This window comes from Musca vetustissima, unplaced genomic scaffold (genome assembly GCF_032173495.1).
Source record: "Musca vetustissima isolate MV318-11 ecotype Yass unplaced genomic scaffold, APGP_CSIRO_Mvet_v1 utg18620, whole genome shotgun sequence".
Taxonomy (NCBI): domain Eukaryota; kingdom Metazoa; phylum Arthropoda; class Insecta; order Diptera; family Muscidae; genus Musca; species Musca vetustissima.
In genome coordinates, this window is record NW_026873238.1 from 13921 (window position 1) to 86009 (window position 72089).

Sequence of the window (72089 nt, forward strand, 5' to 3'; positions counted from 1 at the left end):
GTTTGTTTGGTGGTTTGAAGACATTGATGCCTGCTACTGGATCTGATTCTCTGACTTTTGTTTTTCTGTTTCACCACAAAACCGAAGAAAAGATTAAAAAATAAATGTTATCGAGATTAATTGTGAAATGAAGTAGAAGATGAAAAAATAGAGAAATAAAGGAGATGACACTCGAGAAAAAATGTTCAACATTTGAGAAATATTCCTTAGAAAATCCACGTCGCTTATGGTCCTTGAAAACATTCTTTAAAAAATCCACGCCTCTTTTGGTGCTTGAAAAAATATTCTTTAAAAAATCCACGCCACTTTTGGTGCTTGAAAAAATATTCTTTAAAAAATCCACGCCTCTTTTGGTGCTTGAAAAAATATTCTTTAAAAAATCCACGCCTCTTTTGGTGCTTGAAAAAATATTCTTTAAAAAATCCACGCCTCTTTTGGTGCTTGAAAAAATATTCTTTAAAAAATCCACGCCTCTTTTGGTGCTTGAAAAAATATTCTTTAAAAAATCCACGCCTCTTTTGGTGCTTGAAAAAATATTCTTTAAAAAATCCACGCCTCTTTTGGTGCTTGAAAAAATATTCTTTAAAAAATCCACGCCTCTTTTGGTGCTTGAAAAAATATTCTTTAAAAAATCCACGCCTCTTTTGGTGCTTGAAAAAATATTCTTTAAAAAATCCACGCCTCTTTTGGTGCTTGAAAAAATATTCTTTAAAAAATCCACGCCTCTTTTGGTGCTTGAAAAAATATTCTTTAAAAAATCCACGCCTCTTTTGGTGCTTGAAAAAATATTCTTTAAAAAATCCACGCCTCTTTTGGTGCTTGAAAAAATATTCTTTAAAAAATCCACGCCTCTTTTGGTGCTTGAAAAAATATTCTTTAAAAAATCCACGCCTCTTTTGGTGCTTGAAAAAATATTCTTTAAAAAATCCACGTATCTTTTGGTGCTTGAAAAAATATTCTTTAAAAAATCCACGCCTCTTTTGGTGCTTGAAAAAATATTCTTTAAAAAATCCACGCCTCTTTTGGTGCTTGAAAAAATATTCTTTAAAAAATCCACGCCTCTTTTGGTGCTTGAAAAAATATTCTTTAAAAAATCCACGCCTCTTTTGGTGCTTGAAAAAATATTCTTTAAAAAATCCACGCCTCTTTTGGTGCTTGAAAAAATATTCTTTAAAAAATCCACGCCTCTTTTGGTGCTTGAAAAAATATTCTTTAAAAAATCCACGCCTATGTTGATCCTTGAAAAAATATTCTTTAGAAAATCCACGCCTGTGTTTGTCCTTGAAAAATATTCTTTAGAAAACCACGCCTGTGTTGGTCCTTGAAAAAAATATTCTTTAAAAAATCCACGCCTTTTATAGTCCTTGAAAAAAATATTCTTTAAAAAATTCACGCCTCTTCTAGTCCACGCCTTAGATGGTCCTTGAAGAAAATATTCTTTAAAAAATTCACGCCTCTTCTAGTCCACGCCTTAGATGGTCCTTGAAGAAAATATTCTTTAAAAAATTCACGCCTCTTCTAGTCCACGCCTTAGATGGTCCTTGAAGAAAATATTCTTTAAAAAATTCACGCCTCTTCTAGTCCACGCCTTAGATGGTCCTTGAAGAAAATATTCTTTAAAAAATTCACGCCTCTTCTAGTCCACGCCTTAGATGGTCCTTGAAGAAAATATTCTTTAAAAAATCCACGCCTTAGATGGTCCTTGAAGAAAATATTCTTTAAAAAATCCACGCCTTAGATGGTTCTTGAAGAAAATATTCTTTGAAAAATCCACGCCTTAGATGGTCCTTGAAGAAAATATTTTTTAAAAAATCCACGCCTCTGTAGGTCCTTGAAGAAAATATTTTTTAAAAAATCCACGCCTCTGTATGTCCTTGAAAAATATTCTTTAAAAAATCCACGCCTCTGTAGATCCTTGAAAAATATTCTTTAAAAAATCCGATCTTGTTCTGGTTCGGTTACATTGTTATTTCAATCATTTTGTTGTATTTGTTGTTACTGTTTTTTTTTGTTGTTGTTGACACAATTAAATATTGTTCTCGATTTTTTGTTATTGTTGTTGTCTCAAATCAAATATTTATTGATCCCACTCCCACACAATTTATTTATTTTCATTAAAGTTTTTTTGCAAAAAGAAAGAACAACGACAAAACGAATATTTTACTGCCCAATCAGAAGAAAATGAGCCAATCGTTCGAGTTCACTGCGGACTTGGAAATAATGTGATGTGTCACCTTAAAGTCATTTCACATCATGAACATGCAACTGACGGCTGTGGCATGATGTCGGTCTGACTGCCTGTCTGTCTGTCCATCCATCCAACCATCGATTCAGATGATATCTTATTGAGATATTTATTGCTTTCAACAAAATGCATTACAGCAGCAACAACAACAGCGATAGGAAAAATTGCAGTAGCATGCTTAGAGTGGTGATGTGGGCGGAGGGTTGACTGCAGGGTAACTGCAACAATTACTAGATATTGGTTGCTGTTGCTACTGTTGTCGTTCTGAATGGGATTCTTGGTGTTGTTGTCATTGTTGGCTTCTGCAGTTGTTGTTGTTGTTGATATTGTTGCAGTCATTGTCAAATCACGATCAATCTATTTCGATTGGCTTTGGTGGCTGCTCCTTTAAGGTTGCCACAATCAATGTGGCCACGGTGCCATGAGGTGCCGATTATTTTAAGGGGCACTGAAATAGGGGGCCTTTTTCAAGCAAAACATATCAACACCACCTTAGGACAATCTATACAAACACACGTTCATCAGCATAGCCTGCCAACCAAGCAGTCAGCCAGCCACCGTTGGCCCACTGTGAGTGTGTTTGTGTATACCCTGTGTACACACAGACTAAATCCTTTAATGCATTACTAATTATTTACCTTTCATAAAGGATCAACACAGACACGATTTTCGGCTATTGGAATTGGTTGTCCCTGTTCTTATCAGATAAACAGAAAATAAATATGAAATAAAAAAATTAGAGCAGAGTGTTTGACCACTGTACGTGTATTTGATAAGAACAAAATAATGGAAAAGGATTAACACCTTAAATTTTTCTAATGAAAAACTGTTTTAGATAAAATTATCAAGAAAGGCAAATAAAAATTCAAATAAAGAGGTGATAACCAAAAAAAAAATTTTTTTAAGACGTGGATTTTTTAAAGAATATTTTTTCAAACATCTAAAGAAACGTGAATACCAAGAAACAGCTCTGATTGACTTTAACAAGGCTAAGTCCAGGTTTATCTTGGGTTTATCTATGTCCAGGTTGACAGGTACTAGAAATGAAAATATAGGGAACATACCAAAAAGTGGACCTATACCGACATTTCTATGTAAACTATAATACAAATTTCAGAAATTTTTAATGGATAAATATACCCTCAGCCTTATGGCTAATGAGGGTGTATACAATTTACACCGTGAAAATGTGCCTCATCGAAATATTGGTTCTAGACCCCATGTTTCCTTGGACCAAATCCATTCCGGAAAATTTACATTTCATCCAAACTTTGCCAATCTTATTATTTCTTCCAAACTTAGTTCAAATTCGAAGGTGGGGAATATCGGTCCACTCCTTCTGGTACCTTCCACACAGGGGCTAGGTTTAAATACGGGTTATAGTTCATTATCGAACCTTACATTCTAGTTTTTTATCTCGATATCCTCCACAGATGATATAGTTACAACAGAGTCTTAGAACCAAACCCAAAACGCGGAACAAATTGCATAACTATTTTAATATAAAAAAGGGGTTACATGGGGACTACCCCAAAAAGGGGTGCATATTAACAATTTTTTGTAGAGAAATTTGTTACCATATTCGACTACAAAATACCAAATTTCCGGGAATTCGGTTGAAAAACGTGCTCAAGAACCTCAAAATAGCGAAAATTGGGGGTACCCTTATATGGGGGCTACCGGAAAAAGTGGACCTATATTTATAATTTTTAGTGGGGAAATTTGGTACCCAATAAGAACCCAATGTACCAAATTTCAGCGAATTTGGTTGAAACCGCGCTACCCGAAAAAATTGACCTATATTTATAATTTTTAGTATAGAGATTTGCTACCCAATAAGAACTCAAAGTACCGAATTTCAGCGAATTCGGTGGAAAAATGCGATCAAACCCCCCAAATTACCTCAAAATTGGGGGTACCCTTATATGGGGTCTATCCGAAAATATGGACTCATATTTATAATTTTCAGTGGAAAGATTTGCTACCCAATAAGAACTCAATGTACCAAATTTCAGCGTATTCGGTTGAAAAACGCGCTCAAGAACCCCAAAATACCGAAAATGGGGGGGGGGTGCTGTTTTATGGGAGCTATGCCTAAACGTGGACCGATAAAGCCCATCTTCGAACTTGACCTGCCTGCAGATTAAAGACAAACCTATGCAAAATTTGAGCACCCTATCTCAATTCATTCAGAAGATAGCGTGATTACAACAGACGAACGGACGGACATACGGGCGGACATGGCTAGATCGTCTTAGAATTTTACACTGATCAAGAATATCCATACTTTATAGGAATGACAAAATTAATATACCCTCCATACTATGGTGGAGGGTATAAAAAATGGGTTGAGGCGTCGGGTTAGTTGCCCACACTAGGAATACCTCAACTACTATGAAAAAGCAAAGAAAAAGAAAACCAAATCCCCCTAATGACGACGACCCCCGCAAACGTATAAAGCACCACGATCTGCGAATCTGCACTTGAAATGTGCGCACGTTGTACAGAACAGGCGCAGTTTTCGCTTTGGCGGATGTACTCAAGAAGTACAAAGCCGATATTATTGCCTGAATAAAAGACCTCGTCTCTAGATTCAATCCTGTAGATGAGCGAACTGCCATAAACCGTATAAAAGTGAAGTTCTTCTACATCAGTCTCATTAGCGGCCATGCTCCGACCGAAGATAAAGACAAACAGACCAATGACATATTTTATGAGCGCCTAGAAACAGCATATGATCGTTGCCCTAGCCATGACATTAAAATTCGGCTAGGAGATTTTAATGCAAAAATCGGAATGGAAAATATTTTTGGTCCCACCGTCGGAAAAATCAGTCTCCATGAAGAAACATCCGACAGCGACATGAGGTTGATTGACTTTGCGGCAGCAAAAAACATGGTAGTTAGCAGTACCAGATTCAAGCATCTCGATATACACAAGGCCACCTAGACTTCTCCTGATTAAACAACGAGAAATCAAATTGATCATGTTGTGATAGACGGAAGACATTAATCCAGAATATTAGACGTTCGATCGTTCGGAGGAGGGTATATCGATTCCGACCACTACCTTGTAGCAGCCAAGGTTCGCACTCGTCTTAATGTAGCAGCAAAGGTGCGATTTAATGTAACACGGAAACTCGAAACTCCGCCCAACTTACCGACCTGCTTGACAAAAGCACTTCTTGTCCCGATAATAGTATAGAAGCAAAATGGCAAAGAATTGCCCACTGCCTACAAACTGCAGCAAAAACAACACTTGGGTACCAAAAACCACCATCAAGAAACCCATGGTACGATCAGGAGTGTCGTAATACTACTGACGTGAAAAACGCAGCGTATAGGGCAACCCTGTAGACACGTAACGTGATGGAGAACTATCGAGAGAAAAGGAGAGAGAAAAAACGTATTTTCAGAAAAAGAAGAAAGAACAAGAAAAACGCGAACGTGAGCGAATCGAGATGTACAGGAATCAGAATGAATTTCGGAAATTTTACCAACGAGTAAAACACCAAACTGAATGCTTTGGTCCAGGCACATCCTCCTGTAGAGATGAAGGAAACCTGGTGACAGATACAGACAGCGTGTTGAGGATCTAAATGGAGCATTTTGAAAGGCTTCTGGTATCAAATAGTTGCGGTGAAGAAGATACCCCTGAACCAATAAGAGATGACGGTATAGAATGTATACCACCTAGCCAAGATGAGGTCAATATAGCAATTAACCGGCTGAAGAACAATAAAGCAGCAGTAGCCGATGGGTTACCAGCCAAACTATTCAAAACTGGTGGTCAGATGCTGGATACGTGCATGCACCAGCTGATTAGTACAATTTGGCTAGAGGAATGCATGCCCAATGATTGGAACCTCAGCATCCTGTGTCTCGTGCACAAAAAAAGGAGGAATAAGTCTCCTTCCCATATAGAGGAAAAAGTCTCCTTCCCATCGCATATAAAGTGCTATCCAGTGTGCTGTGTGAACGACTGAAGCCAATGGTCAATGACATTATTGGACCATACCAATGGGGCTTAAGACATGGTAAATCCACCATTGACCAGATTTTCACTCTGCGCCAAATCCTGAAAAATACCGACGATAAAACACATCGACACATACCACCTATTCGTCGACTATAAAGCCGCATTCGCCAGCCCTATCCGTTCAGAGGTGTTTAAAGCCATGTCTACGTTCGGCATTCCTGCAAAATTAATACGGCTATGCAGGATTACTTTAAGTGGCACAAGGTCAGCAGTTAAAGTCGGAAAGGACCTATCGGGACCTTCAATACCGAACGAGGATTCAGACAAGGTGACAGTTTGTCGTGTGATTTTTTTAACATCCTGCTGGAAAAGGTCATACGAGACGCAAATGTGAACAGAAATGACACTCTGTACACCAAACAACACATGGTACTCGCCTACGCCTATGACATCGATCTAATGGGTCGAACATTACGAGCGGTAATAGCCACCATTTAACAAATTGAGAAGGAGTCTGCCAAAGTGGGTCTGGCAGTAAACGTCGAGAAGACCAAGCTGATGGTATCAACGCGCAAGACGTTCAGTGGACTCGGACAACTGTGGAACTTGAGAACTACAGCTTCGAGGTAGTTAAAGATTTTATATACCTTGGTACCGCCATAAATAAAACTAGTGACATCAGTTTTGAAATTCGGAGTGACTATGGTCTAAGTAAGCAGTTTGGAGACAAGACCAGGCAAACTTACACTTTACAAGACGCTGATACTACCAGTGGTGTTATATGGATCAGAAGCATGGGTACATGCGCAAGCAGATGAGACAGCTCTTGGGGTGGTGATCTGTGTCGTCGGTAAATATCGGCGTCGAATCAACCACGAGCTTTACAATTTGTACGCGGGCATTGACATAGTCAGTCGTATTGAGCTGCAGCGACTACGGCGGCTAGGACTTGTTGTGCGAATGAATGTAAATGCCCCAGCTCCAAAAGAATATAAAAGCAAGCCTACTGATGGTTCCCGTAGAAGGGGGATTAAATGGAAAGACCATGTAGAAACCAACATCTTGGAACGTTGTCTTTCAAATTCGAGGAGATGCGCACAAGACCGACGCGCTTGGAAATCTTTTTTAAGCTCGGCTTATGGAACAGCCGTTCTGTAACAAGCCAGCTAATCAAGAGGCGTGGATTTTTTAAAGAATATTTTTTCATGGACCAACAAAGGCGTGGATTTTTTAAAGAATATTTTTTCATGGACCAACAAAGGCGTGGATTTTTTAAAGAATATTTTTTCATGGACCAACAAAGGCGTGGATTTTTTAAAGAATATTTTTTCATGGACCAACAAAGGCGTGGATTTTTTAAAGAATATTTTTTCATGGACCAACAAAGGCGTGGATTTTTTAAAGAATATTTTTTCATGGACCAACAAAGGCGTGGATTTTTTAAAGAATATTTTTTCATGGACCAACAAAGGCGTGGATTTTTTAAAGAATATTTTTTCATGGACCAACAAAGGCGTGGATTTTTTAAAGAATATTTTTTCATGGACCAACAAAGGCGTGGATTTTTTAAAGAATATTTTTTCATGGACCAACAAAGGCGTGGATTTTTTAAAGAATATTTTTTCATGGACCAACAAAGGCGTGGATTTTTTAAAGAATATTTTTTCATGGACCAACAAAGGCGTGGATTTTTTAAAGAATATTTTTTCATGGACCAACAAAGGCGTGGATTTTTTAAAGAATATTTTTTCATGGACCAACAAAGGCGTGGATTTTTTAAAGAATATTTTTTCATGGACCAACAAAGGCGTGGATTTTTTAAAGAATATTTTTTCATGGACCAACAAAGGCGTGGATTTTTTAAAGAATATTTTTTCATGGACCAACAAAGGCGTGGATTTTTTAAAGAATATTTTTTCATGGACCAACAAAGGCGTGGATTTTTTAAAGAATATTTTTTCATGGACCAACAAAGGCGTGGATTTTTTAAAGAATATTTTTTCATGGACCAACAAAGGCGTGGATTTTTTAAAGAATATTTTTTCATGGACCAACAAAGGCGTGGATTTTTTAAAGAATATTTTTTCATGGACCAACAAAGGCGTGGATTTTTTAAAGAATATTTTTTCATGGACCAACAAAGGCGTGGATTTTTTAAAGAATATTTTTTCATGGACCAACAAAGGCGTGGATTTTTTAAAGAATATTTTTTCCAGGGACCAGCAAAGGCGTGGATTTTTTAAAGAATATTTTTTCCAGGGACCAGCAAAGGCGTGGATTTTTTAAAGAATATTTTTTCCAGGGACCAGCAAAGGCGTGGATTTTTTAAAGAATATTTTTTCCAGGGACCAGCAAAGGCGTGGATTTTTTAAAGAATATTTTTTCCAGGGACCAGCAAAGGCGTGGATTTTTTAAAGAATATTTTTTCAAGGACCTACTGAGGCGTGGATTTTTTAAAGAATATTTGTTTTCAAGCAACAAAATACCTATAAGGCCCCTAGGGTTACCTCCACTCCCCATTGCCTCTGAGCACAAAAACCCTGTGACTAAAACTATCGATCTTTTTAATCAAAATCCATTGTCACCTATTAGTTTGATCGTGGTGACATTTGAGTGACATCGTCATGCGACTGCAGTCGTATTTTATTTATTGTCTGTCGCATACCTGCAGTTATTTCGACAATCATCCAAGTCTTAGCCTCTTACCCAGCGATCTGTGATCGCCGGCAAAAGACGGCGTCAACCACATCGTCATAACATTACTGTTGTGGTTGTTGTTGCTGCTGGTCTATCGTCGGATTTTCGTCTAAGGTGTTTGAGAGTTTGGGAGACGAGATCATGTCCAGAGGTTGCAAAAGTCTGCTGCTGATGTGTCAATGGGAATAGAAATCAATTTTGTTGGGTTGAGGCGGGTGGTGTTGCTCTCACTCTCCTCGATTTTTTGTTGCTGTTTTATTGCTCTTTCTCGAGATAAAGGTATTTGTTGTTATGATCGTCGTAATTACACCTGAGTTGTGTCGTCGTGACTTTATTAAGTTGTGTCTCTTGTCGTTTCGGTTGGGAGGTTGGTTGGTGGGTTGGTTGGGTGTTTGGTTTGCCATAAATTCTCGCATTCGTATGATTCCTTGCTGGCGGTTTTGTGGTAACAACAACAATAATAATATTGATGGCAGTGATGTTGGTGACAATGAATATGTGACGGTGTGGCTCACTGTCTGGTTGGATTGGCTACCACCAATGTTGTGGATTGTTGGCGCTGTTGTAGTTGGAGATGATGATGGTATGTTTGGTTTTTTTAGAAATGATATCATAAAGTGGCTCAGTTCTGCTGGCTGCTTAGATTCTTTGTTACCTTACACCGCTGTGGTTTTTGTACGAGGGGGAGGAGGGGTGTTGGCTTTTTTCTTCATTCGTTTATCCATTTCATGGAGGAGAGAATTGTTTGGCTGTTTTGTCAATTCCAGTGGAAAGAAAAAAAATATTATGGCCTGCAATTAATCATGATTTGTTGTGTATCGACTACAAAGACTATGACTATGGTGAATAAAAGGAGTTCGAGGTAACAACAACAATCGCATCGTTGTCGAGTACATTGAGTTGTTGCAACAACATTGAAAAATCATGTAACATATCACACAAATTGTGGTTCAATAAATAAATATATACATACATATATATTTATATCCATATTAAGTGTCTGTCCGTACTTTGAATGAACCTCCCGACTGTCCGTCCTAGCTAAGAGTATGTCACAGTAGCCTTTGTATATTCCACCATTTGTATGCCATTTATTTGAAAATCGATTGGTTTGTTAGAAAGTAACTCTGCTGAAATTTTAAGAAAATTTGCCCAGGACCTCATAATATGTTTTCAAGGACTATGGGAGTCCTGGATTTTTTAAAGAATATTTTTCAAGAATTATAAGAGGCGTGGATTTTTTAAAGAATACTTTTCATGGATTATAAGAGGCGTGGATTTTTAAAGAATATGTTTTAAGGACTATGAGAGCCCTGGATTTTTTAAGAATTTTTTCAAGGACTATGAGAGGCGTGGATTTTTAAAGAATATTTTTTTTTTCAAGGACTCACAGAGGCGTGGATTTACTAAAGAATATTTTTCAAGGGCCAACTGAGGCGTGGATTTATTAAAGAATATGTTTTCAAGGACTCACAGAGGCGTGGATTTCTTAACGAATATTTTTTCAAGGACTCACAGAGGCGTGGATTTCTTAAAGAATATTTTTTCAAGGACTCACAGAGGCGTGGATTTCTTAAAGAATATTTTTTCAAGGACTCACAGAGGCGTGGATTTATTAAAAAATATTTTTTCAAGGATCAACAAAGGCGTGGATTTTTTAAAGAATATTTTTTCAAGGATCAACAAAGGCGTGGATTTATTAAAGAATATTTTTTTAAGGACTCACAGAGGCGTGGATTTATTAAAGAATATTTTTTTAAGGACTCACAGAGGCGTGGATTTATTAAAGAATATTTTTTTAAGGACTCACAGAGGCGTGGATTTATTAAAGAATATTTTTTAAGGACTCACAGAGGCGTGGATTTATTAAAGAATATTTTTTAAGGACTCACAGAGGCGTGGATTTATTAAAGAATATTTTTTTAGGAATATTTTTTCAGGGACCAACAAAAGTGTGGATGCTTTAAAGAATATTTTTCAAAGGCGTGCATTTTTTACTTCCTTACTTACTAAGCTGGCTTGTTACAGAACGGTTGTCCATAAGCCGAGCTTTAAAAAAATTCCCAATCGCGTCGGTCTTGTGCGCATCTCCTCCAATTTGAAAGACCACGTTCCAAGATGTTGTTTTCTACTTGGTCTTTCCATCTGATTCGTGGCCTTCCCCTTTTACGGGAACCATCAGTAGGCTCGCTTTTATATTCCTTTGGAGCTGGGGCATTCTCATTCATTCGCACAACATGGCCTAGCCATCGTAATCGCTGCAGCTCAATACGACTGACTATGTCGATGTCCGCGTATAAATTGTAAAGCCCGTGGTTAATTCGACGCCGATATTCACCGTCGACATAGATCGGCCAGTAGATCTTTCGGAGAATTTTTCTTTCTAACACCCCAAGAGCTGTCTCATCTGTTTGCGCAAGTTCCCATGCTTCAGATCCACATAAAAGCATGGGTAGTATCAGCGTCTTGTAAAGTGTGATTTTGGTCTGGCGGGAGGTGGCCTTATTTCTAAACTGATTACTTAGACTATAGTAGCATCTGTTGGCCACCACAATCCTTCTCCGAATTTCAAAACTGATGTCATTCGTTTTATTTATGGCGGTACCAAGGTATATAAAATCTTTAACTACCTCGAAGCTGTAGTTCTCAAGTTCCACAGTTGGTCCGAGTCTACTGGACGTCTTGCGCGTTGATACCATCAGCTTGGTCTTCTCGCCGTTTACTGCCAGACCCACTTTGACAGACTCTTTCTCAATTTGTTAAATGGTGGGTGTTACAGCTCGTGTTCGACTTATTATGTCGATGTCATCGGCGTAGGCGAGTAACATGTTTTGTTTGGTGTACAGAGTGTCATTTCTGTTCACCTTTGCATCTCGTATGACCTTTTCCAGCAGGATGTTAAAAAATCACACGACAAACTGTCACCTTGTCTGAATCCTCGTTCGGTATTGAAGGGCTCCGATAGGTCCCTTCCGACTTTAACTGCTGACCTTGTGCCACTTAAAGTTATTCTGCACAGCCGAATTAGACATGGCTTTAAATACCTCTGAACGGATAGGGCTGTCAAATGCGGCTTTATAGTCGACGAATAGGTGGAATGTGTCGATGTGTTTTTCATGGGTCTTTTCCAGGATTTGGCGCAGTGTGAAAATCTGGTCAATGGTGGATTTGCCTGGTCTGAAGCCGCATTGGTATGGTCCAATGATGTCATTGACCATTGGCTTCAATCGTTAACACAGCGCACTGGATAGCACTTTATATGCGACGGGTAGGAGACGTATTCCTCTATAGTTGGCACATATCGTCTTGTCTCCTTTTTGTGCACAGGACACAGGATGCTGAGGTTCCAATCATTGGTCATACATTCCTCTAGCCAAATTGTACTAATCAGCTGGTGCATGCTCCTGACCAGCATCTGTCCACCAATCTCGAATAGTTCGGTTGGTAACCTATCGGATCCAGTTGCTTATTGTTCTTGAGCCGTTTAGTTGCTTTTATGACCTCATCTTGGCTAGGTGGTATACCATCATTTCTTATTGGTTCTGGGGTATCTTCTTCACCACCACTATTTGATACCTAAATGCTCCTTCCAGATCCTCAACATGCTGTCTGTATCTGTCAACAGGTTTCCTTCTTCATCTCTACAGGAGGATGTGCCTGCACCAAAGCCTTCGGTTTGGTGTTTTACGTTGGTAGAATTTTTGGACTTAATTCTGACTCCTGTATATATCGATTTGCTCACGTTCACGTTTTTCTTGTTCTTTCTTCTTTTTCTGAAAATACGTTTATCCTCTCTCCTTTTCTCCCAAAAATTCTCCATCGCACTACGTGTTGCTACTGTCTGCAGGGTTGCCCTATACGCTGCGTTTTTCATATCGGTAGCATTACGACACTCCTGATCGTACCATGGGTTTCTTGATGGTGGTTTTTGGTATCCAAGTGTTGTTTTTGCTGCAGTTTATAGGGAGTGGGCAATTATTTGCCATTGTGATTCTATACTATTATCGGGACAAGAAGTGCTTTCTTCAAGCAGATGGGTAAGTTGATCGGAGTAGGCGTCTGCTATCTGTTGTGTTTGCAGCTTTTCGACATCGAGTTTTCGTGCTGTGTTAGATCGCACATTTGCTGCTACATTAAGACGAGTGTGAACCTTGGCTGCTACAAGTTAGTGGTCCGAATCGCTATTCGCTCCTCGGATCAATCGATCACTGGATGAATGCCTTCCGTATATCATAACATGATCGATTTGATTTCTCGGGAGAAATCCAGGTGGCCTTGTGTATATCGAGATGCTTGAATGTGTTGCTGCTAACTACCATGTTTATTACTGCCGCAAAGTCAATCAACCTCATGCCATTGTCGGATGTTTCTTCATGAAGGCTGAATGGGCGATGGGGCCAAAGATATTTTCCCTTCCGATTTTTGCATTAAAATCTCCTAGCAGAATTTTAATTTCATGGCCAGGGCAACGATCATATGCTGTTTCTAGGCGCTCATGAAATATGTCTTTGGTCTGCTCATCTTTGTCTTCGGTCGGAGTGTGGACACAAATGAGACTGATGTAGAAGAGCTTGGCTTTTATACGGATTAAAGCAATTCGCTCATCTTCTGGAGTGAATCTGAAGGCAAGGTATTTTTTCTCCTATTAACCATAAATCTGCAGCCAAATTTATGTCTCGTTTCATGGCAGCTATAATACAGGGCGTAATCGTCTGATATACTAACCCCTGCCCCTTTCCATCGCATTTCCTGTAGGACAATAATATCGACTTTGTACTTCTTGAGTACATCCGCCAAAGTGAAAACTGCGCCTGTTCTGTACAACGTGCGCATATTCCAACTGCAGATTCGCAGTTCGTGGTCCTTTATACGTTCGCGGGGGTCGTCATCATTAAGGGGATTTGGTTTTCTTTTTCTTGTTTTTATACCCTTCACCACACTGTGGTACAGGGTATTATGTCTTTGTGCATATGTTTGTAACAGGCAAAAGGAAACGAGATAGACACATGGTTCCTTTTGAGAATATGCATAGAATCACTTTCTAAGTCGATTTATGCATGTCCGTCCGTCCGTCCGTCTGTCCGTCTGTCTGTCTGTCCATGTTAAATTGTAAACAAAGTACAGGTCGCATTTATGATCCGAATTGAATGAAATTTGGTATAGGTCACTTATTCGGCCCAAGGACGAACCCTATTGAAATTGGGAAAAATCGGTTCAGATTTAGATATAGCTCCCATATATATATTTAACCGATTTAATGTAAACGGCCCCTATATATCTTTCGATTTGCACGAAATTTGGTACAGCTTAATCATTTAGGTCTAGAATGATGTCTGCCAAGTTTCGTGAAAATCGGTCCAGATTTAGATATAGCTCCCATATATAGTTTCGTCCGATTTCATGTATATGGTGCCCCAAAGTTCCTATATATCTTTTGATTTGCACGAAATTTGGTATAACGTACTGAATTAAGCCTAGAGTGATGTCTGCCAAGTTTGGAGAAAATCGGTCCAGATTTAGATATAGCTCCCATATATAGTTTCGTCCGATTTCATGTAAAAGGTGCCCCAAAGTCCCTATATACCTTTCGATTTGCGCGAAATTTGGCATAACGTACTGAATTGAGCTTAGAATGATGTCTAACAAGTTTGGAGAAAATCGGTCCAGATTTAGATTTAGCTCCCATATATAGTTTCGTACGCTTTCATGTAAATGGTGCCCCAAAGTCCGTATATATCTTTTGATTTGCACGAAATTTGGCATAACGTACTGAATCAAGCCTAGAGTGATGTCTGCCAAGTTTGGAGAAAATCGGTCCAGATTTAGATATAGCTCCCATATATAGTTTCGTCCGATTTCATGTAAATGGTGCCTCAAAGTCCCTATATAACTTTCGATTTGCACGAAATTTGGCATAACGTACTGAATTAAGCCTAGAGTGATGTCTGCCAAGTTTGGAGAAAATCGGTCCAAATTTAGATATAGCTCCCATATATAGTTTCGTCCGATTTCATGTAAATGGTGCCTCAAAGTCCCTATATAACTTTCGATTTGCACGAAATTTGGCATAACGTACTGAATTGAGCCTGGAATGATGTCTACCAAGTTTCGAGAAAATCGGTCCAGATTTAGATATAGCTCCCATATATAGTTTCGTACGATTTCATGTAAATGGTGCCCCAAAGTCCCTATATATATTTTGATTTGCACGAAATTTGGCATAACGTACTGAATTAAGCCTAGAGTAATGTCTGCCAAGTTTGGAGAAAATCGGTCCAGATTTAGATATAGCTCCCATATATAGTTTCGTCCGATTTCATGTAAATGGTGCCTCAAAGTCCCTATATAACTTTCGATTTGCGCGAAATTTGGCATAACGCACTGAATTGAGCCTAGAATGATGTCTACCAAGTTTCGAGAAAATCGGCCCAGATTTGGATATAGCTCTCACATATAGTTTCGTACGATTTCATGTAAATGGTGCCCCAAAGTCCCTATATAACTTTCGATTTGCACGAAATTTGTCATAACGTACTGAATTGAGCCTAAAATGATGCTAAGTTTCGTGAAAATCGGTCCAGATTTAGATATAGCTCCCTTTTATTATAGATTGATTTTAAGTAATTGACGTACTAAGGAACCAATAGAAACAAAACGTTCTGAAATTAGTATAACCTAACCTGTGACAAGTTTGTTTGAAATCGCTTAATATTTGGATAGAGCTTCCATATATATTTTCGACCGATTTCAAGTAAATTGGGCATCAGACTCCTCATGTTAGTCAGATTGACATCAAATTGTGCACAACGCACAAAATTGAGCATACAATTACGTAGTTGCGTTTTCTAGAAGTACAGACATAGCCCAACGGACTTATTTATATTTGTTTGAAGTCGATTAACATACTTTATGGATAGATCTAGGTAGATTCACATTTAGATAAATATTACTTTTTTTCATCCAATTACATGTTAATAGTCCTGTTTAATATACCCATAGTGGTGAAGGGTATCATATAGTCGGCCCCGTCCGACTTTACTACTTTCCTTACTGGTTTTTAAGCTCGGCTTATGAAACAATCGTTTTGTAACAAGCCAGCTAAGTAAGTATATCTAAATCTGAACCGATAAATCGACTTAGAAAGTGATTCTAAGCATATGGGAATCTCTGAAAAAGTGTTTTTAAAAAATCCACGCCTCAGTGGTTGCTGAAAAAGTATTTTTAAAAAATCTACGTCCTTGAAAAAGTATTTCTAAAAAAATCCACGCCTCCGTAGGTCCTTGAAAAAGTATTTCTAAAAAAATCCACGCCTCCGTAGGTCCTTGAAAAAGTATTTCTAAAAAATCCACGCCTCTGTAGGTCCTTGAAAAGTATTTCTAAAAAAATCCACGCCTCTGTATGTCCTTGAAAAAGTATTTTTCAAAAAATCCATGCCTCTGTAGGTCCTTGAAAAAGTATTTCTAAAAAAATCAACGCCTCTGTAGGTCCTTGAAAAAATATTTTTTAGAAAATCCACGTCCGTGTAGGTCCTTGAAAAATTATTTTTAAAAAATCCACGCCTCTGTAGGTCCTTGAAAAAATATTTTTAAAAAAATCCACGCCTCTGTAGGACCTTGAAAAATTATTTTTAAAAAAATCCACGCCTCTGTAGGTCCTTGAAAAAATATTTTTAAAAAATCCACGCCTCTGCACGTCCTTGAAAAAGTATTTGTAAAAAAATCCACGCCTCTGTAGGTCCTTGAAAAAGTATTTTTAAAAAATCCACGCCTCTGTAGGTCCTTGAAAAAGTATTTCTGAAAAAATCCACGTCCCTGTAGGTCCTTGAAAAATTATTTTTAAAAAAATCCACGCCTCTGTTGTCCCTTGAAAAAAGTATTTTTATTTTTTTATTTAAATATTTTGGAAATTTTTTTTTTTTAGTTATTTTTTTTTTGCTTTCTTGTGCCTTTCCTTTTCCCTTTCCCTTTCCCATTTTCTTTTTTTTTGTTAATAAAACAAATTTTTATTTAAATTTTTTAAGAAATATATATTTTTTTCAAGTTTTTGATTTTGTTTCTTTTATTTAAATATTAAAACATAATTATTAAAAATAATAATAATAAAAATAAAATTAAAAAAAAAAAAATAATACAAAAAAATTAAAAAAATATTATAATAAAAATTATAAACTAAACACAAAACTAAGGGAGAATTGTACAAATGTGTTGGGTGGGTGTGTGTGTTTGTGTGTGAGGTGGTATGTGTGTCTAAGATGGGCGGGTGCAATGATCTGTGTGAACGAGTGTTAAGAAGTTGTGATAACTAAATGGTAAATGAAAAATAATTAAAAATTATTATTTAAAAAAAAATAATATAATAAAAACTATATATTACAATTATGAAATAATAAAAATAAAAATTTATTTTTATTAAGGTCTTCCTAAACTTCGTCACACAAATTTATAGGAAAAAATAATTATAATTATATTAATTACCAAAAAGGGGGTGTGGGCTGGGTGTGTGTATGTGTATGTGGGGTACTGGGAAATTTAATACAATTTGTTGTTTTGTTTTTTTTGTTTTTGTTTTTATAATGTAATGAAATAGCTTCTGTGTGTTTGTGGTTTTTAAGGGGGAGGGCTGTTGTTATTATAAAAAAAAATTATTTGTATAAATAAAAAAATATACATTTTATTTTCTCTTTTATTTTTTTGTTTGTTTTGCAAAATTTCTTCAAAAAAATTACATTTGTTTTGTAAAATAAAAAGAAATGTTATTGAAAGAAAAAAAAATTATATATATTATTTCATTAAATTATATTTTTAAAATATAATTATGAAATAATGTGTGTGTGTGTTTTTGTTTTTTTTTTTTTTTTTTGGAAAAATTTAACAACAATAATAATTATGTTTATATATTTATATATATAAATATGTATGGTATTTTTTTATGTATGTATAAACTATATTTTTATATATAGAAAAATGTTTGATATGATTTTTTGATTTTTGTTTTTTTAAATATGATATATATAAAGGAATTATGTGTGTATGTATGTATGGTTGTGTATGTGATATAATGTGGTGATTTGTGGATTAGTAAAAGAAATATAACACAAAAAATATTTATATATTTCTATATTTTTCGATTATTGAAGTTCTTGAGTGTATGGGGGGGAGTTGGGGGGAGCATTAAGTAAAATATTGAATTGTTTTTGTTTTGTTTGTTCATTAAATAATAATAATATGTAGGTATGTATGTATTTATGTATAACTCTTAAGCCTTACAAACTAAAGTTGCCATTCAGTCAATCAGTCGAAACTTTTGGGATGTGTTTCTATAAATATTTTTTTTTTAAATTTTTCACTTGAAAAAATATTAATTTTTCTTCTTAATTCTTTTTTCTTTCTTCTCAAAATTTTAAGAGAATTCTTTTTTTCGAAAATAATTATAGAAGAAAAATTAATATTTTTTTAAATTATTATCTACTGCACTGGTTTTTTTTTTTAAGTGTACTCTCGTTTAAATTTGTTTTTTTTTGTAGTTTCTTTTCTTTTTGTTTTTTTATAATACATATATAAGCTTTGTTTTCTTTCCTCTTCTAAAAAAACAACAATTTAAAAAAATATTCTAATTTTTTTCTGTGTAATTTCTAGGTGTTTTTCTTCAAACAGATTTCTGTCAGTGTAGTTGGTTGGTTGGCTTGGTTTTTTTATGTTCAGTGAAATGTAAAAACAATATTTCTCAACAAAATCTAAGAACACTGTTCCTAATTCTTTGCAGTAAGGTCACAGCCCTCACGCTCTCTCTCTCTGTCTCTCGATTTTCTTTTTTCACTCTCTCAGGTTGGCATTCTCATGTTTTGGTTATTGTCTTTACATTTCACTTCAAAATTATTGTGGTTCTGTTGTTTGTTTTGTTTTTTACATCCTCTCTCTCTTCATTTCATTTCTCTGACACACTCTCTCTCAGCCTCTCTTTTAACAAGAAATAAAAGTAGTTTTCCAAAAAAAGAGCTTTTCTTTTTTTTCATTGTTGTGGTGGTGTGGAGTGGTTGGAGAGTTGCGGAATTCAGCTGCTAACAGCGCCTTGGCGTTTGCTTTGCTGCTGTTGTTGCTGCTGATCGGTTCTTCGGTGATGTCTTCGTGGCCGTTTGCACTGGGCCGAACAACACTCATCCAGGGGGGCTGGTTCCGAACCCGGCTTTTCAAAGATTTTACGTTTCGATGAGCTGCGGGCCTGTTGGCAGGTGGAACGTGAGCAACGCTTGCGATCACAATTGACCTTGGAGTCCTAAAAAGAAGACAAATTTTCAATTAGTTTCAAATTTATAAAAAAATCTGTGTTATTTTTTTCGAACTTACCTTGCATCTACATTTAATGCATTTCTGTTCACCATGTGAGGCCAACACCGGATGCCATTCCTGACCATTCTCATAGAGTTTATTGACAACCTTGCAGCCACCCTGGGCCAAGATTTCCTCACTGCTTCGGACATTGGGTTTGAGCGGTGCCTGATCTTGCAGAACATTGGGATTTGAGGGACCCATTTTATCACCAGCCGTATTGGAAATTTTACCCTGGGGACAGACCTTGCAGCAGGCCTTCTTGTCGGGACGATAGGCTTCCTTTTCTTTGCACTTGAGGGGAGGGCACACCATACGAGGACATCTGATTTCCAAGGTCAAGGCATCACAGGTACAGGTGGTGCATGTATCGAAACCATTAGGTGGCAAGAAGGGATGCCATGTTGCACCGGCCACATGGAACTGATCTCCCAGGCGGCAACCCCGTTTCTGTTGTTGTTGCTCCTCAGCCTTGTTGCCTTTGACATTCTGTGGCACACACATGGCACAGCACTCACCCTCGGCCAACACCAATTCCTCATTTACCTTGCAGTGCACCACGGGACACTTGATCGGCTCACAGGTAGCATGTCCGCGTTGGCAGGCACACATCTGGCAGGTATCTTCCGTGCTGCGCCATTGTTCCGTCTCATCATAGAACCGCCCGGAGTGATAACACTTGGTGTCGGCTGTCATTAGCAAATCATCATTGCGATCACCGGGCAGGAAGACATTGGGCACATTGTTGTCCGTGTAAATGGGGAAGCAGTGGGCCGGCACTTTTGTGGATTTCAATTTGCCGCGCAGCAGCAATTCATTTTTCTCCTTGGAATGTACCTCCAGATAACAGACACTCGATTCCAATTTCACCAATTCATTGGAGGGCATGCCGAGAACAAAACCTTCCATATACGAACCGGAGAATTCTTCCAGCAGCTTACGGGTGACGGGGGCTCCGATGGCCTCAATTGGCTTTTCTTCCAAATAGATTTGCAAATCCTGAGGATGGTTTTGGAAACCGCTCAGGGTCAACTCATAGTGGAGATTGCATTCATTGTCAATGGATAGCCAGGCCATGCCCATGGCGTGATGGGGAGCCGAGACGGAGTGTTCAGATCTCTTTAGCAAAATTGGTTCAGCCGAGTCACGGGCATCGGCCACAGGTCGGGGTACCAAACGGCCTCTAATCAAGCTCGATTCCTGGTCCACAGCAATGTTAACACCCAAATCGCCGGCATACAAAGACTCAACGACCTTGGGTCCCAATTTATCCACAGTGCCAATGGCTTGATTGAAATTGAAACTTGGGGTCAAATCCTGCAAGACAGCCTTACGTTTGCCCATATCCTCAATTAGGCTAATTTCTGGATGATCGCGGGCATTCACCTGATCCGTTTCAATGTTATAGGCCAAAGAGCCATCGGTGTTGAGGAATACCCAGGCCAAACCACTGCTGTTGCTGGTGGTCTTGGCCTCGGCATTGTGGGGAGCCAATAGGGTTTGGAAAATCTCACAGGTGGTGCGGGTGACAATGTGGCCCTGGATACGTAAGTTGGGGTTCTTTTTGGATTCAATGGTGAGCAGCAATTTACCACGGGACATCAAACGCAGATTTTGTATGGAAATGGGTGAGGAGATTTCCAAGACATTAACCTCGGAGGAGGGTTTGCGCACCTTTTGTACCTCATCCAAAACCACTTCACGGCGATCGGGTGATTCAATGCGAATGCTAACGGGAGCATCAACATAATCATCGGGGGCAAAGACACCATTAAAGACCAGGGTCAAATGCATGGAAGAGGCAGCACCACTGCTGGTCGAAACAATGGCAGTACCACCGGAACCGGCAAGGATATCCGATTTGGAGCCAGGTGCAGGTTCCATCAAGGCGCTAAACAATTCCGATTGCAGTGCCGTGTATTTGCCAATTTTTCCCGCCAAAGCCAATTCAGTTTGGAATTTATTACCACCCCAGAGCAGGACAACATGAAGGCGTTCATCACGCAACAAACGTTTGTAGTCACGGGGTACACGACGCCACACACCACAGATTTTACCGGTGACATTTTGATAAATCGATTGGGGACCGGCAGGCAACTGCAATTGATGTTCCTCCAAAATGGTGCCAGCATCATCGACAAATTGTATGGCCCGGGGCCGGTTAACCTTCGATGAGGTATAGAAGGAGTAATACAAATTCTTCTTGTGGAACATAAAACGTCCGGTGGCCACAATATTATGGGGATTGTGGGTGGTGTACATCGATTTCATTTCTTCACCTTTCAAGAAGTGGGAAGTGCGGCCGGTTAGCAGGGCAGCGAAATCTGTAAAATGGGCGAGAGAATAAAATATTAGAAGGAAATCCGCAAAGTAAAATTTTTGGGGGAAAAACGAAATACTTACGTTTCATATTGCGCTCCTCTTCTTCCATTGGTGCCGGTACATCTAAGGCCATGGTGTCTGGAAAAAAAGAATAAATAAAATTAGAAAATAGTTTGGAAATGTCTTTTGTTTCTCGAAAAAAATTAAGGTCATAAAAATGTCAACACTTCTTGAATGAATGCGGCCTGGCTTTGGGTTTCCAAAAACTAAACCTCGTGGGACAAATAACAGGAAATTACCTTGCCAGAAATTCTATTCGTGAAGCTCCCACCTATGGAGTTATTGTCTTTAGGATTTTAACCTTGCTCACACTCACACACACAGCGGCCATTCTAGGTGTGTCCGTCTCTACCTTGGAAATGTGTGAATAGAGGAGGACCCTTGTAACACACACACAATCAACCATCCACAGATCGACACACGGACAGACAGACAACTGTGTTTGACATAATACCCCTAACAAGTTACCGCCTCTTGGCAACACCCTGCTGCTGTTGCTGCCGTTGTTGATGATGATGGTGCTACACGTGAGTTTTCAAAAACAACAACAACAACAATCGAAACAAAGATCCGTAAAACTGCCGTATAAAAGGTGGAGAGGAGCTGGTAATGAAAAATGTTACGGATCGGTAAATGATGGTAACAAGGTAAGAAGAGCAGCAGCAACAACAACAACACAACATTTTTTGAAATTCTTGGAAACCATTGTTGTCGGTTCGTTCCCGCTCAATGAAAAATGGTCGATGATGGGTTAAAAATGGACGACGCGAACGAAGTACACAGGTTGTTGTACCCAAATCGAACTCAAACTGAACCGAAAAAAACATAACAATGAACCATGTACAACAATAAAATTGGAAATTTTATGGAAAATCGATTACAAGAACATGGAAATTGAAAGAAAACAATTCTTTCAGAAAAAAGGTGATTGGTTATTTAGTTTATGATGGTGTACTGGCATGGCAGGGAGGAGGTAGTTTCTTTGTTTGGTTTTCTCTTGGCAAGGTGATGAAATAAATTTAAGCCGGATTTCCGGACTATGGAAACAAATAAAAAAGCGGGGGGATTCGAAATTCCAAGAACTAGTTTTTGAACTAGTTCGACATATTTTAAAACCAATAAATTTTCAATGAAAACATTTTTTAAAACTTTTTTTAAAGAAATTTCAAAATTTTCCCAGGTGGAGACTTTGAAAAAATTGAAATTTTTTAAAGAAATGTATTTTTTATGAATATTTATATAATAAAATGCTGAAAACCATCAAAATTTGAAAAGTCTCCAAAAGTGGAGAGTTTTCCAAATTTCACAAAAATGGGTTCTAAAGGCATAATTAATTGATTCTAAGCTATTTTAAAGATTTCCAATTGAAAAAATCAATAATTTGAAAGTCTACACAAGTGGAGAGTTTTGGAAAATTTTTAGAAAAATTGAATTTTTGAAAAAAAAATTATTGAAATTTGTTATATTATGTGTCTTATACAATGATTTTTAATGAAACTTAAATTTTTTTTTAACAAAAAATTAATTTTTTTTAAGTGGAGAGTTTTAAAATGAGAATTTTTTAAAAATCTTTTTACCACCAAAAACTTCAAATTTTCTTTGATTTTCTTTATTTATATAAAATCTGAATCATTTTTTAATACTAATTCTCCAAATTTTCTTAGAAAATTATGAATTTTTGCAAGTCTCCACTAGTGTAGAGTTGTTAAAAATGCACGAAAATTTTTTATTTTTATTTATTTGAGTTCCTTGTTTGATCCTATAACAAAATATGCAAAATTTGAAAAGTCTCCAAAAAGTGGAGACTTTTCGAAAAATGGCAAATTTCCATTTCTCCATTGTTTTTAGGTATTCCGAGGTCATTTTTAAACGATTTCAATGTAAAATTGACAATTTTAATAACTCTCCAATGGTGGAGACATGGGAAAATAAAGGAAATTTGGGATTTTTCTAATTTTTCTGAAAGTTTTATTAATAAAAAATAAATAAAATTATATTTCTTAGAGTTTTTTCTTATAATTTTTTGTGTTAAATGAAGATTTTGTTATTTTCCATCATTATCATGTTTGTTCTTGCTACTCGTGGTACATGTTTTTTTTGTAATATTAAGTATGTATTGTCTTCCCTGGTTCTGCTGCCAAGAGTTATTTCAAATATTTTAATATCTCTTTTAGTGCCCCTGTCCGCTCCCTCTCCCTCTTCTTTGCATTGTAACCATTAATGGTAATTCCCTTGAATTGTGGGTTGTCGATCGAACTCCACCAAGAAAACAAAAAAAATAAGGTTATTGCCTTGCCAGCCATATCATCAAACCTATAATTCAGCAAAGGAATTTTTCCTGCCATCCATAAAGGAAATTCATATGGGCTTTTCACTTTCGGACTACGGACTATTCGTACTATACTTGCAGATCATATGCTAGAGCAGAGATCATGATGATGGAGGTGCTCAGCTATTTGATCAACATGAACTTGTTTCCATAATAGGTTCTTCATGTTGTCGTCGTTGTTGTGGCCCGGCCATAAAATCCGCAGTGGTATAATATAACAAAAAAAAACAAGTTAAATCATAACCAACAACAAATAGTTGCAAAACTATGCAGCTATGGCTATGAGCTGCCGCACCACCATCACCTCCACTCCATGAGTTTGATGTTCATCATAATGGAGGGGGTTTGTAACTCTCCCAACTGAATAGTTGCAACTTGGCCACCAGCTCAAGTTGTGGTCTTGACTAAATATGACTTTAGAGCGCATTGTTTGTCCATTGGCCAATTTCGAAAAGAAATAGTCACAATGTGCTTCTACTGTTGAATTTTTATTTTCAGAGAGGGGAGAGAGGGGAATTTCCCCCCATTCTGACTCTATTTTTTTTTGCCCCTGTTTCCCTGCTTTGCCAAATTTGGCTTAGAAAAATATTCCAATTTTTTTTCTTCCAACCAAAAAAAGTCATTAAATTGTTTTTCTTTTCAAAAATAGTTGCCAAAGATCAGTGGTCGAAGTCGGAACCGTAGAAGCTTGGGGCAACTTGTGGCCAACAGAATTCCTAAAATTATTGTCAACAACATATTTAAGCCTTAAAAGACAACCAAACACACACAAATCATCATTCGACCATCATCATCATTTCCACTTAAGTATGTGGCGAGCATTTTAAGAAGTTGAAGATGGTGTGAGATTTAGAGAGAGAGAGAGGGTGGGAGAGGAGAGAAAAGTAGTGGGGGGAGAACAAGATGCTGCCTCATTGCATTGTCATCATTATCATTAAAATTAACACAGCAACTCCATGGTAGGTAGGCCGGCTCTTAACTTCTTTAGTTTTTAGTTACTTCAGATTTTCGTAATTTATGCCGGCCTGTCGTTTAAGGTCTCCTTTTGGTTTAATTATAGCCCAGTCAAAAGCAAAGGGTCTCCTCAAACGGAACACCATATAATACACAATAAATACTAATGAAAATATGTTTTTCATAATTTATCAGGCCATTGGTGTAATACCTTTTGCACTCTCTGCTTTGTTCTCTCCCTTTCTCTCGCTCTTATAATGACATAACTCGAGCATTTTAACGCTTATTAAATTATCTCATTTAAAGGAATTTCATGACGTCTACCTTTTTTTGAGGTCCACTGGATTCCTTGAAGGCAGAATATGCCGTATCATTAAAGATCTGAGGATTTTATTTTTTTCTTGGTCGGGACACAAGGGAGGAGGCGGCTTGTTTTGCCTTGACAACAGAGTAGACCCAAAAGCAAGGTAGTGAAAATGATGCTGCTGCTTGCTGATGATCTCAAATGATATGATGGCATGAACAGCGGGAGGGTCACAACACAGAAAACTTATCTTAAAGTGAGATCTGTATTTTATTGGCCTAAAATGTGTAGAACGAGAACGAACGAGCCAACGAGCCGATATGTGGCTGATAAATAAAAACGAGGCATACCAAAAACGGTTTCAAGAAAAAAAACAGCAAAAAAAAATTAAATGACCAAAAAAAACTGAATGGTCTCTTGAAAAAACAGAAATTGTTCAACAAAATTAACGGCTCCGCTTTTTTTAGGAATTTTTGGAATTTAATGACACCAAGTGCAATCGGTGACAATATTTTTTCGGATTTTCTTGGCTGATAAGGCCAGGAACCTCTCGAATGTTGTCTGTCGCTCTCTGGCTCTCAAATCTCAAGATAATAATCTTAACGACCAAAAAAAAAGGGCCAACACAAAGATTAAAAACAGGCCAAGTAATAAAATAAAAAAATAACAAGATTAAGCAGGAATCGTAGAATCTCAAATGACAAGGAGAAAAAGAAAATAAAAACTGAAAGTCAAGGAAAATAAATTTTTTGAAATAAAATTTCAGAGGAATTTCTTTGAAAAAAAATGTCTAGAGGAAAGGGGTAGGGGACATTAAAAAATAATGATTTTAATTAAAGAAAAATAACAACAACAACAAAATTTCAATAGAACACAAGAATAGAGATACTCAATTAAAAAAGATTAAAAAATATATAAAATTTAAAAAATTAATAATAAAAAAATATTTAAAAAATACTGATTTCAATTTAAAACAAACAATTTTCAAAACTCTAAACAGAATTTATTTCGAGAAACGAAATTTAAAAAAATCAAAATTTTCGATTTTTCCCGCAACTCTACACAAAGTGGAGATTTAAGACAAATCTCACAAAATTCCCTATATTGCATGAGAAATATTTGATATTAATGAAAATGCATTGAAATTTATAAAAATTTCATTTTTTGAAACTCTACAAAAAGTGGAGACTTTGCAGAATGTCCCAAAAATGCATTTTTTTGCATGGGGAATAATATTTATAAGCTTAAATATATAAGTTTTGCATTAAACAATTTTTTTTTCATTTTTTTTAAACTCTACAAAAAGTGGAGACTTTGCCGTAGGTTATAAAAATGAAGTTTTTGCATGGAGAACAACAAATATAAGGAAATTCAGACCTAAAAATATAATTTTGCATTTAAAAAAACTATTTTTCAATTTTTCTGGAAACTCTACAAAAGGTGGAGACTTCGCCGTAGGTTACAAAAATTAATTTTTTTTTAATTGGAAATAATAGATATAAGCAAATTTAGGCTTAAATATATTATTTTATATTTAAAAAATATTTTTTTAATTTTTTAAAAACTCTACAAAAAGTGGAGACTTTGCAGAATGTCCCAAAAATTCATTTTTTGCATGGGGAATAATATTTATAAGCTAATTTGGGTTTAAATAGATCATTTTTACATAAAAAAAATATTTTTTAATATTTTGAAAACTCTACAAAAAGTGGAGACTATGCCGTATGTTACAAAAATGCATTTTTTGCATTGAGAATAATAGATATAAGCTAATTCTGGATTAAAATATTAAAAAGTGTGGGTTTGAGAAACTCTACAAAAAGTGGAGACTTGCTAAAAATTTGTAGGAAAATAAAAATTATTGTAAAAATTCACAATTTGCCTAAGGAATAATAAATATAAGCATTTTTAAGCTTAAAATATTTAAAAATTGTGAATTTTTGCAACTCTCCAAAAAGTGGAGACTTGTTGGAAAATTAAAAATGATTACAAAAATGCATAATTTGAAGGAATAATAAATATTAATTAGTTTAAAATATAAAAAATGCGATATCTTGAAACTCTACAAAAAGTGGAGACTTGTTGGAAAATTAAAAATGATTACAAAAATGCATAATTTGCTTCAAGAATAATAAATTTAAAAATATGGAAGCTTAAAATATTACAAAAATTTTGAGTTTTTGCAACTCTACAAAAAGTGGAGACTTAACAAAAAATCATCCAAAAAAATTATTTTTTATACAGAAATTCATAATAAAATTTATAATTTAAAAAACAAGTTAAGATTGAAAATATTTTTTTTTAATTTTTACAAACTTTTCAAAAAATTTCAATTTTTTTTATAAAATTCTTAAATTTTTTATTTTTTTCTCCAAAGTCTACACTAGTGTAGAGTTACTAAATCTTTATGAAAATCCTTTATATTCATTGCAAATCATCAAAAATGCTTAAGAAATGTGAAATCGATGATTTTTCAAAAGTCTCCAAAAAGTGGAGACTTTATAAATTTTCGCAAAAATGCTATTTTTAGTTAAAATATCAACTGCCATTATGGTTTAAGTGATTTTTATGCAATTTCCTCAAGTCTCCACTAGTGTAGAGTTTTAAATAAATTAAGAAAATTAAATAAAATTTTGATTTTTTTTTTAATTTTGCTTAAAAATTTAAATAAAATTATAAAATTTAATGATGGTAAAAAAGTAAACGTTTTACTAAAAAAAAATTTTGTAATAAAATTAATTTTTTTAAAAATTAATTTTTTGGTAAAAAAATAATTTAATTTTTTTTAATTTAATTGTTTTTATTTGCTGTTGTATTTAATTTATTTATTTATTGTTTTTTTTTTTGTATTCCAACTTTTCTTTTTCTTTGCTGTGTTTTTATCTGTTTTTTTGGCTTCTATTTTTGTTAAGATGACGCCGTCAATATAATATGCATGTCTGTCTGTCTGCCTGTCGGTCGGTTTGTTCGCCTGTTTGATTGTATATACTGCTTATTATGTATGCTATTCATGCAGAAAATTACTTAAATCAAAATAAGGTTAATTTTTTATATTGTTGTTGTTGTTGCTGTTGTTGTGGTTGTTGCTTTTTGACTTCTACGTCTTGGCTTAGTTTTGTGATTTGCCACGGCTAGATAACTGAACATTCTTTTTGAATAATTTTTTTTCGGTGTTGTTGCTGTTGTTATTTTAGAAATATAATTAAAACAAAAATACCACCAATTTCTGGTGTGTGTGTGTTTGGACACTCTTCGTTTCAGGCGATGTAGTCATCATACTACTTCCAATATTATCATGGGGAAGGAGGGGAAGAGGAGGCAAAGCAGAAAAAACTGAACATCATAATGATTTGAGGATGATGAACGCTTGCTGGCTGGCTAGCGGACTGGGTGGCGTTTGAGGTATTGCACGGTGGAGGTGGTGATTGTGTCTGCATGATGATGATCATCATCATGATGCCGCCGCCGCCGCCACCATCAATTGACGTGGTATCTGGCTGGCTTTTTTTCTGTGGCAAAAAATACGCCAAAGAGATATGTGAGTATGTTTTTTTGGTTTCTCGTGCTTGCTGGTTTTATTTCGCTTAGCGTTTTATATATTTTTTTGAAAATGTTTGTTGGTATCTTTTTAATTTTTTTGGACGAAAAAAAAAAAAACTGGGGTATATTTTGGTCTTTATTGACCAGTAGCATTAAATGATGGCGACTAGTTTTTTTATTGGAAATTTTGAAAATTATTTAAAAAAATATTACAGCATCTGTTTGCTAAAATGCAGGCCTTAACAGGCCTTATTAATAATTTTTTTTTAATTTTTTATTTTTAATTTTATTTATTTTGTTTGGAACAATCCAAAAATACTTTCTTTTTCTATGTCATTGATTTTTTTTTTATTTTTTGCAAATTTTAAAAAAATAAATAATTTATATTTAAATATATTCCCCCCAAAAAACCCATAAAATATATTAAAATATGTTTATGGTTATCAGAGATGACAAAAATCTTTTATAAAATTTGCAAAATAATGTCTTAAATATATTAAAAAATATATCTAAAAAAATTAAAAAAAAAACAGCAAAAAAAGCAAAACAAAAAAATTGGCAGGATAAATTCGGACTACGACGAAGTAATGGATTGTAGTGTGGGGGCGTAAGTGTAAGTTTTTTTCGTTCTTCATTTTTTGGTTAAATCATTTTGATGTGTGTTCTCTTGTCTTGTTCTTCCTATTTTTTTTTCTTTTGGCTGGTGTCTGGGTTGGACTAATCTATAACAGGCAATTTATTTTGCCATGCCTGAAATATTTTATGATTTATGTATAGCGGATTTTTTGTTGGTGGAACAAGTTATAAGAGGCATGTTATTGGAATGAGAACAGGCTAGACATACATATATATAAACAGCTATAGCTTTGATAGATCTACAGATCTTTAGTTATGGCTAATGTCCATCACATGACGACGACGACGAAGATGATGATAATAATGATTCATTCAAGAAAAGCATGAGATTTTTATTTCTGAATCTTTTTTTTATAAAAATAATAATAAAAATTTAAAATAGTTTAGGAAACTTACCATTTTTATCACCGGGACATGTTTTGCAACATTTACCGGGCAGCAAAATTGGATCATCGCACAAAGCTGGTGGACATTCATTTTTTATGTTGCGACATTGGACGCGAGCCACAATGCGGCGTTTTTTGGGAACCTAAAAGACAACAATAAAAAAATTCAAACAATTAAAAACAAATGTGATTTATTAAAAATAAAAAAAAAAATATATAAAAAAAATAAAACTATGAAATGAATTTTTTTTGGAAATAAAAAATACATAATTCTAAAAATGTTTTATAAAAATTATTTTTTTAAAATTTATAAAAAATAAATAACAAAGTATTAATATGAAAATGTATTAAAAATTAAAAAAATATTTTTTTTTATTAAAAAAAAATAAATTCTTAGGAAATCCAAAAACGTTAAAAAAATAAATAAAAAAATTAATATGCTTAATTAATTTAATTTAATAAAAATTAAAAAAAAATTAATAAACAAATTTTAAAAAAATATTTCGAAGTTTTTTAAAATTAAAAAAAAATATTTTTTTTTAATAAAAAAAAATTAAAAAAAAATTATTTCGACTTTTTTCAAAAAAAAAAAAAAATTATTTCGACTTTTTTCAAATTAAAAAAAAAAATTTTTTTTAATAGAAAAATTTAAAAAAAAAATTATTTCGACTTTTTTTAAAATTAAAAAAAAATATTTTTAATTTTAAAAATGAAATGAACATTTTATCAAAAAAAAAAAATATAATTTTATGTAATACATATTTTTAATATATTTTTTTTTAATTTTAAAAAACTTCGAAATATTTTTTTTACTTTTTTTTATTAACATTTTTTTATTAAATTAAATTAATTAAGCATATTAATTTTTTTTATATTTTTTTTTTAATAAAAAAATTTAAAAATTTTTTTTTCGAATTTTTTTAAAATTAAAAAAAAATATTTTTAATTTATAAAAATTAAATGAACATTTTATAAAAAAATAAAATTTTATAACACATATTTTTATATATTTTTATAAAAAAAACATTTTTTTTATAAAAAATTAATAAATTAAATTAATATGAAAATTTTATAAAAATTTAAAAAACAAATTTTTTGTAAAAAAAAATTATATAAAAATATTTGAAAAATAAAAAAAAATATTTGAAAATTTTCTATAACAGTTAAAAGCAAATATTTTTACATAAAAAATAAATAATTTTAATATGACAATTTTATAAAAATTAAAAAAATATATTATTTTTCAAATAAAAATGACTAAAAAAATTTCTAGAAAAATTAAAAAAAAATATTTTTAAAAAAAATTTAGTTTTTTAAATAATATAAAAAATATGTTTTTTTAATAAAAATAAATAAAGAAATTATATAAAATTAAAAAATTGATTTTTTGTAAATAAAAAAAATTATAAAAAGATTTATTATATAAAAATCTAAAAAAATATCATTTTTATATATATATATATATGTTTTAAATAGATTTTATAAAATAAAAAAAATAAATAAGTATTTTACATTTTTAATTTTTTTTCTAAAATTTTACTTAAAAAAATTTAATAAAAATATGTATTATATAAAAATCTAAAAAAATATAATTTTTAAATAATTTTTTTAATAAATTTTATAAAATAAAAAAAATTAAATACATACTTTATATTTTTAAATATTTTTTTCAAAATTTTACTAAGTCTCCACAAAGTTTAGACCCCATTAGTTGGCTTAAAAATATTTTTTTCCATCTAGAACTATTTTTTATTGATTAAAAATCAACTAGAAAACCTGTAGACACCAATTTTAAAAAGTCTCCAAAAAGTGGAGACTTTTTAAAAAACACCAAAATCGAAATTTTTCTTAAGAAATATTAATTCTAAGACCACACCAAGTCATAAAAACTAATTCTACACACTTTTAGAAACTCTACACAAGTGGAGACTTTTGAAATATTTTCAAAATTTTAAAAAAAAAATTTTTTTTTGAAAAAAAATTGAACATAAAATGCGATTTATGTGACAAATTTGCTGAAAATTGTTAAGCCTTTTTTTAATATATTTTTTATTAATAAAATAATTTTTTATTACCCAAATGGATTAAAGGCTTTATATATATATATATATATATATATATATACAATTTTATGTCAAATTCTTTACATTTGCGTGTTAATCAATTTTTGATTAATCGACAGTTCTTTTTTTCTTTTTCTATTTTTTTTATTACCCTAAAGATGGTGTCCCATATTTTTTATGTTGTGTGCCCGAACATGCTTGTTGTCTGTCTGTTGCTGTTATTTCTAGTGTTTTAATTACCTCATAAATTATTTGTTAATTAATTAGAGAGTGTAAAATAAATATCAAAATGGAAATTTTGTGCGAAACAGTTCCAATTTTGATATTTTTTGCGTAGAATGCATTTTTTGAAATATTAATAATTTTTTTTGCAGAATTTTTTTTTTTCAATAAGGTAAGGCTGCATAAAAGACTTTATGGCATCAATTAAATAGAATTGGCTGCCATTTGATTGTGATTTATATATGTATGATGTGTATATATGTATTAATATTTTTTCTACTGACGTATTGTGTGTCTGCTGCGGATTGTTTTTTTATTTTTTGCCCAGCCAGCCAGACAAAATAAAAATGAAAATTATTTTTTTATTTTCAATATTTTATTTGAAGAATTTGCGTAATTTCAAAGAAAAGCAAGCAGGCGAAAAAATATGTTTTGTACGTCTCAATAAGTTATTAATCATTGAACAAACTAAGGCGACAAGTAGCGTACGCAAACCTAAGCTTCTTTGGTATTTGTTTTTTGTGCATACTATGAAAATTTGCCTGCTGTCATGTTATTGTTTGGCAAAATAGATATTCCTTTCATGTAGACCAGGCCAGACGACGAAAAAAAAAGCAACAATCAACATGTTCGTAATAAAAGACCTTTAAAATTGTCATTAATCATTTTTGGCAAATGAAAAAACAGGCATTGGGGGGAGAAGTTTGCACTTTTTTTGCAAAAAAAAACAAATTTTTCCAATATTTTTTGGAGAGAAATATTTTTTTTAGTTCTCTTAAAATTTATTTTTTTCCTATTAAATTTTTATTTTTTACGATTTTTTTGAAAAAAAAAAATATTTTTTTCCAAAAATTTCCAAAAAGTCTCCATGAGTGGAGACTTTTTAAAAGTGCTTTATTTGAGTGCAAAATGTTGTTATTGTCTAATTTAAGTTGTTATATAGCATTTTCCGTTAAGACAATTTAAAAATTTGAAAATTTTTTCAACTCTCCAAAAGTGTAGAGTTGTTAAAATCTTGAAATAAATGTTGTATTTTTATTGAAAATGTCTTATTTTATTTATATATGGCCTAAAATAAGATTTTCCATTAATTTTTTTTTTCAAATCTGAAATTTTTTCAACTCTCCAAAAGTGTAGACTTATTAAAAGCTAGTAAAAAACTCTGTTTATATATTGAAAATGCTTCAGTTCACTTATTTACTTTTTAAACTGGCATTTTCCATTTTAAAAAATTAAAAATGTTCGAAATTTCTCAAACTCTCCAAAAGTGTAGACTTATTTAAAACTATTAAAAAACGCTGTTTTTATATTTAAATTATTTTATTTTACTTATTTATGTTTTAAAATAGCATTTTCCCTTTTTAAAAAAATTAAAATTTTCGAAATCTCTCAAACTCTCCAAAAGTGTAGAGTTATTTAAATCTTAAAAAAAATTGTGTTTTTATTTTGAAAATATTTTATTTTACTTATATACCGATTAATATAGCATTTTCCATTTTAAAAAATTAAAATTTTCGAAATTTCTCAAACTCTCCAAAAGTGTAGACTTATTAAAAACTTGTAAAAAAGGCGTTTTTATATTGAAAATGTTTTAATTTGCATACTTATGATTAAATCTATTAGTTTTCCTTTTAAAATATGAAAATTTTCGAAATTTCTCAAACTCTCCAAAAGTGTAGACTTACTAAAAACTAGAAAAAATTCTGTTTTTATATTGAAAAAGTTTTTGTTTACTTATTTATGTTTTAATATGGATTTTTTTTAAAAATTTAACATTTTCGAAATTTTGTCAACTCTCCAAAAGTGTAGACTTTTTGAAATCTTAAAAAATGCGGTCATTATAAAAAAATAAATATTTTAATATGCATATTTATGTTTAAACCTATTATTTTTTTTCTTAAAAAATTAAAATCTTCGAAATTTCTTAAAATCTCCAAAAGTGTAGACTTATTAAAAACTAGTAAAAACGCTATTTTTATATTTAAAATGTTTTATTTTACTTATTTATGTTTCAATATTGTATTTTCTCTTTAAAAAAAATGAAAATTTTTGAAATTTCTTAAACTCTCCAAAAGTGTAGAGTTATTAAAAACTAATAAAAACGTAGTTTTTATCTTGAAAAAGTTTTAGTTTACTTATTTAAGATTTAAAATAGCATTTTCCATTTTAAAAAAATAAAATTTTCGAAATTTCTCAAACTCTCCAAAAGTGTAGACTTTTGCAAAACTTCTAAAAAATTCTGTATTTTTATATAAAATATTTTATTTTACTTATTTGCGTTTTAGTAAAGCATTTTCCCTTTTAAAAAGGTAACATTTTTGAAATTTCTCAAACTCTCCAAAAGTGTAGACTTATTAAAATCTTGTAAAAATGTTTAATTTTCCTTTTAAATGTTATATTTTAATTAGTTATGACTTTAAAATGTAAAATTTCACATTTTTCAAAAGTCTCCAAAAAGTGGAGACTTTTCAAAAAATTGGCAAAAATGTAAATTTCAACAAAAATAATGGCTTTTAAAGCGGGTTTCATAAAATAAATTGTAATATTAATTAATTATAAGATATAAAGAAACATTTTTTAAGTGGAGACTTTTTTGAAATTTGGGAAAAATCGAAAAAAAATGAAAAAATATTTGTAAAAAATTGTGTTTACTTACCGCCACACATTCACATTTAATGCAATACATAACACCAAATGGTGGTCCCAAATCGGCATACCATGTTGAACCCAATTCCTTGAGGGTCTTGCCAAATTGACATTCGGATACTGTAAAAAAAGGAGAACAAAATATAAAAAATTAGAAAAATTGAAAAAAATTTAGAAAAAATACGTAAAGTAAATAATATCGAAATTACTGAACAAAAATTGTAAATAATCATTAGGGCTGTTTGTTTTGGGTTGTCGAGTTTGTTGTTGTTATTTTGTGTTAAAGGTATATCATTAAATAGCATCCCGCTGTTGTGGCTCTTCTTTGAAGTTACCACAGAACAATAAAAAAATTTAAATTTCTATTTTTTTGAAGAATTTTTTTTACACCTCACAATGAAAAAAGAATTCAAATGACTGACCCATCTTGGCCTTTTCTTTCATTTATTAATGAAGTATATTCATTCAAAAAACGAATTTCCATATTACATGGAGTTCGGTTTCTTGAAAGACCGCCCATGTGTTTCAAAGGAGTTTTTTTGTATGAAATGCATCTCCCCTCCCCTCCTCGCCTAGTTTTGTTTTATGATGAGTTTCAGGGCTTATTTTATGATTATTTCCTCTCTGCTGTTAATTAAACTATAAAAATGAAAATAGAAAAAACCTCTCCCCCTTCCTCCTCCTCCTTTTTTCCCCAGAAGTAACAAAACAAAACAGAAACGTTTATTTAATGCGGTTTTATGTGGCCTGATTGTTTTTGTTGTTGCTGTTTTAGCCCCCTACAAAAACTTATTAGACCTTAAGACGTCGGGAAATTGCATTGGGTGTGTGCTGGGGTGTTTTGTTGCTGTTGTTGTTGTTGCTTTTGTATTTATTATATTATTTTCATTCTCATTTTACCGAAACCTTATAAATGCTCTGTATTTAATTTGTTGTTGTTGTTGTATTGTGTGAGAATCTATAACAGGTAGATATATATATTTTTTTATTTAATTTAGAATACAATTTTTGGTATACAGAAAATATTTTTTGTTGTTGTATAAAAAGCCAATGACCATTTTTATATATTTTTATTATTTTTTTTGTAACTTTACATTAAATAAAATCCACATTCATTAAAATGGATATATAAGGCGCCAAAACAAAAAACTTGATCGGCATGCCATTACAAAAAAAAAAAAACTGAACTGGCCAAAAACGCACAACCCGCCAGTCTGGCGTTTAAAATTGCATAGCCAGCCAATATTTGTTGTTGTTGTTATTTTTTGGATAAGGCCTGATTTTCATGAATGAAAAAGGCCAGAATAAAAATTTCCAGTTTCTTTGTGGAATGAAAAAAAAATAATAACAACAACAAAAAATAATAAAATCAACAACAACCAATGAGAGAAACATGATTAAAGGACATAAAAAGAAAAATAAAAAAAGGAAGGAAAGAGGAAATAAAAAAAATAGAATTTTTCAAAATTAAAAATATTCTACTAACATAAAAAGGGAGAGAGGAGGACATACAAAAATTTCAAAAAAAAATATTATTTGATAATTTTTTTTTTTGACAAAAAAAAAATCTAATGAAATGTTTAAAAATTATAAATTTTTTAATAGATAAAATAAAAAAGGTTTAAAAAATTATAAGTTACATTTTCAACAACAAACAATTTTTTTTTTTTTAAAAAATTTTGAAAAAAAAATTAAATAAAAAGTATTCTACTAACTTAAAAAAGGAGAGAGGAGAAAAAAATTAAAAAAAAAAATAGTTTCCTTTTTTTTTGAAGGGAGAAAAAATTTTTTTGATAAAAAAATATTTTTTTAATGAAAAAAAATATTTAAAAAAATCAAAAAAATTTTTTTTAAAAAATAAAATAAAAAAGGTTTAAGAAATTATAAGTTATATTTTTAATAACAAAAAAAAATGTTTTTTTTAATGAAAAAAAAAATTTGAAAAAATTAAAAAATTTTTTAATGAAAAAAAAAATTGAAAAATTTAAAAATTTTTTTAATGAAAACAAATTTGAAAAAAATTATTTTTTTTAATAAAAAGAATTATAAGTTATATTTTCAATAAAAAATATTTAAAAAATTATAATTAAAAAAAAAATTAAAAAAATAAAAAAGGTTTAAGAAATTATAAGTTATATTTTTAATAAAAAAAAAATATTTTTTTTATGAAAAAAAATTTGAAAAAAAATCAAAATTTTTTTAAAGAAAAAAATTAAATTTTTTTAATGAAAAAAAAAAATTGAAAAAAAATATTTTTTTTAATAAAAAGAATTATAAGTTATATTTTCAAAAAAAAAAGAATATTTAAAAAATTATAATTTAAAAAAAAATTAAAAAAATAAAAAAGGTTTAGAAAAATTATACATTATATTTTTATTAACAAAAAATATTTTTTGAATAAAAAAATATATATATATATATATATATATTTTTTTTTAATAAAAAGAATTATAAGTTAGTTGTTTAATAACTAACAAAATATTTTATTTTTTAATGAAAAAATATATTTAAAAAAATAATAATTTTTTTAATAAATAAAATTAAAAAAAAATAATAAAAAAAGGTTTGGAAAAATTATATGTTATATTTTTAAAAACAATTTTAAAATATTTTTTTTCATAAAAAAAATTGAAAAAAATTATAAAATTTTTTAAAAAAAAAAATTTTTATAATTTATAATTTTTTTTAATAAATAAAATACTAAAAAATTTTTTTTTAATATTATTTTTTTAATGAAAAAAATATTTTTTTTTTTTTAATGAAAAAATATATTAAAAAAATAAAATTGAAAAAAATATTTAAAAAAATTATAGGTGATATTTTGATATTTTTAATAACAAAAAAAAAACATTTAAAAATTACAATTACGCCCACAATTGCCCACCGATCAACCAGCCAGCCATGTGATATCTTTTTAATTAGTCATTTAGTGTAAATAAATAAATAATAATAATTTTTTTCTAATATTATATATAAATATGCAAATTTCTAGTCATAGTTTATATGACAGTTTTTTTCTTCTTCGTTGTTGTTGTTGTTTTTAATTTCAAATAAAACCCTATAATTTATGGGAAATTTATGTTTGTACAGCCAGCCCAGCTACTACTACTAACTATATGGGGTTTTCAACAACAACGTAATATTTTGTTGTTGTTGTAGTGAATATTTTTTTTTTTTTGCGTTGCAACTTGTATGTGAAATGGCATTTCAAATATTTGTGTAAGCAGCAAATAAGAATACGAAAATGAAAATTTGCAAAAAAAAATTCATTTGGGCGCCACCATTTAATTGTGAAAAAATTACATACATACAAATAATTTAATGAAATTTTTTGAATTTGAATTTTTGTGTAATTTGAATTTTTAAATAAAATTTTATTTTAATTAAATTAAAATGTTTGAAAAAATGTTACTTTTTTCTATTTTATGTTTTTTATTTATTTTTACTAAAAAAAACTAAAATATTGGCTACTGTTTTCCTCCAAAAAACCGCCTCCACACATGTCTGGCCCAAAACGTTTTTATATATTTTTTTCATTGTGTCTAGAGAAAATGTTATTGTTTTTTGTTTTTTAAGACAAGTCAGGCCGGCGTCGCGCCAGGCCCGTTTTTGTGTATTTTTATGTTTTGCCATTTCAATATTGAGGTCGCCAAACTGACAGTTGTTGAATTTGATTATTTCTTGTTGTTGTTGTTATTCTTCGTATTGGCTTATATAGTGCATTTTTTTCGTTGTTTTTATTTCAACACCTCCAACAAAAAAATATTTGCAAAAATTGTATTTTTTTGTTTGTTTTTTTTTTTTTTGTTAATAAATATTTATGTTTATTATTTAAACATATATTTATTTATTATTGTTGTCAATGCCTCCTGAAATCAATAAGCTACTGGGCATTAGGTTTTTCAGATTATTTATTTGAGTTTGTTGTGGGAAGAATCGTAAACATAATTTTTTGTTGGGCAAAAAAAAAAAAAAATAAATAAATGAAAAAAATTTAAAAAAATAAATAATGTGAAAAAATGTGGGAATTTCGAGAAAATATTTTTTATAAAAATGAAAAAATATTTTTATAAATAAAAAAATATTTTTATAAATAAAAAAATATTTTTATAAATGATAAAATATTTTTATAAATTAAAAAATATTTTTATAAATAAAAAAATATATAAATAAAAAATATTTTTATAAATTAAAAAAATATTTTTTTATAAATAAAAATATAATTTTTATAAAACGAAATATAGTTTTTATATATAGTTTTTATATAATGTGAAAAAAATGTGGGAATTTATAGACAATATTTTTATAAAAATGAAAAAAAATATTTTTATAAATAAAAAAAATATTTTTATAAATGAAAAAATATTTTTATAAATTAAAAAAATATTTTTATAAATAAAAAAAATTATAAATAAAAAATGTTTTTATAAATTAAAAAATATTTTTTTATAAATAAAAATATAATTTTTATAAAACGAAATATAGTTTTTATATATAAAAATATATATTTTTATAAATAAGAATATAATTTTTATAAATAAGAATATAATTTTTATAAATAAAAATATAATTTTTATAAATAAAAAAATAATTTTTCTAAATAAAAATATAGTTTTTATAAAAATAAATATAGTTTTTATATATACAAATATGATTTTTATAAATAAAAATATAATTTTTATAAAAAAAAGTATTTTATAAATAAAAAATATTTTTATAAATAAAAATATTTTTATAAATGAAAACATAATTTTTATAAATAAAATAAATTAAAAAATATTTTTATATAAAAAAAAATATTTTTATATATAAAAAAATATTTTTATAAATAAAAAAAATATTTATAAATTAAAAAAAAATATTTTTATAAATAAAAAAAATATTTTTATAAATAAAAATATAATTTTTATAAATAAAAATATAATTTTTATAAATAAAAATATAATTTTTATAAAAATAAATATATATTTTTATATATAAAAATATTATTTTTATAAATAAAAATATAATTTTTATAAATAAAAATATAATTTTTATAAATAAAAATATAATTTTTATAAATAAAAATATAATTTTTATAAATAAAAATATAATTTTTATAAATAAAAAATATTTTTATAAATTAAAAAATAATTTTTCTAATAAAAAATTAAATTTTTCTGAATAAAAATATAGTTTTTATAAAAATAAATATAGTTTTTATATATACAAATCTGATTTTTATGAATAAAAATAAAATTTTTATAAATAAAAATAAAATTTTTATAAATAAAAAATATTTTTATAAATAAAAATATTTGTATAAAATAAATATAATTTTTATAAATGAAAACATAATTTTTATAAATAAAAATACAGTTTTGTTAATAAAAATTTTTATAAATAAAACATAATTCTCTTAAAAAAAATTATAATTTTTTTTCTTAAAAAAATATTTTTGTTGTTTTTTTTCAATTCAAATTTTTTTAAATAAATTTTTAATTTTATACTAATTTTTAAAACAATAATTTTTGGTTAATGTTTATTATTTTTATTTATAATTTTAATAATTAAAAATATTTTTTTTATGATTTATGGAAATAATAAAAATTATAGTTCCATAATTTTTATTTAATTAAATTTAAATTATTTGTTTTTTTTTAATTTTTACTATTTTAGGAAATAATAAAAATTATTATTATTATTTTTTTTTTGGTTAAGGTCCATAATTTGAAATTTTTTATTAACCCCAGCCATGTGAAAATTGAATAAATTTTCTGCTTAATGATATTTTGCTTGCATCATCTGCCTAATTAATCCATTTGAGATTTTATGTAAAAATTTCGAAATTTTTTTTCTAAACAATGTTTGGGGTATTTTTTTTTCAAACAAAATAAATCATTTAAATTTATGAAGTTCTGTTGTTTTTTATTTGGGTATCTGTAGGGAAATATTTCAACATTTCCTTTAACAATAAATTCAATTGAATTATATAAACGTGTACCTCCATCATTCTACCATCAAGGCTAAAAAGAATCTTGAAATCATGATTCGTTTTAATTTAATGTAGGAAAATTTTGTTTTGGAATTAATTTATGTATGTTGCCATATTTTAACATTAACCTACTTAAACGATGGAGATGAGGAAAATGTAAAATAAATTTAATTAATAAAAAAACTTGTGTGTAGTACAGTTGGGCCATCTGTCCTTAATCAAAATTTTCTTTTTGGTGTTAATTTTTTTATTCCAATATACAATGAAGAAAAAAATCTGTTAATAAATAAAATAAGTAATAAATCTAGTATATTTACTTTTGTAATTAGCAAAAAGCAAATTGGCGCCCAATATATATTTTTTGTAATGTTTTATATGGATTTTCATTTTGTGGCAATTGCCAAAATTTTTTTTTTTTTGGTTTTGCTTTTCTTTGAAGAATGCCTTGCAAGTTTTTCTTTTTTGATTTTCTTGTTGGCATATAAATTGTGCTAAAAGCATTTCTTACGCTTAATTACAAATATTTCGCATACACTTGACACATTGACATTAAATGGCGCCATCAAAATAATAGTTTTTTTTTTAATTTAGAAGAAGGTGGGAGGATATTTTTTTCAAAGAAAAAAACTTAGCCATAATGTCGGCTTACAATCAGTTTACCTACAATGTTTGAAAGTTTCCTAGAGCCAGCGGAAATGCTTACTTAAACACTTAATATTTTGTGTTTGTTGTTGTTGTCGTTTTCTTCGAAACCTACATTGCAAGCCATTGAGGCGCCAATATGGCATTTAGCAGATTCCTACACAGAATCTCAAGTTGAGTTATTAGCTGGGGGAAGTGAACTGTCAATTTTATCAAATTGTTTTTTGGACTGAATGGGAATGAGAGATAGAGAGAGATCGCGCGAAAAGGAAATTAGCCTACGCACACAAACACACACACACACACACACAGGTTTTTGATGGTTGTTTTGAAGAGGCGTCTGTTGGGCGCCACTTTAAAGAAGCTTGCATAAAAGCAATAAAAAATATTAAAAAAAAACAAGATTTTGGAATTTTTAAGGAAATTGAAGGAAGGTAAGGTTAATATGATAATGGAAAAAAAAATTTAAAAAATATTTAAAAAAAAAATTAAAAAAAAAATTTTTTTCAAATAAAAAAAATTCACAAAAATAAAAATATTAATTTTAACATCTGATATATAAAAAATTTATTAAAAAAAAACAAAAAAAATGTTTTCGAAAAAAATTCAAAAATTAAAAAAAATATTTTTTTAATAATAAGGATTAAAAAAACTATAATGAATTTAAAAAATAAATTATTGAGACTTTGTTTTCAATTGTTTATTGAAATTCTTTTATTATTAAAAAAATATGTTTTTTTTTAATTTTGATTTTTTTAAAAAATAGATTTTTTGGAATTTTTTTCAATTTTTTTTTTTTTTGAAAAAAATTTTTTTAGTTTTTTTACTAAATGTATTTTTTACCAGTTGCGAAAAAATTTTTGTTTGAAAAATTAAACAAATTTTCAAAAAAAAAATATTCTCAAAAAATTTCTTTATTTAAAAAAATTGTTTTTAATTTTTGATTGTAGTCCTGTTTGAGAGTTGTAGTAAAATATATTAATTTTTGTTTTAAAAAAAATCAAAATTTTTTCGAAAATAAATTTGCAAAAATATTTAAAATATTATCGAAAAATTTATTTAAAAAAAAAATAATTTTAAATTTTTATTGAAAGATATTTTTTTTTCAAAAATAATATTTTTTTTCAAAAAACATTGCAAAAAATTTTCAAAAAGTTTTCAAAAAATTTTGAATACTTTTTTTTTTATAAAAAATTCATTCATTTTTTTTAATTTAATATAAAGAAATATTTTTTTTGGTCTTCCAATCCAAAAAAAAATATTCACCCTATACCTGATTTCAAATTAAAATAAATTGGCCTAAGCCAACTGAGTTTTACACCTTTGGCAAGAGGCAGATACTTTCAGCAAAAAAGGGATAAAATTGAATAACTCAGCAAAAGAAAAAAAAAACGAAACCCAAGGAATAACTTTAAACTCCAGACAGACACCGAAAACAAAAGGAACCTTTTTAGCATAAGAAAGAAAAAATGAAAAAAAATATCTGCAGAAAAGACCTCGCCAAGCCATACATACTTGACATGGCTTAAAAGATGTTGTTGTTGTTGGCTTGTCTTGTATGGCATGTGTTATTTCTGGCTAACAGCTACAGCATAACCAACACCAAAGAACCAGGCAGGCCAACCAGCCAGTCAGCCAACCTTCCATCCATCCAGTTAACCATCCACAAAAAAATTCCCCTCTACTGGCTAACAATTTTTTTCAAGTCTCTGGGCCCATGCTTCTTGCTCCTTGTCTTATTCTCTGTGGATTCTCTTAAAAAAGGTCTACCTCGGCTGTTTTGTTTTTTCTTGGATTTTTATTTTCGCACGTTAAATAATTTGCTTTGCACTTCAAGAACCCGAAACGAGCGAACAAAAAAAAATCTTCACTAAAATATGCCAATACTTTTCGAGCTTTGCGGATTTTTTTCGGCATATCTTAGCAAGAAGCAAAAAGCAGTACAATGGAGATTCTTTAGAATTTGTTGGGCCTCGAAACAAGATTGTTTTGTGACAGGCTTTAACAAACGCGTAAATTGGATACAATTCCTTCTTTTTTTTGCTGCTGCTGCTGTCGATGTTGTTCTTGTATTATTAACAATCAACATAAGCCGATTTAAGGCAAAGAGAAAAAAGAAAATCCGACAAGGTATGAAAAAATCATCATTTTTTAAAAAAGCGGCTTGCTTACAATTTTTCTTCTTCCATTGATTGTGTATTGACAAGGAGGCGCGCTAAAAGTTAGTCGGGAGAACGCAAACGAGAATGCATTTAATTAATAAAATAGCTTAAGGGCCTAGAGCCATCCAACCGGCCATTCAGTCACATCTAAATAGGTTTTTTTTGCAGTCCTCATTCCTCCTCTTTTTTTCCCCAATTCTAAGTAGCTTAGACATGGGCGTTCACATTGGCTAACCAGCCACCCAGGCTAAAGCTTAAGATTTCACAAAGTCATAAATATCGAAAAAAAATGTGTGCGTGTATTAATTATAAGAAATAAAAAAGAAGAAGATAGAGAGGAAGGACAGGGAGAGGAAATCTATTCAGGATTATGACATTCCTCCTCTTCGTCGGTGCCATGTTATCCACAACAATATTGGCCTGCATATTTTATGATTATTGCCAGCGATTATTGCCAAGAGAAGTTGCGGACACAGCTTCATCTTTAGATGGTATTAAAATGGTGTGGATTTTTACACCTTGAAATTGAGTTTATGCATATGTGACAGTCGTAGAAAGAAATCGTGCGGATGTCTCTTTGGGTTTAATGAAATGTTAAGTTTATGACATTCAAGGTTGCAAGCAAGGCGATTGACTGGGCACTGAAGTGGATATCGTCTTCTTTTCTGTGAGCATAACTATTAGTTAGCTAGCTAAGGAGTCACAAAAAATCATAGCTTAAAGAGCAGTGCTAGCTGGTGAGTTATTTTCTAAAAAGTCGGAATTTGTTTTAAGTCAAATTTAATATAAAAAAATTCTAAATTATAATCCACTTTGTTTTCATTTCAGTTGATCGATCTCACAACTTCAAGCGTAATAAATAAACGGCTTTTCTGCTTCATAAAAAACGTGTTTTCCTAAAATCCAAAACAAAGTTCATACAAAACAAAACTTATTTCCTTTTTTCAAAGAGAGTATAATCAACTCTCAGTCTCTCTTTCCTTCCGCACACACAATTACAGTAATACACAAAAACATTACCTCACACAAAGAGAGTCACTCTCCTTAACACACAACAATGTTGAGCTGGAAGCATAGAAACAGAGAGAGGGAGAGAGAGAAAGATAGCAGTGTTTGAGAACAACAGCAAATAAAAATATGTGCTCTCTTCGTTGAACTGTTCATCTTGTGTGAGTGTGCTAGTTGCCGAAAATCACTTCGCAAACACCAGAGCGAAAAAATGAGAAAAGAAATTATGAACTATTTTCCTAAAAAAATATTTAACTGTATTCCTGTTTCAAAAACAAAAAACCTTTTCACAAATAAGAAAAATATTTTTTAGTTAAAAAAAGAGTAGGAAGAAAATGTGAAGAATTTTCTCTAATTCACAGAAATTTGGAAATTATTGAACTGTATGACTGTTTCAAAAGAAGAGAAAGAGCGGAGAGAAAGCTGAGCCCTCCAGCCATACATTAAAAAGAAGCTGAGCCCTTCAGCTCTTCTATAGACGAAGATGAGCCCCTCAGCTCTTCTTTAAAAAGAATTTGAGCCCTTCAGCTCTTCTATAGAAGACGCTGAGCCCTTCAGCTTTTCTATAGAAGAAGTTGAACCCTTCAGCTATACTTTAAGAAGAAGCTGAGCCCTTCAGCTCTTCTATAGACGAAGCTGAGCCCCTCAGCTCTTCTTTAAAAAGAATTTGAGTCCTTCAGCTTTTCTATAGAAGACGCTGAGCCCTTCACCTTTTCTATAGAAGAAGTTGGGCCCTTCAGCTCTTCCATAGAAGAAGCTGAGCCCTGCAGCTCTTGCATAGAAGAAGCTGGGCCCCTCAGCTCTTCCATAGAAGAAGCTGGGCCCCTCAGCTCTTCCATAGAAGAAGCTGAGCCCTTCAGCTCTTCTATAAAAAGAAGCTGAGCCCTTCAGTTCTTCTACAGAAGAAGCTGTGGCCTTAAGATATTCTATAGAAGAAGCTGAGCCATGTTTCAAAAAGAAGAAGAGAGAGACCTCTCTTGGGCGCCAATTTTGTGAAGCTCATATGACAGCAATCAGTAATTGAAACACATTTTAAATGAGAGCCAGTATCTGGATGCAAATTTTTGAGAATTTAAAGAAGATTTAAAATTATTTAACTGTATTCCTGTTTCACAAAAAAAAAAGAGAGAAGAGATAAGGAGAGAATGTAGCCATCAATTGGGCGCTAATTTTGAGAATTGAAAGAATATTTAAAATTACTTAACTGTATTCCTGTTTCAATAAAGAGAAAAACTATTTAACTGTATTCCTGTTTCAAAATCTGCATCTTTGCTAAAATTTTGTGTATTCCAAAAATAAGTTTTCCACGATATTTTCTTACGAGACCCTTGAGATAAAATTGAAACTCTATTTTCTTGCTTTCCCCCTCTGAAATTTTCCCAGTGTTTCATAAGTCGTTTTTCTTTATAATATTTATTTTTATTTCTAGTTTTTTTTTCTGGTGTTAGCCCATAAACGTCTCGATGTCTGCTACATAATAGTGGCCATTATTATCATGATTATTTTTGCTGTTGTTGTTTTTGGCAAAATTTATGCTGTGTATTTGAACTTTCCCCATCATTCGTTGTGGCTCTTTAACATTTTGTCTGACATTTTGTAAATTTGTTTAACATGCAAAAAACCATTTACGAAATCTTTCAATAATTTCGTTCTTCACAACAACGACGACAACGACGATAGTGCGCTCAGCATCATCGTCATCATCATGGGGTTGGTATACCGCCCAAAGAAAACCACAAAATACAAAACTGTATTATTGTGTAAAGGCTATAAATATTGTGTAGAGCAGTAGAGAGACCAAAGAAAAGTGAAAAACGAACGAACAATTTTTTTTTTTTTTTGTTTTTTGCCAAGAAAATCATGGCAATTGCTAAAAATACTTGAAATTCTTAATTAATTACAAGCAGACAACAACACAGCCACAACCAAGGAAATAAGCAAGCAAATAAGTAAATGACACGCCTACTAGACAGACAGACAGCCATGCAGCCAGCAAGCCAGGCAGCCAACCAGTCAGCCAAAATGCAAAAACGCACAGCATAAAAAGGCATTTATTTTTGGTTACATGATTTTTGTGTTGTGGCGTTGTGGCGGGACAGAGGAGTGGAATGGGGGTACATTTTGGGGTTAGGTTAACATAATTATGACCATTTTCGGCTCATCATTTCTCTGTGTATATATATGTAAATTGCATATTACGCTTTGCCAAAAAAATCGTATAGACAGCCAGCAAAGTGCTTAGAAGTGCATTGACTTGCAATGGCCAGTCAGCCAGCCAGCCACACATTTCACCGAAATGAAGGGATCTCAAATACACTTTTTGAAATTTCCAATTTTTTTCTAAGGCAATTGAATTGTCTGCTAGGAGGAGGAGAGTTTAACGATAATTTATGTAAGCAAAAAAAAAAATGGAAAAAAACTGGCTAAAATATTTGGCGCCCAATAGACGTTTGGGTGATGTTTTTTTCTTACAAATTTCAAAACTAAAGACACACACACACATGCATGGCTGGGCCATTTAAAATGTCTATATAAAATTGAGATTTAATTAAAATCAAATTGCTGAGGTCAGCTTTTAAGTAATTAATCGTTCAAACTAATTACGGTTGGCTCTATTGAAATTCAAAGAGAGATAGAGAGAGAGAAGGAGAGCAATTGTGAAACCGATCACATGAGTGGATTCTGAGGAGAAAAGGTTGGGGTTGGGAAGGAGAAAATCTTGTCAGACCATAATTTTTTTCTTCGTTTAACGATAAATTAGAAATAAATCTAAAGATCAGGAAAATATTTTTTTTTTCAAAAAAAAAAAAAAAAAATAATAATAATAAATAAATACATTTTTTTTATAAAAGAAAATAGAAATACAATTGCTGGTAAAAATTTGATAAAACATTCTTGTTTGTGTTGTTTTTTGAAAATGTCAATCATTTTAATTTCTTGTCAATTATTTCTATTGAGAGCAAATATTGACGTAAGGCGGCAATTATGCTCTTTGAAATTAATTGAGTAGAACAAAAAAAAAAAAAAATTAAAAAAATAAATAAAAAATAATTTTCCACGAAACAAAAAAAGTATTTTGGGTTTATTTATGGCCACAAAAAATAAAATAAATATTTAAACAAAAAAATAGAAAAAAATACTGAAGGCCTATATGGCGCTTCACTTGAAAAACACAACACCCCGAGAGACAACAATCTAAAGTATGTTTATTTATATGGAGTTGTTGTTGCTGTTTTTGTGGGGTTTTTGTCATTCCTTTTGTTTTGTCAAAAAAAAAAAAAAAAAAAAAAAAAAAATTGATTGCCTTATTTGTCAAAATGTCATGTAAAATGTTGACAAGTTGTGAGTGTGTCGTCGCGTCTACCTCGTTAATATTTACTTTACTTCACTTTTTTTGTTTTTGGGAGAAGTGACCATAAAAGGTTTGAAAATTTCTAGTATTGAAATTGTTATTGCCGTGATTATGATGGTGATGATCGTGGCAATATTGTTCGATGTTATCTGACATTAGCCTCTGATAGGGTAGTTACTTTTATTAAAAGTACCAAACATAAAAGTAAAAAACTTGTTGAATAAGATTTATGATTTCATTTTGGTTGTTGTTGTTGTTGTTTTCATTTACTTTGACAAGACTTGAAAATGTGTGAAAAAAATTATTAGAATGATTTGAATCTGAAATACTTGAGACAAGAAAATTACTTTAAATTTTGAAAGAGGCGAAATTTATGACATTTTCCGATTCAAAAAAAAAAAAAAGAAAAGAAATAAGAGGAAGGGGTGCCGAGAGGGGAGTGGGGTGTAAATAAAATTATATTAAAAAAATAATACCAAATAATTTACAGAAATATTTGTAAAAAACTATTAAAAATTAAAAAAAAAACTTTTTTCTGTATTCCTGTTTCAATTAAAAGAGAAAAAAAAACAAATTATATAAAAGCCTATATAATTAATACAAAATGAATTTAATTAAAAAAATTTTTTTAATTAAAAATAATTTTTATTATTTAAGAAAATATTATTAAATAAAAAAATAATTTTTATTAATAAAAAATAATTTTTAATAATTAAAAAATAAATTGTTGTTATTATATAATTAATAAACAAAATTTGTTACTTAAAAACCATTTTTTTAATTAAAAATATGTTTAAATAATAAAACATATTTTTCATTAAATAAAAAAATAATTTCTTTTAATAAAAAAAAAATTAACAAATAATGTTTATTAATTAAAAATCATTTATATTAACAAAAAATAATTTTTATTAATTAAAAATAATTTGTATTAGATAAATACTAATTTTTAATTAATAAAAATTATTTTTAATTTAATTAAATAAGAAATGATTTTTATTAATTAAAATTTAATATTTTAAGAATATTTTCTTAATTAAAAAAAGTTTTTAATTAATAAACACCATTTTTTAATTAATAAAAATTAATTCTTATTAAAAATAATTGTTTAATTAATAAAAACTATTTTTTATATTAATTTAAATTAAAGAATAAAAATTATTTGTAATTAATATTTTTTAATAATTATTTTTAATTAATATTTTTTAATAATAAAAATTATTTTTAATTAATAAAAAATAGTTGTTATTAATAAAAAATATTTAATTTAAATTATTAAATTAATTTTTAATTACAAATAATTTTTATTAATTAAAAGTAATTTTTTAATTAACAAAAATTAATTCTTATTAAAAATAATTGTTTAATTATAAACACTATAAAAATTAAGGAATAAAAATTTTTTAATTATTATTATTTTTTTGTTAGTTAAAATTATTTTTTAAATTTTTTTATTATTTAAAAAATATTTTTTAATAAATAAAAATAATTTTTTGTTACTTTAATAAAAATTATTTTTATTAAAAAATAATTTTTATTATTTTTAAATAATTTTTATTTATTAAAAAAATAATGTTTATTAATAAAATACATACTTTATTATATAAAAATAGATTTTATTAATTTAAAAATATTTTTTATTTATTAAAAATATTTTTATTGATAAAAAATATATTTTTATTTATTAAAAATATTTTTGATTTATTAAAAATTATTTTTTTTTATTAATTAAATAAAATGTTCATTATTTAAACATAATTTTTTATTCATTAAAAAGGTACTTTTTTTAATTAATTTTTTTTTAATTATTAAAATATATTTTTTTATATAAATTATTAAATTAGAAATTAATTTTTATATCAATTATCTTTTCCTTTTTAATTTAAAAAAAAAACCCAAACCCTTTTTTATTTATTTTTTTGTCTAAAGAAAATAATACCATTGACTTCGGTTTAATGCTTCAATGAGTTAACGTCATTTGCTGGTACTCACACACACATACCTACATATGTGTGTATGTAAACAAAAATAAATACAAAAACTCTATTTATAAATTATTTTCTTTTGTTTTGTTTGGTTGTACAGGTAAGATTAACAATTAATTTAGCAAAAATGGGGGAAATAATCAACTAACAAAATCACGAGACTTAATTCCCCTCTCGCCAAGTCTCTCTCGTGGTCATCACCATAATCATCATTATGTTGACATTATCGTTATTATGTTGTTGTTATTGTTATAGTTGTTGTTGTTGCTGATTTGCTGGCCACTTAATTTACATTAAAAATTTGTTAGTTTGTGTTTTTTTTGCTATTTGAATTTCAAAAACTTTGCCGCCATTGGGGTTGGGTGGGGAGATGGGGTTGTTAGAATGTCGTCTATGTAAATGGGTGTGTTTGTGTGTGTGTGTGTTAACAAAAAAGTTTTGTTTTTTGTTAAGTTTAAAAATAAACAGACAAATATAGAAATTGTGTTTTTTTTTGTCATAAAATGTAAAGTGGCGTAGGGTGTTTAACAAGAATGAAAGAAAGAGCTTAATAGAGAGAGGGAGAGAGCGAGTGAGTGAGAGTAAAACTTGGCCATTTATCATAACAATTGAGATAATTAACATCATAATGATGTTAATGCTAATAATAATGATGATGATGGCGATGACGATCATGCTGCTGATGATTAGATTTAATTGTTTGTTTGTTTTTGGTGCTAAAACTGCACTGCATTGTTTCAAAACCAAGAGCAAAAACTATTTAATTTAATAGCTGTTGTTGTTGCGGCTGCTGCTGTTGCTTTTGATGATAAATTTTTAAGATATTTCTGTGTTTGTTTTATTGTTGCCGTTGTCATTGTTGATATTGCAAATTAATTTGCTTAGTAATAGAATCACATGTTTTTCAGTTGGCAGTTGGCCTTTTTGGTTGGATTTTTTTTGTTCAAGCTAAAATTTTATTTTTTTTTTTTTGTTATCTTTAGAAAGGGGGCGTATTTTTGATCTGTCATTGAAAGGCATGAAACGAGCAACACACCCCCAAAAAAATGTTGATTGTTTCTTGTGATCGGTGAAATGCAAAGGGTGAAATTCATATCACGTGGATTTTTTAACCTCTCACGATTTTTGAAATTTGTTAAATGTTGCAACATTTTTTTTTTGTTTTGTTGCTTCATGATTTTGTCACACTTTTTGGCAAAAATGGGGGAAAACGTGTGATTTTCTCGGTGACAACAACTACTAGAAAGGTGATGATGCATAATGATGATGATGAGTGGGGACAGGGCTCACCTGTCTAAACAAAATGAAAAAATTGATTTTTTGTTTGAAATGGAAAGAAGAAAAAAAATAGATTTTCAAGAGAACAACAAATATTTTAAATGGTAACATTATTTAAAATTAAAAAAAACAAAAAATTATTTTTAATAAGAAAAATAATATATTAAAAAAAAATTTTTATTAACCAAATTTAAAAAAAAATTTTATTAAATAAAAACTAATTTTTTAAAAACAAAAATTTTATTAAAAAATATTATTTTAAAAAATTTTTAATAATAAAATATATAATAATTTAAAATATTAATAAAAAATTAATATTAATAAAAATATATTTATAAATAAAAAATATTGTTTATTAATTAATTTTAATTTTTAATTAATTAAAATAATTTTATTAATTAAACAAAATTTAATTATTTAAAAATAGTTTTTAATAATAAAAAAATTTTTAATTAAAAATTAAAATTTTTTATTAATTAAAAAATTTTTATTAATTTTTTAAAAAAATTGTTTTTTATTAATGAAAAACTATTTTTAAATAATTGAAAAAATTTTGTTTAATTAATAATATTATTAAAAAAATTAATTAAATATTAAAATAGTTAATAAAAATATTTGTTTTTATTTTTTTTATAATTAAAAATATTTTTATTTATTAAAAATTTTTATTATTAAAAAAATTTATTTATTTTTTGTTAATTAAAAAAATTTTTGTAACAATACAAAAAATAATAATTAAAAATTAATAAAAAATATTTTTATATATGAAAAATATTTTTATTAATTAAATTAATTTTATTAAAAATTAATAATTAAAGAATAATTTTAATAATTAAAAAATAATTTTTATTAATTTAAAATTTAGTTTTATTAATTAAAAATCAATTTTTCAATAAAAAATTAATTTAAATAATAAAAATTATATTTTGTATTAATAAATAATTAATATAATTAATTAAAATTATTTTTAACAATTAAAAAATATCTTTTATTTATTATATTTAATTTTTGTTATTAAAAAAAATATTTGTTTATTAATTAAAAAATATTTAATTAATAAATTGAAAAATCATTTTTTATTAATTAAAAATTTTTTGAAAACAATTTTTATTAATTAAAAAAATAATAATTAAAAAATTATTTTTAATAATTAAAAAAAATATTTTTAATCATTTAAACATATTTTTTATTTATTTAAAAAATAATAATTAAAAAAATATTTTTAGTAATAAAAAATTATTTTTTAATATTTAAAAAAAATATTTTTAGTAATAAAAAATTATTTTTTAATTATTAAAAAATATTTTTAATTATTATAAAAAATATTTTTAATTATTAAAAAATATTTTTAATTATTAAAAAATTTTTTTAAATTATTAAAAATTATTTTCAATTATTAAACATTATTTTTTAATTATTAAATTTTTTTTTAAAAAAATTTTTTTAATTAAAAATATTTTTAATTATTAAAAATATTTTTAATTATTAAAAATTATTTTTAATTATTAAAAATTATTTTTAATTATTAAAAAATTTTTTAATAATTAAAAAAATTTTTTTAATAATTAAAAATAATTTTTAATAAATAAAAATAATTTTTAATAACTAAAAATATTTTTTAATAATTCAAAATTATTTTTAATTATTAAAACATATTTTTAATTATTAAAAATTATATTTAATTATTAAAAATATTTTTTAAAAATAAAAAATTTGTTATTAATTAAAAATATTTTTTTTAATAATTACATATATTTTTTTATTACGAAAAATATTTTTTTAAATATGAAAAAAAAATAATTTTTTATTACTAAAAAAAATTTTTTTTTAATTATAAAATTTTTTAAATTTGATTTTTTTATATAAAAAAAATTTATTTTGTATTTAATAATTTTTATTTTTTCGGTAAAAAACATATGTTTTATGAGTAATTCTTAGATTACTCACTCTGAAAATTATATTTAATTTTTTTATATATAATCTAGTTTCCTTATTTTTTTTTTTGGTCTGCCTGTTTTCTTCTTTACGCCTCAGTGCCAAATTTGTTGCCTTTGCATGTCGATAGACAGAAGGCACAAAATGTATGTAGTTCTTCTAAATGGTCCCGTAATATCGAAGCTATCGAGATTTTAAAGTTTGTTGGAGCTTGACCAGAAAGATAGAAAAACACCACACCATATGAAAGATGCATCATCATCAGAGACGTTTGATGATTATTTTTGCAACAAATAAAATTTTTGTGGCAAAGGCATGTGGCATAAAAATAATGATTGAATAGAAAACAAGATTTAAAGATAAACCAACAAAGAAATTGAAAAAAATTAAAAAAAAAACTAAAATCGAAAATCCTACTATTTTTATTATGAAATCACATTAGTCATATGTGCTGGCTGCCATAGAGATGAAGAAAAAATCCTTTCCGTTCTGCTTTTTACAATTTTGTTTTTTTTGAAAGGCAGACAGGCGTATAACAACAAATACATTTCTATGTGGGCTTTAAAGCTTAAGAAATGAAAAAAACGCAAATTAAAAATTTTCCAAAGTCTGAGTGACATTTAAGCCGAATATTAATTGAAAAATGAGATTTTATTTTTTCTTTGTATTTAAGAAAGTTGTAAAGGAAAAATTGGATTTTCAGAGACTTAAGTATATGTGTTTTCAAATTTCTTGTTGTTGTATTTGTCTTAGTTGACACCTTTTTTTGTGTGGTGGGCATTTTTTTGGAAAGCTTCCTCTGCCTACATACCATCCATCATACATGAAAAAAATTACTTATTAACAACTTTTTTTTTAAATGATAAAGTTAACAAAAAAACACATTTGACGCCTTTTTTTAAAGCCTTAAATGGCTTTAGGAGACATGCAAAAGAAAAACGCACACACACGTCCAACCAAAATCTTCAAGTGAATGAAAAATCTTGGCTAAGGAAACTCCAAAGTGCGTGGTCGGTATTTTTTCATTCATTACAACAAATTTTTTGCGTAGCCAAATAATATAAAGAAAAAAAAAAAAAACAACACATCTGACAGCCATTCACCATTCATAAAAAAATAAATAAAATTTTAAGATTTCATTCATTAAAAACAATTTTTTCGAAATACTAAAACTTTGTAGACATCTAACCCACATAGGAAAATAAAATAAACCTGAGACAGACGACTATCCGAAAAAAAATTACATATGTTTGTTTTTGCAACATATGGGCTACATGACAACAACAACAACACCAACTGCTGGCACCACGTCCAAAAAAAAGCTTGTGGGTTTATTTTTTTTTTTTTAATGTTTAAATCACTTATAATTAAAGCCTGGTTTAGTGGTCGTCGCATTGGATGTTGTTGTTGATGATGATGATGATGATGACGATGAAGAGATAATGCCCGTGGATGTTGTGGCCAGACAAATCTGTAGGCTTTATTAAGTTATAAATCTAATTTGCGTTGTTGTTGTTGTTAAATTTTAACAACAAATCATTAAAAACTAAACAAAAAATCTGTGCCAGCTTCCGTTGTAAAATAAACCATTCATTCAGTAATTTTTTGACTTCATGGTAAGAAGAATTTTTTTTAAGGAAATTGAATTTTTTTATGGCCAATAAAATGCTTGAAATAGGGAGTTTTGGAGATTTAATTAGCAAAATAAAAATGAAAAAAAAAAATAGAAAAGAGTAGAAATGTTCGAATTAAAAAAACAAAAATGTAAAAAATAAACTAAAAGAATAAAAAATTTTAGAAATAAAAAAAAAAAAATTGAAAATTACGATTGAAAGGTTATAACAAAAATAAATGAAATTTTAGGAAAATATGATAAGTTTTATAAAATCCAAAAAAAAAAAAAAAAAATTCAAAAATTGAAAAAAAACGTATATAAATTATTGTGAAAAATTATAAATTAAATTATAAGGAAATATATAAAAATTTATTTATAAAAATTAAAAATTTCACTTGAATGTATTTCTAAATGTATTTTTTTTTAAATTTTGGCAAAAAATAATTCAATTTTAACAAATAAAAATTTTTAACATTTTTAATTAAAAAAATACAAATGTTGAAAAATATATATAAAAAAAAAAATAAAAGTAAAAATTTTATTTATACATATTTTCAAAAAAAATTTTTTTTTTAATTTTTGATTTTTTTTTTAAGAATTTTTAATTTTTTTTATTAACAGAACATTATTTTGAGAAATTTGTTTTTAATTTAAAAAATTTTTTTTTATTTTTCAAAATTGAAATTAGCAAAAAAAAAAATTAAAATTTAATTTTTTTATAAATGAAATAATAAGAAAATATACAAAAATGTTGAAAATTAAAAATTTTATTAAATATACAATAAATTAAAAAAAATTTTTCCAAAATTAAAAAAAAAAATAATTTTTTTCTTTTTCAAAATTGATTCAATAAGAAACATTTTTAATTATTTTAATACAAATGTTGAATAAATATTAAAATTTTAAATGACATAATAAGGAAATATACAAAAATGTATTTAAAAAAAATTAAAAATTTTACTTAAATATATTTTCAATATATTTTTTTTTTAATTTATGGAATTTTTTTCATTGAAAAAAATTTGTTTTTATTTTGTCCAAAATTAAAAAAAAATTAAAATTTAATTTTTTTCTTCTTTCAAAGTTGATTCAATTTATTTAACAAAAATTAAGAAACATTTTTAATTATTTTAATGCAAATGATGAATAAAAATTGGTATTATAAATAAAATAATAAGAAAATATACAAAAATGTATTTAAAAAAATAAAAATATTAAATATATTTTCAATATATTTTTTTTTTTTTTGGAATTTTTTTTTCAAAAAAACAAATTTTTTAACAAAATTATTTTCAATTGAGAAATTAGTTTTTAAGTTTTTCTTTAAAAAATATTTTTTTTTTCAAATTTAATTTTTTTTAATTTTTTAAAAAAAATTACAAAAATATTAAAAATAAATTAAAAAACAATACTATATCCTTTTTTAATTGCTCAAATTTCTATTTTACAATAATGTAAAAAGAAAATCCAAAAATAAATTATTTGAATTTTTCAAAAATTAAAAAAAAAATCTTAAGAAATTCAAAAAAAATCGAATTTTTATCAGATTTTAATATAATTTTTTGTATGTTAAAAAAATACTACAATTCCATTTTTATTTTTTTAATTGCTCAAATTTCTATTTTACAAAAATTAAAACATAAAAATTAAAAATAAATTTTTTGAATTTTTCAAAAAGAAAAAAAAATTAAGAAATTCAAAAAAAAACATATTTGAATTTTTTTCAGATTTTAATATAAGTAAGATTTTTTGTATATTTAAAAAAAAATTGTTTCATTCGAATTTTTATAAAAAATCGTTTTTTTTTTTAATTATCAAAGTTTTAAATTATATAAATATATTTTTAATTTTTTTATAGAAAAAAAAAATTATTTATGTAAACATTTTTTTTATTTTTTCGACCTTTTAAGTTCTCTTTTTTATTTTTTTAATTCAAATTTTCCTTAAATTTTATTTAGCAATTTTTTTTTAAATCCAAAAAAAATTCTATATTTTTCCTGTTCTAATGAAAAAAAAAAGAATTGTTCTGCAACAAGTTTTTTTTTTCTTCAAAATCTATGGCATGGCAGCACGCTTCCGTTAGAAATGATGCCTCTCGTCCGTGGCATCATGAAAAGGAAATAAATTATTAAATTAAAGATGTATTACATTCTGGTTCGATTACAACAACAACAACGAAAACAACTGTTAATGGCCGTAAAGATGGAGAGGAGAGCAGAGTAGAGAGAAGAGGAAAATAGCGCCATAAGACGCCATTATAACGTAAGCAAATAATGGGGAATAAAAAAAAATTGTTGCCTGGTGTATTGGCGGTATAAATAATAAAAAAAAAAAAAAATAATGGCCAAAGAAGGAAATTGTTTTAATATTACAAAAACAACAACAAAAATAAATTAACATTAATTATATGCAATTTAGGTGTTGTTCGTTCGTTTATGGCATGTTTGTTAGAGGATGAGAAGATGCAATGATGTGGATGGTGGCAACGAACCAGAGAACAGATTCACCCAGATTAAGATTTTTAGATTTTCTTGATCTTCTTCTCCCTCTGCGATAATAAAATCTCAGCTTGTTACCAAAAAATAAAGAAAGAGGAAAAAATTTAATACTAATTAAATCTTCGAACAGCTGCCCCGCTTATCTCCATATTATTATCTTTTGAAATCTTTTTTTTTTTTTTTTGAAAATCAGACCTTGAAAAACTTGTTAACTGGCCATGGAGTTATTGAAACAAAACAAAATACCAAACCGAACTCTCTAACAAAAGGCCGAGAACAACATGAAGCTAAATCCCTTCAGCCCACACTCATTCATTCATGGAGGTCGGTTGAAGCACATGGATTTAAGCCAAAAACAAAACAAATAAAATAAAATGCTGCTTCTTCTTCGGCTGCTGCTTAGAGATCTAAAGAAATGTTAAGCGGCTTAAAGACACATTTTTCATGTTTTACAATGAGGCTCAGGAAAAAAGTAGTTTTCCGAAACAATAGCAACAACAAGAAAATCTGTTGAGAATTATTCTAGGGCAGAGAGAAGGAGAGGGTAAGGCAAAGTAAAATAAAACCTCCTTAGACAAATTGGCTCCAAACAGTATTGATTGGTAAATTTCTTATGAAAAAGCTAGCCAGCTAAATGGTGAGAACGAGAGGAGAGGGGAAGGAGGGGGAAAATGGAAAGGTAGAAAAACAGTCACATAACCCTAAATGGTATAATCATCATCATCATCATCATGCTGGTTGGGTTCTGTTACAACAACAAGAAAAAACTATTGCATAGCAACACACACATTCTCTCACAAATTCCTCACAATGATGACGTCTAAATGTCTAACAAAACAAAAAAAGACACAGAGGAAAAATATCTTGTCAAGCTAAATATTTACTTAGACAATTAGAAGCTTTTGGGAGGAGGGAGGGAGGGAGACTCTGTGAAAAATAAAAATACAATTCTCAAAGGGATTTAAAAAAATACCATAGTGATCCGTCTGATCTGAACACCAAGAGTAACTTGTGACAGGTTGGGTTTCCCCACCATCGATTGGGTGGTCCAATCGTTGCAACAGGTATTGAAACATACCAATATTATATTTCTCCATAACCTTACATTTTATATGATGGGAAATTCCGGATTCCTATTTTTGCAGCAGAAGTTTTTCTTTCTGTTACAAAATTACACATGTCGCTATACGACACATGAATTCTTTACAATCTGTCATAAAATTTTGTGTGTGAATTGGCGAACACACACACACGCACATTTCCCTGCCTGGCCGCGTCTCTGTGTCTGGCTGGTCCTGTCTGTTTTTATAAGCAGGTCATAAAAACATAAACACAACGCTCGGAATCCTAGGTCAAAAAAAAAAGACTGTGGGAATTTCCCAAATTTTCCGGTGTTGCAATGTGCAAGCCGCCAACCACCGATAATGTTTAGCAACATGTCATTCTGATTTAAAGGATTCTAATTGGAAAATGGTAGAGGATTAGATTTCTCGGATTTCGGTAAAAGAGAAAGGAGAGAGATTTTTGAGAAATTCAAATACTTAACTTGAAAGAAACTTAAAAGGGAGAAATTTGAAAAAAAAATATTTTCAAAATAAAAAAATATTTAAAAAAAAATAATAATGAAATATCCTAAAAATCGTAATTTTTAAAAAAATAATTCAAAATTCTGAAAAAATTTAAATTTAAGAAAATTTCATAAAAAATATTTTTTTGAAAAGTAAAGAAATTTAAAAAAATATTTTTTCAAATTTCTGATTTTTTCAAAATGTTGAATTTTCTTTAGTTTTTCAAAATAATAAAAATAAATATATATATATATATATATATATTGTATATATAAAAAACTAAAGACAATTCAATATTTTGAAAAGTCAGAAATTTGAAAAACTAAAGAAAATTCAATATTTTGAAAAATCAGAAATTTGAAAAAAATATTTTGAAATAATAACAAGATATTTAATGAAATGTCTTAAAAAAATTAACAAATATTTTGGAAAAGTTAAAAAAAAAATATTTTTAAATTTTAGATATTTAAAAAAAATATATTTTTTTTTGAAAAATTTAAGAAAATTTAAAATTTTGAAAAATTGAAGAAAATTTAAAATTTTTAAAAACTGAAAAAAATTTAAAATTTTTAAAAATTGAAAAAAATTTAAAATTTTTAAAAATTTAAAATTTTTAAAAATTAAAGAAAATTTAAAATTTTGAAAAATTGAAGAAAATTCAATATAATGAAAATTTAAATTAAAAAAAATAATTTTTGAAATTTTAATTCAATATTAATAGATTTTTTTAATTCGCTTTCATAAATTAAACAATTCAATATTAAATTTTATATAAAAAATACATTGAAAATAACAATTGAAAATTAAAAAAAAAAAAAAAATGAATTTGGTAATTTCAATTTAATATTAATAGATTTTTTCTTAAAAATTATATTAATTTTTTTTTGAAAAAAAAAATTTTTCAAACTAGAAAAAATTAGAGTTACAGAAATATTAGAAGGGAATTAAAAAAAATAAATAAAAAATAAATGAAAAGACATTTTTTTATAATTTGGAAATTTTTTTTAAAAATTTAAAAATTTTTTAATTTTTTCCGATTTCCCTTTTTAATGGAATTTTTTTAATTAGAATTTTATAAAATACAAATTTTTTGAATTTTAAAATATTGAAAGTTTTTTTCACAGACATTGATTTCAAATAATTTCCGAAAGGAAATTTAAATTAATGCAAATTATCGATTTTCAATGAAAATAAAAAATTCCTCAAAATTTCCCAAAAGGGAAAATTTTCAAATTTTATTATAAATTAAATACTCTTCATCTTGTTATATCCAAAATAAAAGAATTTTGGAAAAACGTTGATAAATGAAAAGTTTTGCTCCAGAGGATTTTTTTTTTTTATAAAAGTTTCGATTTGTAGAATATTTTCAATATTGGGTAAGATTTCAATAGAAATCCAAAACCCTAAGAAAAAATTCGCTATATATTTCATTAATGAGAAATTTCAATTTTTTTAATTTGAAATGATTTCATTCTAAAAAATTAAAACTTTAAGATTTGTCCAAATTTTTCCCTCAAAGATATCTAAGTAAAATATCCCAATTCACCCAAAACTAAATTTTAAAATTTTTTTTTAAATTAAATGCAAACTTATTTTTTAAAAACTTACCCGCTGGTCGATTGTTCCGTCGATTTCCATCATTTTCATCGACAATCAATGGCGAATGCCTGCGGCCATTGACCATTGACGATGGCTGGCTAAGACAAATCAAACTGAAGATGAACAATTTGAACATGACAGATGTCAAGGTGATGGTGGTGTTGTTGGTGTTTGATGATGTTTGGTTATTTGAGAATTTTGCCATTTTTGTTGTTGTTGAAATTTGATGCACTTTTTTTTAAAAAAAACACACAAAACAAACTTTTATTTAAATTTTGTGGCTTCCAAAACTCGATTTTGTTGTGGTAGTTACTACGGCTGTTGTTATTATTTTTGTTGTTTTGCTAAAGATTAGATAACACTTGAAGAAATTATTTATTTGTTGTTGTTATTTTTCTTCTTTACAATTTTGTGTGTGTGTGTTTTTGCAATTTCTTGTTGTTGTCGTTGTAATATTTACACAAAAAAAAATTATTTTTTTTTTCACACACAGAAACTTTTTCTTGTTGTTGTAATTTTTTTATTTATTGATTTTTTTTCGTGTTGTTGTTGTTATGGATTTATTATTATTTTTTTAATTCACTTAATTTGTTGCTGCGGCATAAGATCTGTATTTATTTTTTTTCCAATTCTTACACGTTCTTCACCTTTTTTGTGCTTTGCGTTATATATATTTTTTATATTTTGCAGAATACTTTTTTCTTGTTGTTGGATATTTTTCTTCTTTAAATAAACTAGATTTTGTTGTTGTTGTGGGCTATTTCTCTTGTGCTTTTCTTGCTTGATTGGTATTCACATTCATTCTTCGTTGACGTCGTTCTTTTATTTTGTTTGGCGCGGCGACATTTGTTGCTACACGTTTTTTTATTAACTTTTAAAAAAAATTGAAAATTAATTTTCTTTCAATAATTTTCTTACAGTTTCATTTTAACAAAAATTTACAATTTTTTTAAATTCGTTACGTTTACACAACACACATAATTTTTATTCGTTTGCCCGGCTGCTCTATCTTTGAGATACTTATTTTTGCGGTTATAAACGGGGCGACGCGTTTATTTTGCTTTTTTCTTAATTTTATTTTTGTGTTGTTGTTGTTGGGAGGAGTGTGTGTTGTTATATGTTGCGCGTTTCGTAAAATAATGTCCACACACGGTATCGGTCGTTGAATAAATAAACTAAACAATGATGAGGAGAGTGGCTCTAACACTCAGGCAAAAAACACACTAGCCAACGGTAAGCACTCTCTCTCTCTCTTTGGCAGTCTTGCTCACACACTCTCTCTCTCTCTCTGTGACGATTGAAAATACCAACAGAGGTAGCGCTGTGTTGTGTTGATGTTGCTGCCGTTCGTACAATGGATGTTGGCAATGAGGCAAACACACACACACACAACAACAATTTCGTTTGTGGGGGAGGGGTTGGCCAAACGTGAATAAACAAACAAAAAAATGTTTGATTTCGTTTTTTGCTGATGCTGTTGTTGTTGTTTCTTACTTGGTGGGTCAGCACGACACAACAATGTACACCCAAGAAGAAAGAGTATTGGCACACACTCGCACACAAATTGGGAGCAGAGCACTCGTATGAAAATATTGGAATACTTCGTAAGTTTCGTTTTGTTGTTGCTGTTCCTCACAGAAAACTTGATTTGTTTTGTTTTTTTGGTTTTACACTTGAATGCACTCTCGCTCGTTAGCTCTCTCACGTAATAATATTTGCGTATAAAGAAAAATTAAAAATAAAATGGAAATCGTATTTTATGCTATTTGGACGAGAGATCGCACATCAATCGATCACTGGCTATTACTCGTTGCATACTAATGCTGTGGCGGTGTGGCGCAAATCCACGAAGCCTTAGCCAAAAGTTGCTGAGCGGCGGCAAATGGCAAAGTTGTACAAACGAAAAACAAAAACGGAAGAGAAATGTTGCGAGAGAGAGAGAGAGTGAACGACATCCCTTGGACACACAACAGGTAGTTGTAAACGGGCAACAATGTTGCTAAACATTTTCGTATTTTTTGCAACACCATAAGCAATGATACACTCACACACACAATAAACCGGATATCCGGTGTAAACAACAAGTGAAATGCCGAGCAACATCATCTTTCCTTTTCCTACCTGGTCACCAGCACCGCCACCTCTCTTCATCTTAACCAGCTCAGAAAGGGGGAAATTACGCGGGATTTACACAACCAAGCTGTTACTTTTGAAATAAAAATACTTGGCCGCGAAAGCGAACAGCTTGTATTGGAATATCCCAGACTTAGGGACAGGCTTTTGTGGGTTTCGTTCGCATGTGAACGTTTTCATACATATAAACATTTTTGTTTTCGTCACACACATGTGTAAAGAGAGAGTGTGTTTGTGCAATGAAGGAATTTATCATTTTTGGTTTAACAAAGTGTGAAAAATCGTGGATTCTATAATTTTTTTAACACCTTGTATATCACATGTGAATGCACGCACACACACACACACATACACAAGTGTGAGCTTGGTCTGTGTACTTAAGACCACCACAATATGCATGGGGACATATTTTCTTTTCACATAAATTAACATAAACATTGAATGGAGAACAAATATATGGGACAGTGTTTGGAATGTGATTTTTTTCACTTTATTTCGTTAAAAAAATCTGTAGGAATATGTCTATATGCAATAAATGAGATTTTTTTTTTAAAGAATAGCAAAATTTTTTTATGTTTTAAGCATTTTTTAAAAAAATAGTCATTGTGAATATTTAAAATATTTCGACGTCAAGAGAACGGATTTTTTTTTAATATAAAGACCAATATAAGTTTGGTCCTATTCGAAAAATAATCGAAATTTTGAGAACCAGTTGATGGTTACATTTTTGGTGGACTAAAAAAGCTTGCAATTTTAAAGAATATAGAAGAGATGGATTTTTTTTTAATTTTAAAGTATCTTTTTTTCACTGACTATCAAAGATTTTTATTTTTAATTTTTAAGAATATTTTTGGATTGATAAAAATCTGATCAAAAATATTTATACCTAATTTCAGAACCAATTGATGGGTAAATTTTTGATTAACTCAAAGAGCTATAATCTTGCACTTTAAAGGAATATTTTTCGTGTACAGTAAGATCTTTTATAGAGTTGGATTTTTTTTTTAATTTTGAAGACTCAATTTTTCATTCACAACAGAGCTATAAAAACAGATTTCCATATGATCGTATTTTGTAACAAAAATGCCTTTTTTTATAGGATTTGCAGAGAGAAGATTTTTAAGGATTATTTTTTTTCTAGAACTAGGGGACTGTATTTTTAAGAATATTTTTAACAAGACTAGTAGATCGAGCATTTAAAAAAATAAATTAAAATTTTTTAATGACACTAGAAAAGGATCGGCTATTTTAAGCAATTTTTGGTTTTCTAAGGATATCATATTTAAAAAAAATCTTTTCTATGGCTTACACCCAGTTCTTCCAGAACTAACATTTTAAAGATAGAGTTATTTTTCTAACAATTATGTCCAATAGAAGCGTGGATTTTTTAAGGACTTATATGCCATTTTTTAACACAACGATAGGTTCGTTTTCGTATGCACTCGGATGTGGGAGTTACACTTACATATTTACAGGTGCTTACGTATTCAGATATTATTTAATAAACCATTACCACAATAGAGGGCGGAAATATAGCGCTGATCGCTTAGAAATGTTCCATGAGATTCCAGTTATGGTCAGGGACAACGCCTACAATTTTCGGTGATGATCAGATAATAATTTTGGGATAAAGTGGACCGAAACAGCACAACACAACCCACGGTGAAGAGAATATGGACAAGTAATTAGAAGCGCTGTACTGAATATTGCTAATATTCGGAAAATATGTCAGTGTAAGGAAGAGGTGCTGTTGACTTCTAATCGGTCAAGAGGCTGCAACTGTCACGAAATATTTTCCAGGCTCGGAATAAAAATCCGCAGAAAAATAGAGCTCTGTGGTAGTTGTGTAGGGTATCGTATGGCCGGCCGCGTCCGACTTACTGCTGGTTTAATGTTTTTGCTATGGAGGAGTATTTTTCTAGGACCAACAGAGAATTGAATTACCTAAACCGTGGATTTTTTAAAGAATATTTTTTTCAAGGACCTACAACCTTTTTTAAAGAATATTTTTAAGGACCTACAGAGACGTCGATTTTTATAAAGAATATTTTTTCAACGACCTACGGAGCCGTTGATTTTAGAGGATATTTTTCTAAGAATATTTTTTCCAGGACCATCTGAGGCTTGGATTTTTTAAAGAATATTTTTTCAAGGACCTTCAAAGGCTTGGATGTTTTTCTAAGTATATTTTTTCAACGACCTACAGACGCGTAATTTTTTTTAAGAATTTATTTTCAAGGGCCAAAAATAATTTTTTGGCGTGTATATTTAAAGAATATTTTTTAAAAGACCAAACAAAGTGTGGATTTTTTAAAGAATATTTTTTCAATGACCTATGGTGGGGTGGGGTTTTTTTTAAAGAATTTATTTTCAAAAATAAAATATAATTTTTTGGAACTAATATATGCGTGGATTTTTTCTAAATTTAGGGGACTGTAGATTTTTTTATATATTTTCCAAGGACGAAAAGTCTTAACCCCTGGATTTTTTTAAAGAATATTTTTCTATGGCCAACAGATTCATTGTTAAAGAATATTTTTCTTCGGCTAAAATAGGCGTGGATTTTTTAAGATTATTTTTTCATGCCAACAGAGGCGTGATTTTTTTTTAAAATAATATTTTTTCAAGGATTTTTTTTTGATACTAAAAAGCCTGGATTCTTTGAAGATTTTTTGTTTCAAAGACTAGGTTATGTAGATTTCTTTTAAAGAAATGTCCTTGGGCCAACACAGACATAACATTTTTAAATAATAGTTTTCTTTGACTACAAGAGGCGTTGATGCTTTAAGAACATTTTTTCAAGGATTAAAAGAGGTTTAGTTTTTAAAAAAATTATTTTCAAAAGCTAAAAAAAGCCACATAATTTTTCATATTTATGGAACTAAAATAGAATTGGATTTTTTCTACGATCAACAGAACAAAGGCGTCGATTTTTAAAAAAAATATTTTCTAGAAGAATATAAAGGACCCAGAGAGACGTGGATTAAAGAAAAATATTTTTTAAGTACCAATCATTTGTTAGGGCCAACGGAAGCATGGGTTTTAAAGAGAAGATTTCTTACAAAACTCCCCAAGATAAGTTATTAACATAGGTCCATCAGAATTTTTTCAATAATTCTAGGTCACTGTTCTTTTATGAATGTTTTTCATAACCTATAGATTTTTTTAGAACTAGCATAGCTTGGATTTGTTACAAAGTATAAATATAAATAATATATTTTTTTCAAATATTTTAATTGAAATTCTTATATCACTTCGTCGATTGATGTCCTACGCAAATTTTCCCTCGGAAAATACAAATTTCATAAATGGATTTACTTCGTGAACGTAAAATTCTTGCACACACTTCGTCTGTGTTACAGGTGATATTCGAAATTGCAGTGCACATTTCTTATTGCCCTCAACGCTGAGGGCCATAAAATTTATGTTCTTTCTGGCCAACATATGTGGGGAATTCCCACGATTAGCTAACAGGTATTGTGCAATCAAATGCATTTTGAGATATTTTCTTTTTAAATGCAACAGAAAAAATGCATTTTTGAGATTTAAGAATATTCTTATTTGGTCAGGAATTTTATTTTTATAAACTTTTATACGGAGTTAAATTTGTAAAAAAATTTATAAAATCAAAATCAATACAGATCAGTGAATCATTGCCCTTGACGATTCCATAAAAGGGGTGGGTGGTTGATGGCCGTAAAAGGATTGCTGCGTTTGCATATGCTGGGAAATTCCCACACTTCCTAAAGGGCCAGGTAATCCGATGCTGTCGGTCTGGTGCAATTTCACTTGTCCGCTGTGCGGAGTGGGGGCAATAAAAGGCTTGGCGTTTGCATATGTGGGAATTTCCCACATATCCTGTAACAGGTATTTATTTACCTGTTTAAGGGGAAGGACAAGGCAATACTCTGACTATCCTGCAAAAATTTAGTTCGGTGTGTGGAGTTGTATGTGCCTATAAAACGATGATGCAAATTTGGGAATTTCCCAATGGTGAAAGTGCTAGGTAAAATGTAACCACAATTCTAGAGCAACTATTCTTTTGTGGGTGCCAATGCTCGTTATTGGCAATAATAGGCGCTAAGTTTTTCGGTACGAAAAAAAACCGGGTAATAAAAGTTCCAGCAGCCAGATGTGGGGAATTTCCCACAATACAATTCGTGGCAACAGGTATCATTATGCAATGTAATAGGGTACTAATTTTAGTAATTCTTATTAACTTTATACTAGTAAGAATATTCGGCACTTTTGGTATTTGAAAAAATGTTCTTTGAAAAATTTAAGCGTTTTTTTGGTCTTTGAAAAAATACTCCTTAAAAAATCAAACAAGTCTCTGTTGTCTTTAAAAAAAGTATTTTAAAAAAAAATTTTTGGTCTTTGAAAATGTTTTTTGAAAATATATTCTCCAAAAAATCGACCACTCCAATTTTTGTCCATTGAATATTATTTTTTAAAATATCCACGCCAGTGTTGGCCTCTGAAAATACATTCTTTAAAAATCCACGCCTTATTTCTTTAGGACATTGAATTTGTATTGAAGTCTATGTCTTCGACCATTGGTGCATGGATATAGAAGCCTTAGGTCGTTCCAAAAATATTCTTTCGTCCTTTAGTTACACAATACCAATACACAATGGCCAGAACATACATTTTATGACCCTCAGTGGTGCGGGCAATAAGAAATGTGCCAGAGGTGTGTTTGTGTGTGCGAAGTTTACTTTTATGAAATGAATCCATTTACAAAAATTGAGTTTTCCAAGGGAAATTTTTGCATACATGTTCGATGTTATCGAGGGCCGGAAAATCTATAATAGAATTTTTCCTAAATTCAATTGCATTGATTGCGTATGTAAAATTTTCCTTGGGAAAACTCGCGTTACATAAATGGACTCACATTTCACAGGTGATATTCGAAATCGCAGTGCACATTTCTTATTGTCCTCACCGTTGATGGTCATAAAATTTATGTTCTGGCCAACATATGTGGGGGAATTCCCACGATTAGCCAACAGGTATTGTGCAACCAAAGGAATTTTGTGACATTTTTTTTAAATTTTTTTAAATGTATACAAAATTCTTATTAAAAACCAGTAAGGAAAGTAGCAAAGTCGGACGGGGACGACTATATGATAGCCTTCACCAATTTGGGAATATTCAACAGATGTCGCATTTTTGAAGGACCAGTGAAATGAAAAAGGATCCATAAACATGACATTCTGCAACCTATACTGAATTTTCCATTTGGTCAAATATAGAATTGCTTCATACAATGGGACAAAATTATGTACATCAATTTTAAGCAAATATCAATCGGACACCCGTTGGATATTTCGATAAACATCTGATAAGCATGAGGAGTTTGGTGCACCTATATCTAAATCTGAACCGATTTCAACGAGACTTGCCAGTGATTAATTTATATTAACTACAGTTCATTGTACGAAATTGTATGGAAATCGGGAAAACTTTGGGTCTTTAGTGCACAATTTACATAAAATCGGAAGAAAAACTATATATGAGATATATCTAAATCTGAACCGATATCTACGAAACTAACCACACATCATTCTAGACTTTATTCAGTACGCTATGCCAAATTTCGTGCAAATCGAAAAATATTTAGGGACTTTGGTGCACCATTTACATAAAATCGGACGAAAATATATACGGGAACTATATCTAAATCTGAACCGATTTTCACGAAACTAAAGCACACATCACTCTAGGCTTAATTCAGTACGTTGTGTTGAATTTCGTGCAAATCGAAAGATATATAGGGACCTTGGTACACCGTTTACTTAAACCGGACGAAAAAATATAAGAGCTATATCTAAATCTGGACGGATTTTCAGGACACTTAACACACATCGTTATTGACCAAATTAATTAAGCTATGCCAAATTTCGTGCAAATCGAAAGATATTTAGGGACTTTGGTGCACCATTTACATTAAATCGGGCGAAACTATATATGGGAGCTATATCTAAATATGAAACGATTTTCGGGAAACTTAACACACATCGTTATTGACCAAATTCATTAAGCTTTGCCAAATTTCGTGCAAATCGAAAGATGTTTAGGGACTTTGGTGCACCATTTACATTAAATCGGACGAAAATATGTATGGGAGCTATATAAAAATATGAACCGATTTTCATGAAACTTAACTCACATCATTCTAGACCTTACTCATTACGCTGTGCCAAATTACGTTCAAATCGAAAGATATATAGGGTCTTTAGTGGTATATTTATCTAAAATCGGGCGAAACTATATATGGGAGCTATATCTAAATCTGAACCGATTTCCACGATACTTTGCATACATCATTATACACTTAATTGCGTACGCTACGCCAAATCTCATGCAAATCGAAAGATATAAAGGGACTTTAGTACATCATTTACCTTAAATCGGACGAAGATATATATGGGAGCTATATCTAAATCTGAACCGATTTTCACGAAACTTTGCACACATCATTCTATACTTAATTCTGCACGCTATGCCAAATTTCGTGCAAATCGAAAAATATATAGGTACTTTGGTACACAATTTACCTTAAATCCGACGAAAATATATATGGGAGCTATATAAAAATCTGAACCGATTTTCAAGAAACGTATCACTCATCATTTTAGCCTTATTTCAGTACCCTATGCCAAATTTCGTGCTAATCGAAGGATGTTTAGGGACTTTGGTGCACCATTTACCTTAAATCGGACGAAAATATATACGGGAGCTATATCTAAATCTGAACCGATTTTCACGAAACTTAGCACACGTCATTCTAGGCTTAAGTCAGTGCGATGTGCCAAATTTCGTGCAAATCCTAAGATATATAGGGACTTTGGTACACCATTTACGTTAAATCGGACGAAAATATATATAAGAGCTATATAAATATCTGAAGCGATTTTCAGGAAACTTAACACACATCGTTCTTGACCAAATTCATTAAGCTATGCCAATTTTCGTGCAAATCGAAAGAAATTTAGGGACTTTGGTGCACCATTTACATTAAATCGGAGGAAAATATATATGGGAGCTATATCTAAATCTGAGCCGATTTTTCCCAATTTCAATAGGGTTCGTCCTTGGGAGAAATAAGTGACCTATGCCAATTTTTGTCCAATTCGGATCATAAATGCGACCTGTACTTTGTTTACAATTTAACATGGGCAGATGGACGGAAGGACGGCCGGACAGACATACGGACGGACGAACATGTATAAATCGACTTAGAATGTGATTCTATACATATTCTCAAAAGGAACCAAGTATCTATCTGGTTTCCTTTTGCCTATTACAAACATATACACAAAGACATAATACCCTGCACCACAGTGTGATGAATTGTATAAAAAAAATATTTTAAAGGACGGATTAAGGGGTGGATTCTTTAAAGAATATTTTTTTAACGACCATCTGAGGCGTGGATTTTTTAAAGAATATTTTTTCCAAGACCCACAGAGACGAGGATTTTTTTTAAAGAAAATTTTTTCAAGGAACCACAGAGACGTGGATTTTTTTAAAGAATGCTTTTCCAGGGCCACCTAAAGTGTGGATTTTTAAAGAATAATTTTTCGAGGGCACTTAAGTCTTTTTAAAAAATGTTTTTTTCAAAGACCCAAAACAGGCGTGGATTTTTTAAAGAATATTTTTTTTTTCAATGACACAAAACGGGCGTGGATTTTTATAGTCTACACAACTATGTTGTCAGGGTATTATAGCTGTGTGCAACCCCAAAAGTTTATAACGCCGCGAAATATTGGTCCTGGACCCACCTTTAAGTATACCGATCGTCATATCTCGATTAGCTGAGTCGATCTAGACATGTGTGTCCGTCCGTCCGTCTGTCCATTATAATTTGTAAACACGATACAGGCCACAGTTATGAACCAATCTTCACGAAATTTTGCATGTAGGATGGGTTCTGGCCAATGAAGACCCCTATTGTTGTTGGAAAAGATCGGTTAATATTTAGAGGATGAAATGAACCAAAAACTTTATTTTTGTCGGTTTTTCTGGTCGCTTCAGAGGCCGCAATTATGGCCCAAACACCACGAATTTTTGCATGGAGAAGGGGATCGGGCCAAAGAATAAGTATGCGTGTTTTTAAAAAGATCGTTCAACATACAGTGGTGGTCACAGAATTAAAACATTTACTGTGGTAAACATTTTTTGATCAACCCTCGATTCGTTTGAAGTATTTTTGATTTTTTTTAATTCAGAACACTTCGATATACTGCAATAGAAAATTATTGCATGCATTTTTCCATAAATAACGGTTTTTATGAAAATACATCGATTTTGAAGAGGCCATATAATTAAAACATTGTGTGATTTTTTACTTTACTGCATTTTTTTAAATATTTTTAAAAAATGCTCTTTAATTTAGTTAAATTATGTAAACTAAGCACTGATAGAATCACTTACAGATAAAAATATCTGAAAAATCTGTAAAATCTATCAAAATTGCCAAAAGTTGGTACAGTACACCTAACATTCAGAAAACACCCTTATTATAGAAAATAAAGGTCCGAATGCACTAAAAATTGCTAGAATTAGAAAAAAAACAATTAAAATTCTCAAAATGAATAAATATTTGAAATAAAAACTCAAAAAATGGGAATTAACCTAAAGGAACGATTCAATTTCAATAGCCTTTACTAAAGAAGGCCGGAATATTTTTGCAGTATGTGAGAAAATATCGATTGATATTGGTATTTATTATACCAAATCGATTGTTCGAGTAGCGCAGAATATATTTCATCAAAAAATATATCAGTCACAACAGAACGAACAGAGATCAAGGCCTATGTTGACGAGTAAAGGTTTCTGGCACACAGCAGCATTTTTGATGTTCAACACAAGTCTTCAAATATTTGTCAAAGTGTAAATTTTTTCCTAATTTGTTACTAAAATAGATTAAGTGGAAGTTATTCTCTTCATAAAATATTATTTTGGAAAAATATTGTCATGTTCAATAGATTTTAAGGGTCAAGAGTTGGCCATCAATCATGCTGCTGTGTGCCAGAAACCTTTACTCGTCAACATAGGCTTTGATCTCTGTTCGTTCTGTTGTGACTGATATATTTTTTGATGAAATATATTCTGCACTACTCGAACAATCGATTTGGTATAATAAATACCAATATCAATCGATATTTTCTCACATACTGCAAAAATATTCCGGCCTTCTTTAGTAAAGGCTATTGAAATTGAATCGTTCCTTTAGGTTAATTCCCATTTTTTGAGTTTTTATTTCAAATATTTATTCATTTTGAGAATTTTAATTGTTTTTTACTAATTCTACAAATTTTTAGTGCATTCGGACCTTTATTTTCTATAATAAGGGTGTTTTCTGAATGTTAGGTGTACTGTACCAACTTTTGGCAATTTTGATAGATTTTACAGATTTTTTCATATATTTTCATCTGTAAATGACTCTATCAGTGCTCAGTTTACATAATTTAACTAAATTAAAGAGCTTTTTTTTTAAATATTTTCAAAAAATGCAGTAAAGTAAAAAATCACACAATGTTTTAATTATATGGCCACTTCAAAATCGATATATTTTTATAAAAATAGTTATTTATGGAAAAATTGCATGCAATAATTTTCTATTTT

General features: G+C 29.3%; 1 protein-coding gene across 1 annotated transcript; it reads right to left on the reverse strand.

Moving 5' to 3' along the window:
- Nucleotides 1-18970: 18970 nt before the first annotated feature.
- LOC133323552 (dorsal-ventral patterning protein Sog) lies at nucleotides 18971-60469 on the reverse strand. The gene is made up of 6 exons (XM_061532470.1): nucleotides 60333-60469; nucleotides 34718-34827; nucleotides 29787-29919; nucleotides 21649-21705; nucleotides 19264-21569; nucleotides 18971-19192 (listed from the first exon to the last, which is right to left on the reverse strand). Exons 1-6 carry the CDS (start codon nucleotides 60457-60459, stop codon nucleotides 18971-18973), a joined length of 2955 nt encoding a protein of 984 aa, XP_061388454.1. The 5' UTR covers nucleotides 60460-60469.
- Between the last annotated feature and the right edge of the window lie 11620 nt (nucleotides 60470-72089).

Excerpts from the sequence above, each read along its gene's own strand:
- LOC133323552 (XM_061532470.1), bottom strand. The coding sequence starts at position 60,459 with ATGTTCAAATTGTTCATCTTCAGTTTGATTTGTCTTAGCCAGCCATCG. Across the intron at positions 29,920-34,717 it reads TTAAATGTGAATGTGTGGCG|GTTCCCAAAAAACGCCGCAT; the intron begins GTAAGTAAACAC and ends GTTGTCTTTTAG. Across the intron at positions 19,193-19,263 it reads GCATTAAATGTAGATGCAAG|GACTCCAAGGTCAATTGTGA; the intron begins GTAAGTTCGAAA and ends TCTTCTTTTTAG.